This window comes from Mustela erminea, chromosome 12 (genome assembly GCF_009829155.1).
Source record: "Mustela erminea isolate mMusErm1 chromosome 12, mMusErm1.Pri, whole genome shotgun sequence".
Taxonomy (NCBI): Eukaryota; Metazoa; Chordata; class Mammalia; order Carnivora; family Mustelidae; genus Mustela; species Mustela erminea.
The window spans coordinates 15,916,853-15,988,941 of record NC_045625.1 but is presented as its reverse complement, the minus strand read 5'-3'; positions in this window follow the sequence as shown (position 1 = coordinate 15,988,941).

Sequence of the window (72,089 nt, the reverse complement as noted above, 5' to 3'; positions counted from 1 at the left end):
ACAGAAATTACTTTCTCTCACACTTCTATCTAGCCATATTTTATTCATTATTCTGGTCACATATTGAACTCTAGCTTTTCCATATATTGTTCCATGCCCATCTCATCTACTACTGCATTCTTTCTGCTTTGAAATGGCATAACATGATTACTCCTCTTGGAACATAATTAGTAACCATCCTATAGTTTTATTGAGATGTGGCATATGTCAGTATCATATTATTATAGTGAAATATTACATTCTTGTAAGGCAAAAACCATCACATTTTTTCTGTATCTCTCATAAACTCTATCACTGGATTGATTACAATATAAGCATGAAATAAAAGTACTTACTGATTTGAATTAAATCAAATTGGATTGATTCTCCTGGATCATCAGTATTTTCTGAGGCATGATATAGAGTGATTGTATTGTGAGCAAGCATACCTTTGTGAAGCACAAAGTGGAATGGAGCTTTTTTTTTTTTTAAATGGTTTCAGAATCTATCTTATTCTACAAGGAAAAACAGTGGGGGCATATAGATAGAAAGATGTAAAATCTTTAAAAAAAAAAAAAAAAAAAAAAAAGAAAGATGGGTTACAACACAACCAGGGAGGGATATTATTGTGGGTCTGATTTAAAGGTACTGATACCAGGTTGCAGGGGTGATATGATGCAACATACAGATATTTAAAAGTTGCTAGGAAACCTATGGTTTCCATAAACAAAAATGCCTTTCTGAGCAGAATGCATATATAGTAACAAAAGGGAAACATAAGACTTGATTAGTAGTACTGGCTCTAAATCAGTTTTGTCACTTTCTAATTATGTTCCATTGGACAAATTACTGAACTTTATTGATATGAAGGAGATAGTAATGAGAGGCTCAAATATCTGATAATGGGATTAAGTATCATAAAGTATTAAAATGTGATTTTTGACTCTGTTATTGTTAGTTAAAATTCATTTATACACACACAGATACACACATACAGACACACACGCACACACACTCATGTGATAAAATCAAGGATGGTGAAATGACCTACATAAAATTACAAAAAGAATTTGTGTCAGTTTGGGAACTTGAACTCAGTGTCTTAGTTGTACATCGGTCGTAGTTGTACATCTGTCAGGTGTTCAGTGTTTCTTTATACTTCTGTTTAACATTGATGGAGCACCCTTGCATTGCCTTTTTTCTACTAGTTTTAATAAATCAGGTAGATGAACACACTCCTCTTAACCTCTTCAAACATGTCTGCTATATTTTCATTCAGAATTACCATATTTTTGGTTTTGAGCTGCTTGATGTGGATTTTTTTTTCCTATTAGAACCTGAGCTTTGACCTGCCAGTTCGTTGACTATGAACCAGAAATTATCACTTCCAGAGTCCATGATTTGCAATCACTTCAAGCTGCCAACCCAAAGTGAAAAGATAAAAATTTCATAAGGTATTCTCAGAGTCAAGTGGTCTTTCCAAATAAGATTTTATTTTTTTTTTATTATGTTTAAGAAAACCAGTATAGCATTCCCTAGCTCCTCAGTCTTCCAGGTCTCCAATGTCAGTTCCTGAAGTAACTAGAAAATCTGCCAAATCTGACCTTCTTTAAACAACATCTCTCTCTTTTTTCAAGAAGAAAACTGTAAAGATCAAGTCACAGCTGCACGTAGTACCTAATTAAACAAGTGTAAGAAAGCAGAGAAAGGTCAGGTTGTCAAAAATCATTGCTGTATCTTTACTGGATTGTATTTAAAGACTGATTGCAGCAAGGAAAATAACTCAATAAGGTGTATGAGACTGGAATAACAAATGAACTCAAGGGGTAGCCTTCTTCCTGGCATATAACTAAAGATTTCAAGATAAAACCTAGGTAACAAACCAAGGGAAATGAAAGGGAGAGAATATGTGGTGAGTAAAACAAACAGCTGATATTAATATGGAAAAGAGGTTCCATCGGCCAAGTTCAAAGAAGGAAAGAGGATAAATTACAGATGATAGTTCATCAGCTTGATTTTGTTTTCCCTTTTTAAATCAAACAGTAAAAATAATAGGTGTGGGAGAAGTGATACAAGAAGAGGCAAATGTGATTACATGATCAAGATAAAAGAGGAAAAGGGAGAAATTAAATATTTTAAACTACTAAAACACACTTAGTCAGGTGTGGAGAATATTTTTAATTACCTGTAATGATTCAGAACTTCCTAGGTTAAACATCATTTTTCTGGGGGACCATGTAGGCATCTTGTTTCTCTTCTATACCTCCTTTCAGTGAGAGTCAAAGTCAGACCTCTAAAGAGCCCACCCTGAGGAAACCGAAGTACACAAGCATTGTTCCAAATTAGCAACTTCTGCCTTGAGAGGGGAGGAAGGGGAAACATTATTTTCTTCCTCAAGTCTACTTTATTTTTGAAATATTGTAGATATGGACCCATGAGAAATTCGGTGGGGTGCTAGTTAGCATCTGAGTGTAATTTTCAGTTCAGTACACTTTAGTCTGTTTTTCAACTCTCCTAAGTCTCTGAGGACATGGTGTAATCTGAAGGATAGGCTTTGTGGCCTGTGGGAATGATCTATTTGTGTTTTTTACAAGTGAGCTGGAATACACATTTTACATGTTTGAAAAGACCTATCATTTCAAAGAGTTACTTCCTAAAACAAATAGGTGTAGATGGAGCGGTGTGCGTGTGTAATTAAAGGAGTTCTTTATTCATTCTTTCAGAGGTCCTTGGGTCTTTTCTCCAGTGACATCATTTAAATATTTATGAACTAAGCTATAATAGCATCTTTTAAAAAACGCAACAACAGGAGAAAGTACATTTTTATTACTGTGACAGATGAGAATTCTACCTTTTCCCTGAACCCTCAGAATGGCATGGGTGCCATCTTGCCATGAATCACTGACAATGCATTTAAATAGTGTACCATTGCAAGTATAATTGCAATTTGTTGTAATTTCTGCTCAAATTCCTCCCTGACACAGCTGATTTATTTTGCAAATCAGTGCATCTAGAGGGTGTACTGTGTCGCATTATGGGCCTTTGATATAGAACCTTTGTTTTATAACAGGGAAAATAATTAGCTTTTGGATAAGCTTGAGTTGTGATGTCAGGCGCTATCCGTGGTGCTGAAAGAAGTTATTAGCGCTGAGCTAATGAAGGCACTCAGCCAGGCTCTGCCACCTTCCTAATTTGTCTCTTTGGGATTTTAGTAAAATTAAAAATGAGATAAGCACAAAATAGGATGAGTTTTATAGGAAAAAAATTAGCAAACTTGTTGATATAAGCTATAGAGACCCTTGATAAGGCTAAATTTAAGGGAAATTTTCATTTATCCGTAGTTTGTTATCCAAACATTATTTCCCTTAGTGTTGGTGATGGGATTGGTTAAGCATATTTTAATTAACTTTTATAGAGGTTTCTCTATTTGGGATTTCAAAGATTTTCTGGAAATCATCAGCAAGTTGCATTGTCAGCATCTACCCTATGCCACATAAGGGTCTAATTTCAGAATACTCCCTTCCAGGCTACAAAGTAAACTTGCGTTAAAGTAAATATTATAGAAGAGGTGGAGGTAAGTGAGTGAAAGTTGGTTTTGAAAAAATAATATTTCACCAAAGAGTAACTCATACTTTGTCTGTCTGTCTTTGAATTGCTGGAACACAATCTAATTGTCAAATGCCTTATGTTCCCTTTGACTTTTGGAACATTGGAACGTGTTTGCATTGCAGCCAGTAGCATGTGTAACTTGATGCTGGTTAGGGGGATCTTCAGGCTCAGCGCTAAACAAAATCATCACCACCTGGTTATTTTATGCTCTTATTAGGTTATAAAATACCACTCAGGTATACAACAGTAATCACAAAGCTACAACGCTGGGAAAAAAATAATCACGTTAAATTGACCTTCATGAATAACAAGTGAGGTTCCATTTCGCTTCATTTCTGTTCATTTTAAAACCAGCATTAGCTTTTCTGGCACATAATTTTTCATTGTTTGCTGAACACAGCTCTATTAGAATGATTCACTGTCTTTAATATTAGTGATTATGGCCCATTTCAATTACACAGTGTGTTATATAGTTTGTTGTATTACTCTCCATGTCTCTGCTATTGACTCTGCTGGAAAAGATTAAATGTAACAGGGGTGGTAAGAAGTTGGGGTTCTGTGGGTGGGAAGGGACCCCTGTAAACATTTATATGGTAATGTGAGGAAACTTTTACAGGCTTTACAAAATGGCAAGATAGCAAGATGAGATTAAGTCATCTTATTATGTCATTTGATACCAATCCTTTAATTAACATCTCTACCTTTAACTCATTTTTAAAAATAATTCACGAGATATAATTTACATACAAATAAAACCATCCATGTAAATGTACACTCTGAAGAATTTGAAAAATTATATAGCCATAAGTCTATCCTACCAACTGAATACCTTTACCATTCAAACATGTTTCCTCATATTCTTTTCCAGTCTGCTCTACCATTCACTCAAAGTACTGTGATATTATTTCCACTACAGTTAATTAATTTTGACATTTTTATAACTGCACATAAATGAAATTATAGAGAATATACTCTATGTGTCTGATATAGTTGTGGCATTCACTCATATTGTAGTTTTAAGTAATCTGTTTTATGGTTTAGTTGTATACCACTGTATACATTTACCATAAATATAATAATGTGGTTATATATTCATGGATGATAGACATTGAGTTGTTTCAATTTTGTGGCATTCTTTAGTAAAGAGGCTATAACTCTTTGTACACTTTTTGTGTGTGGATGTATGTTTTCATTTGTTGTGGCTAAATACTTAGGAATGCAATTGCTGGGTCATATGGTAAGAGCGTGCTTAACTTTATGAGAAATTACCAGATGTTCTCCAAAATACCATTTTTAATCTCATCAGTTTTATGGTACTTCTAGTTTCTGTATATCTAAATCAATACTTTGTATTTCCAGACTTTTAAATTTTGTTTATGCCAGGGTTATATTGGTACTTTCCTGTGATTTAAAATTAATATCCCTTATAATTATGTTTGAAAAAAATTTCATGTGCTTATCATACATTATGTTACTTTCATTTTTTAAAGTGTAAATTTATATCATTTGCCCACCTTCTGAGATTCTTATGCTCTTCTTATGGAGTCATAAAAATGTTTATAATATTTTGGTTATTATAATGGTTAAAAATCCTTTGTTAGATATATGTATTTACATTATTTTCTCTACATAACCAGGTTTAAAAAAATCAGTACCTTCTTTAGATGAAGTACAATTCAATATCTTATTTATTGTTCTTTTTGTTTTCTTAAGAAATGTTTGCCCATCTCAAAGCTGCAAGGATTTTCTCCTATATCTTGTTCTAAGTTTTGATAAATGTTTGTTATACCCATGAAGCTATCACCACATTAAGACAGGGAACCCCAAATTCCCTCATGCCTTTTTGTATTCTTGGCTTCTGCCTCTTCTGAAACTTACCTACTTATCCACAAACAGCCAGTGATATGCTCTTTATCATTATAGATTACTTTGCATTTTCTAGGAACTTATATGAATGGAACTATAAAGCAAGTATTATTTTTGTCTGATTTCATTTACTCAGTGTAATCACTTGAAATACTTTCATGTTATTGTGTGCTCAAAGGTTTATTCTTAAAAATTAGTTTCTTTTATTGCTGAGTATATCACTTTGTTTGGATGAGCCACATTTTGTTTATCCATTCACCTGTTGATGAACATTTGGGTTATTTCTCACTTAGGACTATGATAACTAAAAGAGTATGTTTCATACAAATCTTCAAAAAAATGCATTGTGTTCATGGGTAAACATCAAAGAGTGGAATGGCTGGATCATATGATAGGCATATATTTAACATTTAAAAAAAAGAAAACCTACCAACCTGGAAAAACAAACAAATAAATAAATACTACCAACCTGTTTTCCATAGTGGTTGCACCATTTTACTTCTCTTCAACCACAGATAAGAATTCCAATTTCCTCACATCTTTGCTCTAATTGGTAAGCGTAGTCTTTTAGTATATGTGCTGCCGAAGCGAGCACAGTAAGAGTAGTCTTTTAATTTTAACTATTCTAATAAGTATGTAGTGATATCACTTTGAAGTTTTAACATGTAATCTTCTAATAACCAGTGATTTAAAGCATCTTTTCTTATGCTGTAGATCTTCTGTGAAGTATCTTTTTTTCCCCCCAAAGTGCTGCGATCTTCATGTTTTCCAGTCTAGCTGGCTACAAATACGCCTATTCCCATGTGAGTTACTAGTTTCTTCTAATCTTTTGGATTATTCTTTTCCTGGCTTCAGTTAGTTTTATCACATACATGCTCCCATCAACACTCTTCCATTACTTGTTCTCTATGGTTAAGAGTGTGTTTCTTGGTTTTCTTCTCTTCCCCAGCCCCCACCCATGCTCATTTGTTTTAACTATAAAAAACAAGCTGATGGTTAACTGAGGGAAGTGGGAGTGGGTGGATTAAATAGGTGATGGGGATTAAGGAGTACACTTGTGGTGAGTACCAGGTGTTGTATATAAGTGTTGAATCACTAAATTCTGCAGCTGAAACTAAATTAATACTACATGTTAACTAACTGGAACTTAAATAAAAGCTTGGAAAGAAAACAGACAAACAAACAAACAAAAACCACTCTTTCAAGTACTCAAGGACAGCTTTCTATAAGTTTCTAGAACTCCCAATGTGGCTGTGTCCTCTAAGGAACTGTAGTGTCTTATTCTTGTTGGACTTTCAGGTCCATCCACTAAACTCAAAGTTCATTGGGCTCCACTTGTGTTATTACTGATTGCGTCATGCCTTGGAAACCCAAGTCTGTAAGCTGGAAAATGGGAGGGCATACTTTATTTCCTGCCTCTTAGAAATCATTCTCCTTTGTTGCCTGCTGTCTACAAAAGCATTGTTTCCAATATTTTTTTTTGTTCGTTTGTTTGCTGCTCTTGTTTCATGGTAGAAGGTAAGGTAAATCCAGTTTTTTTTTATGACATCTTGACTCAAAACAGAACTCATGTCCTTTTTATTCATTTTCTTGCCTTTTTTTTTTTCCTGGCTAGAAGCTCTACTGTGAAGTTGAATTGAAGTAATAATAGTGGAAATTTTTGCATTATTTTGGTTTTAAAGGAAAATCTTTATTTTTCTCCATTTAGATATGTTCTTAGCTATAGTACTTTTGTAGATACTGTTTATCAAGTTAATTTTTTGCTCGGACTTTGGTTGCTGAGTGTTTTTCTTATTAATATTGACTTATTGAGTAATTTTTTTGCATCTTTAGGGAAGACCATTGATTTTTTTTCCTCTATTCTGTAAAGTTATGGATTATATTGATTGATTTTCAGATGTTATTTCAAATATTGAATTCCTAGGTAAACCACATTTTGTCATACTATGTCATCCTTTTTATACACTGATGGGTTTGTTTTGTTAATATTTTGTTGAGTATTTTTGCATCTGTTTATGAAGACATTGGTGTATAGTTTTTTTGTGTGTGTTTCTGTTTTCATTTCAATAATCTTGTGTGTTTGAGAATCAGTGTTATGCTTAACTTATACAAGGGTTGGGAAAGTTCCTGTCTTCCATCATTTGCTAAGTTTCTGTAAGACTGATATGATTTCCACCTTATAAATTTGAAAGGATATACCCATGAAACAATTAGAGTCATGTAGTTTTCTTTTTGAAAGGAATTTAAATCCAACTTTTTCTTGTGTTAGTTATGTAGCTATTAAGATTGTGTGTGTGTGTGTGTGAATTCTGATAATTTCTAGTTCTCCTAAGGAGTTTATCCATTTCACATGAATTTTCACTTTTTTGGCATTAAGTTATTCATCATGTCCCTTTATTTTACTTTTAAAGTTTGTAGAACTTTATAGTTAACTCCCTCCTTTATATTGGATATTAGAAATTCGTATTTTCTTCATTGTGTTCTTGATCAGTTTAATTTTTTTCTATATTTAACTTTCCAAAAACCAATTTATATTTTATTTTTCTACTTTTGTCCTTTTTCTGTTTTATTAGTTTCACTTTTATCTTTTTATTCACTTTTATTTATTACTTACACTTTAAATTGAGTGCATTCTCTTCTAGTTTCTTATGATAGATGCTTAAATGACTTATTTTAAATCTTTGGTTTTCTTTTATAAGAAAATGTTATAAGCCTTTGAAGTTATAACAGTTCTTGTTTTTTTTTTTTTTGAAGTTATAACAGTTCTTCTAAACACTTGCTTTATCTGCAACCCATGAATTTTTGTGCATTGTGTTTTAATTTCCCTTGAGTTAAAGATTTTTTTTTCATTTCCCCTTGTACTTTTTTTTTAATCATGGGTTGTACAGAAATATATATCTAATTGTGAGCTCTTTGGGGAAGATTTTGTAGGTATCTTTTTTATTGGTGTTTAATTCCATTATTGTCAGAGAACATACTCTTCATGATTTTAACAATTTGAAATATATAGAGACTTGTTTAGTGAGTTAGTATATGATGTGTTTACTTCTTACTTAAATGTCTCATGTATGTGAAAAAATGTTATTCAGTTATGAAATTCTGTTATCAAGTAAGTCAGTTTGTTTTATGGTACTATTTGATCATTCTATATTTTACTGATTTTGACCCTACTAGTTTAGCAACTACTGAAGAATGTTGAAATCTAATAATATAATTATTTATTTTCTTCTTCAGTTCTTCCATATTTTGTTTGATATATTTGGAAGATCCTTTGTAGGAGTGTTCTTATATTATCTTAATGAATTGACTTTTAATATTATGAAATGCCCTACATCTCTGATAATATTGCTTTATCTGCAATCTCTTTTATCTAATATTGACACGTCCACTGCAGCTTCCTTAACACTTAGGGTTTTCATTATATATCTTGATATCGTTTTACTTTTAAATTTCTGCACAGAAAGCATGTAGTTGAATATTTCTTAGGTTTGATATCATCTGCTTTTTACTTAATGTTTTAGTCCATTTACATTTAATGCAGGTAAAGGTATTATTACATTTATGTCTATCATCTTGCTTTTGTTCTGGATGTCCTCTCTGTCCTTTTTCCCCCTTTTCCTCTTTTCCTGCCGTCTTTTGTATTTTCTTTAACTTTTTTTTTTTTTTTTTTTTTTTTTACTTAACCTGCTAACTTCTTTGATACAAATAAGCAAGTAAGAGCTGAATATAACTCTTTGTTTAATTATTTTCATTGGTTGTTTGGGGTTTAAAATGTGTATTTTTACTGTCTCACAACTTACTTTCAGATAGTATTATAACAATTAACATATTAGGACCTTAAAACAATATATATATTCCCTGTCTCCCAGAGTGCCCTTTGTGCTATTAATTTTATAAACTTACTTTTACATGTGATAATAGATTATGAATTGTTTTTGCTTTATGTAGTTAACTATATTTTAAAGATAACCAAAAGGAAAAAATCATTTTATGTTTAGCAAAGTATTTCTTATACTTGGTGTTCTTCATTCTTTTGTTTAACTCTGTGTTTCCATCTGGTGTTTTTTTTCCTTTAGCCTGAAGGAGGTTAATTTCTTTTACATTTTTTTCTTATCCTGGGGTTCTTTTGGGAAAATATTCTCTCAGCTTTTGTTTGTCTGATAATGTCTCCATTTCACCTTCAGTTTTAGAAAGTGATATTTTGGAAAAAATATTTTGAAGGCAATAGTTTCAAGGTATATTTTTGAAGATATTTTAATGCTTTCAACATTTTTAATTTAAATTCAATTAGTCAACATATAGTACATCATTAGTTCAGTAATTCATCATTGCATATAAGACTCAGTGCTCATCACATCAGGTGCACTTCTTAATGCCCATTGCCCAGTTATCCCATGCCCCCTGCCTTCAACATTTTACCTATACTGTTCATTATGTATGGCATTTCATTGCTTTTAATTAGTATTCTGATATGTTATTTTTTTCAATGTAATATATCATTTTTTCTGCATTTATTTCATATTATCTTTTTATTATTTTAACAATTTGATTATCATATGATTGTATGTGTTTATTTTATAGCAATGTACTTCTTTATTCTAGGTATTGTTATTTTTTAATCAAGTAGGCACTATTCAATTCCTTTTGTCTTCAAATAATTTTATGTGAATCACTTCTTATAGTATTATAATTAAACTTATTTAAGGCTACTTGTATTTTCCCATGGATCTCTGGAGTCTTACTCTCTTATTTCCAGACATTTTTTCTCTCTGTGCTTATGTTTGCATAGATTCACTGATATTTCCCTTTTTGGTTTGGTTAGACCTATATGTTGACATTTTCATAGCAGATCTTCTACTTTTATATTCTAGAGTTCTCACCTCTTTCTCTTGAAAGCTTTTGTTTTTCTAATGATAGTCCTCATTTCTTTAGTCATCATATCCATCTTTTCCTTTAAGTTCTTAAGTATCTATGTAATAGGTATTTTATACCATCCTTGTCTCTAATTTCAACATCTTTATCATCTCTGGACTTCCATTTACTGACTATATTTTTCTTCATTTTAGTTACTGTTTCCTGCTTCTTTATATATCTACTTTTTTATTGCATGAAGGACATAATAGATGCTACATTTTTGAGATCCTAGGTTTTGTGATTTTCTTTTAGAGAGTATCAAGTTTCCTTTGGCAGACAATTTTCTGGTGTCTGCCTGAGCTTTATCCTTGGTTCCTGATTATAGTCATTGTTTTTTGGGGGTCTAAAAAATTTCATACTCTAGAGTTAAATTACTCTTATTTCTCAAATGTGGCCTTTTGATGTCTTAATTGATAGCCCAAAATATTCAGTGAAGTGTCTCCATTTTAACTGATCAAAATGCCTGTTTCCAAGCACTGCATGACTTATGAACCTCTGATCCCCTCACAGCATCCCAGTGTGTGTTCTCTGATGGACCTCATGGAGCGTGATCCTTTGTATCCATAGCTTTGAATTCATGGTCACCTGTACAAATTTCTGGAGCATCTTCTCTTTGCTGCTCATTTCCCTCTGCTACCCTTTCTCATATATTCTCATCACCTCAGCAACCTAACACCCTCCTCTTTTCCTTCCAACATCAACAGGTCTGCAATAGTGTAATTGCATCCTAAACACATACACCACAATCTGGAAATTTGGTTCAGTATGAAAACTGGGGCTATCATGGGAACTTTCTCATGAATCATAGGCTTGTACGCCTGTTAGCAACATCTGAAAACTATCACTTTTTGTGCTTTGTATGGCTTTTGTTGTTTATGACAAGAGGACTTATTTACTTACCAATTACTTCCATCAAAGCTTCAAGTGACCACATGAGTTTCTAAAAACTATGGGCACTTCCCAGGGGAGAAGACTATGCTCTTAAAGGCATTCTTCCTTCTACCCACCACCCATCTTTCATGGCCTCAAATCCCATTCCCTTGCATAGGACAGTGATTGCAAATTATCTTTACTCTGATAAAATAATGATTGACTTTATGTAAACTAAATGTAATACTTAAAAGGATGATTTAACTCCTGAGTAGCAATGCTAAGATAGATTGTGAAGAAGAACAAGAAATAGAAAATATTCTTTTTTTTTAATTAAAAAATTTTTTTTAAATTAACATAAAATGCATTATTAGCCCCACGGGTACAGGTCTGTGAATCGTCAGCCTTATACACTTCACAGCACTCCATAGCACATACCCCTCTCCTGCCAGTGTCCATAAGAAATAGAAAATATTCTTATGTTCTTTAATCACATAAATAATTAAATTTACTTAGGTGTAGACAGGTCTAGACTTGTTGCTTTATAGATAATTTAATTTAGAAATAACTTTTATTTAACAGGACACTTACCTTATAGATGAAGAAACTGAGTGCTGGAGTAGAGTTGCATTGTCCAAGATCCATAAAGCTGGTAAGTTATATATTGGTTTCATTTTAATATCAGTGCATCTTGCTTCAATATTCTTTTTACTATTATTTGGTTTAGTAAGACACATTAATTTATGTAAACTTGCAACTATCTTTTTTGATTTGTATAAACAAACTACAGCAATTTGAAACCATGAAGTTTTGGATCAATTTTATTATTTAAACTAAGTGACCATTAAGTGATTGATTCAAATTAAGTTGCTTACAGATTTAAGTTGCTTGACCACGTGAGTTACTAAGAAGTTCAAAAGATGACACAAATGTTATCCTGACTTTTTTGTGAGTGTAGACCTTGACAGTAAATCTAACTAGAACAAATTGTCTCTTGAGCTTTCTACTTGATTCAGTTCCCATTTGTTTTAAAAATACAATATTTCTTGAGATAATTCAGTTATTCTCATTCCATTAGGAACATGGAATTAATAGCAAGATTTAGGATGAGAAGTGAAATCATATTAAATTGAAAGACTTAATTGACAACTTTCTCATCGTATGCATATTCAGATGTACACAGACATACATGTATACACACATCACAACTTATGAGTGTATATATATGTATACACATATGTACCTCATGGAATTTCCCATTATTTGTTAGTCAAGAATTTGGGGACATTTTCCTTTTTTTTAAAAAATCTTATTTTTACTAATTCTGCTAGTCCCAGTATGGTGAATGAACTTACGTTGGGGAAAAGTAAAAGCATCATTTCTAGTTTTTAACATAACCAGCTAATACTAGGAGTATCTGTATGGGACTTATTAATTATATTAATTATCTGTCAAATACATTTACTATATTGTATTGTTAACATGCACAATAGGCTGTAGAGAAGCTTTGTCTTTGGTGGTTCCTTCTTTCTTTCAACAACTCTGAGTAATTCTATCTGTCCTCATCTTACAGGCTAGTTATATAGACAGTGACTTAAGTTGTAACACTACTGAATGACAGAAACTGTGGAAGGGACTTAGTATCCTGATCTGAAGGCATTGAGTCTGTAAACATAACCTAATTTGCTGCTTTACTTTTAAAAGCTGTGAAACAAGATGGGATCAGGAGGGAGACAAAACATAAGAAACTCTTAATCTCAGGAAACAAGCTGAGGGTCTCCTGGGGGGTGGCTGGGGGAGGGATAGGGTGGCTGGGTTATGGACATTGGGGAGGGTATGTGCTATGGTGAGTGCTATGAAGTGCGTAAGCCTGATGATTCACAGACTTGTACCCCTGGGGCAAATAATACATTATATGTTAGTTAAAAAAAAAATAAATAAACCTGTGAAACAACATCAGAATTAATGAGTGGGGTCCTTTATAGATAATCCAGTAATTTTCTTATCTTAATAAATTTTATACTTTCAAATGAATTGGTAAGAGATTGCAGTGGGATTGGGACTCTATTAGATTTGGGTTTTGAATACGTCAATCTACTTTAGCTGATGGTATTTAGAAGAGATCTGGATTGCTATTGAATGATGTAGGGTTATGAAACAGAAATAGTGACATTTGATTGTATTTAGCCTCTGTGTATTCAAAGGTCACCCCCCAAAGATATGCAAAAGATAGATACATACATGCATATGGAAATAACTGCTTTTAATTATTTGCAAGCATGTGCCTAAAATGATTATAACAATCTGCGGAGTGGCATGTAATTGAAACTAAATGCCTAAGATTTGAATTGTAGCTGACTTGAAGGACTTTCCTTAAGTTAAAATCTAAATATATACCTCTGAAAATCTGTCAGCTGCTGGTACAGTGGAACAAAGACAAAAGAGTACATGAGCATGTCCCTGAGAGGTTAGTACAGGACTGGTAAAGAAAACAAAAACAAATCTCAGTGGCGTTTTACATATTTTGCTGGACACGAGGCAACATAAAAAGACTACCCACTTGTGAATGACAAATAGTGACTACTATATGTGGCTGAATATCTTTCTTGGATTATGACAGAAAACGTGTTTACAGCTCTTCCTTCCTAGAATAGGGAAGGAGGATAAATTAGGGATTTGACTAACGAAAAAAGAACTGAAATCTGCTTTCCTCCTCTGCAGGCTTTTAGGGTTTGATTTTTGAAAAGGAGAATTAATGAAAACAATAGCATTCCCAAATGGAGTTTATAGAATTCACAAACTGTCAATAACTTTTATTAAATAAACAAAGAAAATACATGTCAACTTAAATTTTCTACCTAGGTGTGGTAGAACAGTCAATCCAAATGTGAATAGATCATCATATATCAAAAATATAGCACATGAAATATAAACAGGGGCTGTGTATCTTTTACTTAATTTCATTTCTGGGATTATCTAGTTCATATGTATTACAATATAGTTGTTTAATATAAAATATAATAGAGATAATATAAAATACAAAATGTATTTTATAACATATGCTCTATATTTCTATTATACTTGTATATAAAGCATATATATTTATAAATATATAAACACAGAATTTAACTACATAGTTATATAAAATGTATTATATTTGTAATGTAATATATATGCACATATATATATCATGCTGTTATATTAAGAAAAATAGAGTGTGTTGTAGACTGACTGTTAACAGACTTGACTGCTTGGAATCTTCATAAGCTTCTTTTTTTAAAAAATATTTTATTGATTTATTTGAGAGAGAAGAGAGTGAGCAGGAGCAGGAGGAGGGGTAGAGGGAGAGGAAGAAGCAGACTTCCTGCTGAAAAGGGAGCCCAACACAGGGTTCCATCCCAGGACTCTGGGATCATGACCTGACCTTTACCGACTGAGTCACCCAGATAGGCACACAAACTTTTCTTTTTTCTTTTTCTTTTTGAGAGAGAAAGAGAGCTTGAGAGAGGGGGAGAGTCAAAGGGAGAAGCTTATTTCCTGCTCAGCAGGGAGCCAGATGCAGGACTCCATTCTGGGGTTCCAGGATCATGACCCAAGACAAATGTAGTTGCTTAAACTGAGCCACCCAGGCATCCCCAAACTTTTTTTTTTTTCTTTAATGTAAGCAGTGTGCTTTCTGATTCTCATATTCTGGTTTTCCACAAATAAGACCAAATCTTTATTCTGATTATCAAAACACATAAGAAATATGAAAGAACTTTAAAAGCTAAATAAAGATGCTATGAAGATGTTGATAATGCAATGCTGTCGATGACATTTGATGTTGAATAAGGAAAGAAAATCTGATGTAGTGGACACTGCCAAGATCTGCTTGGATCCTTTTTAACGTGTTCTGTGTGCTCTGTCTTAGCTTCTGTGTGATTCATTTCTAACAGAGTGCACCTGTGACTCACCTTGGAGGGTGGCCCTTGGGTTATTGCTTCAGTTGGCTGGAAAGTGCACTACTCAGAAGAACTTGGTGGTTTCCATCTGCCTGTGATGGCTCTTAGCCAGTGAGCAGTGCAGAAGTTTCAGAGCCCAGCAGCTTGGTCACAAGTGCAAAATTCTGATAATCACTTATACTACATTTTCCCCTGGGGGCTATCCTCTACGGATTCTTGCCTGAAATTGCTCCATTGGGTGACATTGTCTTCTGCCGTGTCCTAATCTCTCATTTCCTTGCTGTTTTGGGGGGTAGTATTTCCTTAGAAAATCAGTTATGCCAAGATAGTTATCACAGGGACTGCTTTTGGGGAACCCAGCTAAGACCGATCATGATGTCCCTCCCATTAATGACACTTAGTGGTTTTCTTTATTATATTACTTTATCTTCAGTTCATCTTGTGAGGCTTTTATTTCAACAATGTAAAAAGTGAATGAGGTTAAATAGTTAACCTGAAATCATACAGCAATTCATATGTAAAGGCAGAACTTAAGTTTGGATATTTCTTAAAACCTTAGAAGATTTTTTTTTTTAATGACTCCCATCAAAGTGTATATTGGAAGACTTTGGTGTTTTAAGATTGTTTCTTTTGTTTGGGGGAAAATTTGGTTTAATTTCAAACGTTGTGGAGATATAAGATAAGCTTATTTTACTTGACTATAATTTTTGTAGATCTAAGACTATTGGGGGAGGGGAAGGTTTTTTTTTTTAAATCTAAATTATCTTACTTGAATAACCATAAAACAAAATTTAAAAACGAATGTTTTGATGGTCAAAATAAAAGGAATTATATCTTTTCACTCAGAGACTACTGAGGAAAACATCCACTTTAAATCCATTTTAAATATCTCTCTATCCAATTTAATGGATACTTGAAATATCACCCCTAGTGATTGTATTTGAAAGCATAATACTGGTACACTTTAGTCTTTTACAAGCTCTTCAATAATAAACGGAAAAGCTGAAGTCATTGGTTAAATAAGTGCTCCTTGGTTGCAAAAAGAAATGTTAGTTTACATCAGTAGTCAGAAAACATGTGTGCTGTTTATCATCAAAAGATATATCAGTTGTGCTTTATAGGACGGTTTTCTAAAGGTAACAAACAGGACTATGCAAACTTAAAAAAACAAGCAAACTAAACAATAAGAAAACAAAAACAAAAACATCTTTCTGTACTATAAAAGAAACAATGAACAGAATAAAAGAAAAACCATAAAATAAGAGAAAATATTTGCAAATTACATATCTGATAAAAGCTTAATTTCTAAAATATAAAAGCAAACAATCTAATTTTTAAAAAATGTCAGAGGAACAGAATAGACCTTTTTTTTTTTTTTCCCCCAAAGAAGACTTACAGGTAGCCAACAGGAACATGAGAAGGAACTCTACATCACTCATCCTGAGGGAGAAGCAATGTATAACTATGATGAGAGTTCCCCTCACACTTGTTAGAGTGACTGTCACCAAAAAGACAAGAATGGACAAGCATTGGGGAGGATGTGGAAAAAAAAAAAAAAAAAGGAACTTTGTGCACTGCTGGGGGGATGGGAAATTGGTACAGCCACTGTGGAAAATAGTATGAAGTTTCCTCAAAAAATTAAAAAAAATAAAACCATCATATGCTCCGGCAGTCCCGCTTCCAGATATATATCCAAAGGAAATGAAAACAGGATGTCCTAGAGGTATGTGTACTCCCATGTCAGCCGATAGGCACTACAGTAAACGGTGAAGGAAAATCTCCAGTCAGAAGGGAAATGTTGCCAGATAGCAAGTCCTACCTACAGGATGGAACAAACAACAGTGAAAATGGTAAAAAGGAGAGTAAAGATAAGCACACTTGGTATAGGAAACCATATTCCAGAAGGATATGCACCTGCATATGGCAAATTTAAAAAAAAAAAGGTCGAAAAATTTAATGAGGAAAAGGTATTTCTAACAAACTGCACTATGGCAACTGAACATCTGTGTGAGGCTAAAGAACCTTAATATCTCTCTTATGATATACCAGTAATAATTGAGGGAGTATGGGTCTAAATATAAAACCTACAAGTTTATAGAATATAACAACAACAACAAAAAAAGACCATCTCTAAAAATGTGTGAAGCATAGTTTTTAACGTAGCTCCCAATAATCTCCACTCCCTAGTATTTGCAGCCCATGTTATCCCCTCCCCTTGACTGAGAGTGGGAGCAAGTGACTCATTAGAATAAACAAAATACAGTTAAACGTAACAGGTTGCCACTTCTAAGATGAGGTGACTTGGAACACTGGTTTGGGATCCAGGACTTGGCTTGAACCCCCCACTCTACCATTTTATAGCTGTGTTAACTTCAGTCTACTTAGGCTCTCTGAATCTCAGTTTTCTCATTTGCAGCTGGGACAATTATACCTACATCCTACATACACAGCAGGCCATAATGTATTAAATAAAATAATGTATGTAAAGTGCTCAGTGAATTGTAGATATTATACAGCAAATCTCTTCACTTCAGTGACTCTCAGATTTCCCCTGAGCAATGGAGTACTGCTAGTGGATATGAAAGTTAATTTTCAGCTACAGCTCCACAATGAAGATGCTGAGTGAATGGGCTTGGTTCAGGGAAAAGGGAGGAAATGGACAATTTCAGGCATGAAAATGAAAATGTTATTGACAAATGATATAAACAGAATACTCCTTACCACAAACAGTACCCAACTCATGATCATCTTTGGGAATGTATCTGGGATACAGAGATAGAAAATTGTAATTATTTCTTTCAAGAAATATTTATTGAACACATCCTGTGTTCCATGCCCTTTTCTAGGTACTGGGGGCTTCAACAGTCTGAACACTGGACAGAATTCCAACCAACTGGAGCTTTTGTGCTAGTGGTGGTAAAGAGGAGTTACGTATACCCAACACTCACACACACACACACACACACACACACACACACATGCACCCACTCATCCACACTCACACCACCAGGTAATGACAAGTTTTGAAATAATAATAAAAGGAGGTACTGAGAGTGAGACAGGAGATCTAAAATAGTTTGAGTGTTTAGTGAGGGTTCTGTAAAGGGATGATATTTAAGCACTGACTTTTGCAACATAAGTCAGCCATGTGAAGATTTTTATAATAAGTAGTCCTTGTTGTTGTAACAAATCAATGCTAAAATGTCAGGGGCTTAATAAAATAGAAATATTTCTGCCTCATGTAATGGTCCAACACAGTCATTCTTGGTAGCTTTCCGCCAGGTGCTGATTAGGGGACCCAGGTTCCTTCTGTGTTCTGGCTACGCCATCCCTTAGGTTTTCAGAATCTTCTAATTCCAGAAGGTTGAAAAGAAATAAAAATCTTAAGTGTCCTCACCCCATTGTGGCCCTTATTACTTCTGTTCACATTCGGAGGCAATAGCTGGTCAGTCTTTTGGCTAAGAAGGTTTAGGTAAGTTAATGTGTATAATGTACTTATGACAGTTCTTGGAACAGGTTAAATAAGAGTTTTTGAATAAGCAAATTTTAGAAAAAGCAGGGAGGTGGGAAAGCGTGTGGTAGACTTGAGCACTGCAAGGAGGCCAGTGTGGAAGATTGTGCCTATAAGAGAGGACAGTCTAATGGAGCTTGGAGAGGAAGGCCAGGGATGAATCATGCAGGGTTTCTCAGAACAAGGGGTAGTCGGTCTTCAGCCCATGTTGCAGCAGCATCATGTAATATGTGTGTGCATGTGTCTGTGCGTGTGTGCATATGTGTGTGTGCATGTGCGTGTGTGTATATGCCAGAAGTATCTGATTCTGATGGCAGATGCACATTAGGAACAGGGAGCATTTTCTGAAGCATCTTATGGAGTAAATTGTCTTTTATAATCAACAGTAATGGGAGTTCCGTGAGGGGTTGGTGTGGGCACTGACATGAATCTGACTTGAGAGTCATTCTATCTCTGATGCAAGACATATATTGAGAACTGACATAATTCTCCAGAGTTGGTGTTTTCTTCCTTAGAGATGGGTTTTAATTATGAATGCTCATGAGGTTAAGGCAATAGCCTTAAGCACTTCTTTCCCCTAATCTCACCCATTAGTTCTTCATAAGCAACTGAATGTATTTCCAGAGGAACAGAGGCTCTTCTGCCTACTCCCAAAATTGTGTGTTTAGTTCAGAACAATGGAAAATAGATGAAGCATATAGTATATGGGGTTATGGGTTTAATATTCATTTGAATCTTAAGAGTTATGTCATTCTAAGTTACCCTTCATACTTATTTTAGGAAAGCTATTGCAATCCACAACTTCAGATTCTGGTACCCCATACCACCAGATTCTGCCACCATTTTATTCTACACCTTTTATGCTAAAACCTCCAACAAGTCCTGTCCCATTCCCATTCTCAGGTGATGGTGACCCACCTACTTCACAAAGAAAAATAAGAGATTTTCACAAACTCCTCTGCTTCATCTACCCATAGATCAATGCCTTTATCCATACATTAGCCTTCCTTCCAGTTACCTTGTGTGGAGGGTGTCTGTTCCTCGTTATCCCTGCTGTATCCACAGTCTTCCCTGTTTGAGGAGGAGGTGAATCCATTCTTCCAGTTGCTCTGGGCATGAACCTCAGAGCCATTTTGAATCCTTTCTCATGCCACACATTCAAATTGTTGGCAGCCTTCAGAATAGGTTGGCTTTATCTCCAGGATGTATTGATTGCTGCTATTATAACCTTGTCCTTATTTCTAGCCAGGATTATTACAATGAACTTTCAAAACTGTCTCAGCTTTTCTTCTGTAGTACCTACAACAGAGTTCTTCTTCTTCTTCTTCTTCTTTTTTTTAATAAAGATTCTATTTATTTGACACAAAAAGAGCTCAAGCAGGGGGAGCAGCACTTAGGCAGGCAGAGGGAGAGAGAAAGAAGCAGGCTCCCCACAGAGCAAGGAGCCTGATGTGGGACTCGATCCCAGGACCCCTGGGTCATGACCTGAGCTGAAGGCAGACACTTAACCACCTGAGCCACCCAGGCACCCCTACAACAGAGTTCTTAAAGAGGGGTAAATTTCCTTCCCTAGGGAACATTTGGCAATATTTAGAGACCTTTTTGATTGTAACAACTGGCAGGCAGGGGACTCTGGGTGTCCAGTGGGTAGAGGCAGGGGATGCTGCTGAACAGCCTAAAGGGAACAGAACAGGCTCATACCACAAGAACTTTCTGGCCCAGAATGTCAGTGGTGCTGATCCTGAGAAACCCTAGTCTGTAGTCTGTCTTCCAGATAACAGGCTGAGTGAGTACGTGGAAGGCTGAGTCTGACTGAATCATTCCCCTGGTTTGACCTTCCAGTGGCTCTCCAGTTCTCTGAGTAAAAGCCTAATTCCATTCAGTTACTCACAAGGTAGTCTCAAAGGTACTGTGTGCCAGTTCTGTCACTGGCCACATCTCTTTTCTTTCTTTCTTTCTTTCTTTTTTTTTAAACGTTTTATTTATTTATTTGACAGACAGTGATCACAAGTAGGCAGAGAGGCAGGCAGAGAGAAAGGAAGGGAAGCAGGCTCCCCGCTAAGCAGAGAGCCCGATGCGGAGCGCGATCCCAGGACCCTGGGATCATGACCTGAGCCGAAGGCAGAGGCTTTAACCCACTGAGCCACCCAGGTGCCCCATCTCTTTTCTTTCTTGTGTCCACACTGGCCACCCTGCTGACCCTCGGACATCCTCCTGGTCCTTTCTACCTCAGGGCCTTTGGAATGTCTGCTCCTTGTAGTGAACTGCATTCCTCACAGATATCCACAATGCCAATTTCCCCCAAGCTCCTTCAGGGTTTATGCAGATGTCACCGTCTTAGTCTTCTTTGCTCTGAATATCCTTGTAAGTGTTAAATCACCTTCCAGCATTCCTTATTCTCCTTACAAACTTTGTTATAATAACTTCTGTTGTGTACTGTCTCTGCTCCCCTCTGCCCAATTTCATTTGTTGAAGTCCTAATACCCAGTGCCTCAGAATGTATAGAGACAGGGTCTTTAAAGAAGTAATTCAGTTAAAATGAAGTCATTAGGGTGAGCCCTAATCCAACATGACTGGTGTCTTTATAAGAAGAGGAGGCTGGGACACAGAGAGGTACAGAAGAAAGACCATGTGAACACATGGGGAGAAGACAGCTGTCCATAGGCCACAGATCAAGGTCTTCCAAAGAAACCAACCCTGCTAGAGCTTTGACCTCAAACTTCTCACCTTCTCAAAGAATTGGTAGGGGGAAATAAAATTATTGTTTAAGCCACCCAATCTGGGGTCCTTTGTTACAGCAGTCCTAGCAAACTGAAAGAATTGTTATCATCTGATATACAATATAATCTTCCTGAAGGCAAGGATTTCCTGTAATCTTCCTGAAGGCAAGGATTTTTGTCCCTTTTGTTTGAGATACCTAATTCTATTCTTGCCCCAAATCTAGCCTTTGCAAATGAGGGAGATATGACACAAGGAATTGAAATGGCTTGCCTGAGATTATAAATGGATGGCAGAAGCTGTGCAAACTCCAGAATTCTCATTCAGATTCTGGTTGGCTCCCTTTTGGCTCACGTAGCTGCTTTGGCATAGAGGATAAAGAAACCGTAGAGCAGAGCTGTTGCAACAGAAAACCTCACATTCATCACCAACACACCTTATACACACATGAGCAATGAGGATGGACTGCCAAAACCATCCAACTGTTTAAGAAATGCACTTAACTTGTTTATGAAGAATAAAATATATAGACCTGTTCGGATTACAGTACTTTCTAGTGAGTGATGAGCGATAGAAAAGAAGAGGAAAAATGAAAATCCTAAAGAAAAGCTACAGTGTAGAAAAGCAAAAGCAACGAGTGCAAGGTATTATGAATTGGAAGCAATATATGGGTTTCAGGGCTGTTTCTATGCTTACTATCATGGAAGACAAACCTTTGGCTAGGAATAAAAATATTCACTCCTTGTCCCTACCCAGGATAAAATTCCAGTGTAACACATCAGTCCCTTTCTCTGCCGTCCTGCCCTTGAGCTTGCCAAACCAACCAGCTTTTGTACAATTAACAGAGAGGTTTCCAATACAAGGAGAGCTTTATTCTCATGGAAGACTATCTCTGTGTTCTCCTCTCACTCAGTGTTTGTTTATTTGTTTGTTTTTTTACCAGAATCATCTGTCCAAATAAATAAGTAAGATCAGAAAATGGGGAAGAAGTAGTGGGGGGGACACTCTTTCTGATTGAAATCTATTTTCATCTCACGAAAAATATCTTAATTTTCACTTATATTCCATGTCTGTAGCTGAGGGCCATTAAAACTAATAAAACTAAATCATTTGTGACAGATCTTAGAAAACAGTTTCTGCAATCCACTGTGCTCTCAAATGCTCATTAGAAATAGTGGTTTTCTTTTCAGAAGAATGCTCACTGAATGCTTAAAACGTGTTGCCTCCAACTTTTGACAAGTCGAACTGGCAGTGGAGTGTTTGAAGCAAAGACTTGACATAAAAAAGATGTTGCACAGCTATACATCAAATATGACCGGGAACAGCACATCAAAGCACAGAGTGTTAGGATTCAAGGCGGTTAGAGGAGAAAGAGAATCAACACATTTGTGTCTGCTTTCGACATTTTCTGGCATAGAGTAAACAAGGGATCTGCATTGAGTGTAGGCAGAACATTTCAATCTCACGGAAGTTTAAATCCTATCTTTTCTTAGTGTCAAAGACCATTGGCTAAATGTCATGGATGTCAGCCCTGAAGATATTTTTATATTCACCTGTGAAATGGGAACAATTACAAAGAACAATAATACTATATATTCATCATAATGCTTACCTATGTTATCCATTTTTTTATGGGGGGTAGAAACGCGAATGTATGGTAAGAGCCTTTAGAGATTTTAATTATTAAAGAGACGCTAATGTTTATTATTTATAATAACAATAGCTGCCATAATTGCGTACTTGGTACAGTACATTTCATATTTATGATTTCTATTTTCATAGCTAAAATTATCTCCATGTTACAGAATTGGGTACTGAGAGTCAGAGTAATTATTGTGTTAATATTAACTAATATTTTAATATTAGAAGATACAATATCATTATTACTACCAAAGAAGCATTACACGAGAAACACAGAAACAAAGGATGTGTTTAAAAGTTAATTAAAAGGCCTGTGTCAGTCAGGGCTCAATCTGGGAAGCAGAACAAATATTAAGGCTTTTATTTACAGGAATGTGACTTTATGCAATTGAAGGAGCAGGGTAAACAGTGTCTCAAGGCAGCTGTCTTTGTGTTTGACACTGGAGCCTAAAGTCTGCAAGGCAGGCCCTTAGGAAGGAAAGATGTAAAATCAGGGAGAGTAAGGTCAAGCTGGAAGCTGCCAGCGTAGGCTGGAACCAACTCAAGCTGGAACCCATAGGCAAGGGCTGGAATCTGTTGTCAGTTTGTTGATAAAGTCGGTGTTCTGCAGGAGAAACCGTACCCTTCCTCATGGTGCTGGACACTCGATTGGCCCAGGAGCCAAAGAGGCTGGGAAAACATCCAGGATAAAGTAGAGCATTTCAGACCCATTTCTGCCTAGGCCACTTGAGGAGAACCCACAGGCAAGCAACAAGGTGTGTGAACTACAGAAGTGCCTGCCCCAGCCTTACAGCATAGAAAACAAAATGGCTGCTGCTTTCCTTCTGCCCTCTAAATCTTCAGTGGAAATATCTCTTATAGCCTACTCTCCCTAGAAATACACAAAGAAGTTAGTTATGGGAAATAATTCTGCCTAGCCACGTAGACGTATCACAGAGTTACCATAGTCCACTATTGTCAGATTAACACATTCGCAAAGTCATGTCCCTGCCTAACCTTAGATAACTATGCTCTATGTTAGATTTTGCCGGCCTTTTCCCCAAAAGAGGATAGAAAGGTCTTCTTTTTGTCTTTGGGTGATATTCATTATTCTAGCTGATTCACACTCTCCGTTTGAAATCCTGTAACATACATAATTGGATACAACATGCCTCATGTTACATAAAAGGAGAATGGGAGAAGAAGAGAAAAAAATATTACACATACACAAATTATATATACACACACACCATACACAGAGACATATACACACATATATATTCATAACTATTATAGTCCTCATCTTTACAACTGGCTATGGGATTATAACCAGTGTTTTGTGTTCTTTTTTTTCAAGATTTATTTATTAGAGCATGGGGAGGGGCAGAGGACAAGGGAGAAAGAATCTCAAACAGACATTCTGCTGAGCACAGAGCCCCATGTGGGACTAGATCCCAGGATCCTGAGATCATGACCTGTCCCAAAAATCAAGAATAAGACACTTAATCAGCTGAGCCACCCAGGCCCCCCATATCTGAGCAGTGTACATAACTACCTTCTTCCTTTCTCCATTCTTTAGTTTCTTTTCTGTTTGTTGTGGTGCCAGGTCTGTTTTTTTAGTTTGGACTTTCACTCTTGAAGTGTCTGGGCCACTATCAGTCCTGCCTGGATTGAGTTGTTAAAGCTTCTGTTTGACTTTAGTCTTAGACATGGGAATACTAAGGGATCACTTAGGGGTTCTCCTAGCATGTTCTGTCTCACTGCCATTGTATAAGAGCAACTCAGTTTCTCCTTGATAGTCAGAACTGACTACCCCCGCCACTATAATTACCCCCTCCTTTGCTTGTTAATTTACTGGTGGGAGTAGCCTGAAGTGGCAAGGTGGTAGTTTCAGTTTCCAGGTCAGTAGGATCATTATTGGCAGAAATAGTGATTTGGCCTGAATCATACCTGCACATAGGTCATACCTTGTTCCTTGCTCTTCAGGCCCTGCTGAAACTTGAGAATATTTATAGATCTAGAAGCAAAGGTAGGTTGTGGGAGTAGTTCCTGAATAGGATCAACAGTCCTTTGCAGACCATTACAGTTCCTTTAGACAAGGTGAAACTAATCTTTTATGGCCTGTGTGGAGAGGTTGTTTTTACAGTCAAAGAAGACCACAAGGGGCACGTGGATGGCTTAGTCAGTGGAGCTTGCAACTTTTTTTTTTTTTAATAGATTTTTGTTTGTTTGTTTGTTTGTTTATTTGACAGACAGAGATTACACGTAGACAGAGAGGCAGGCAGAGAGAGAGAGAGGGAAGCAGGCTCCCTGCTGAGCAGAGAGCCCGATGTGGGACTCGTTCCCAGGACCCTGGGATCATGACCTGAGCCGAAGGCAGCGGCTTAACCCACTGAGCCACGCAGGCGCCCCAGAGCTTGCAACTCTTGATCTTGGGGTCGTGGTTTTAAGCCCTGTGGTGGGTGTAGAGTACTGAAAAATAATAAAATACTAAAGAAAAAAAAAAGACCATAATATTTAGGGATCCCAAATTTCCAGCTTTATGGAGATACACCCATACACCCCATTGCAAATTTCAGAGTCTTAGTCCATCCCAATTAATGTCTAAATTTTAATAATAAAGACCTCTTAGAAATTAAGAGATAATTTACTTTGTAACTTACCACCAAAGGATTCAGTTTTGTGTTTGTTTTTCAGAAAGTCCAGTCCTATGGTGAAAAGAGGTAATGGTTTCTTTTTAGATCAGATACCGGCAATTTCAAGTCTATTATGCAGATTTTAGCTGGTCAACTAAAGCTGTATGTTCATTATTTTCTTCCCCCATGTTTCTAGTACATTTAGAGGCAACCAATCAGGTCCTCTAGATGCCTTATTTTGACTAAAATATTCTATAGCAGCACATGCTTAGTCACTCAGAGGCTTGTTTTCTATCGGTATTTGATTGCAGGTATCTGCAGGTGATAATTTGCATAACACTTTTGCCACTGCATGACACGGACTACTGGTGTCTCATTAGACACTAGAAGTGGAAGTGATTGTGGTCTTTATTTAAATCTAATCATACCGTAGCAAACCACATAACCCCACACAGTCCAGAAAACCCATCCTTAAGATACTCTTCCTCTAGACTCTTGATGGCAACTTGTGTATCAGGTAGGGTTCAATCAGGGAAGCAAAATGAAGAGGATACATTCGTATAGGGATTTGACTTTACCCAGTTGTGGTCCTGGCTAAGCAGTTTCCATCAGGCTATGTCTCAGGACACGAAAATGTATATAAAGTGAGGAAAGCTAGAAGAAGCTGGAATCCAGGAGGTGGAATCCCTGAGAACAATGAGCTCTAAATGCTTCCAGTAGGTACGAATGGATGACCTGCAGGAGGAGAAACTGATGCCCTTCATCACAGAGCTAAATACACACCTGGCCCTAAAGTGGGAGGGGCTAAAGAAGAAAGGTAGGATAGTTGCAGGCAAGGCTGCTGCCTTACATGAGCAAGGTAAATTCACAGAGCAGAAGCAGCCTGTGTGAACTACAGAAGTACCTGCTCAGAGCATTGTGGAAGCATAAAACCCAAAAAAACCTGCTGCTTTACTCTCTTCAGATCTCCAGTGACCATGTTTCTTATGGTACATCCTATTGTGAAACAAAGAGAAAAAAGAATTCTAGGAAGAGTAGTTCAGCTTGATGGAGGTGACATATTTCAAAGCTACCAAAAGTCCCATTGTAGATGACAACCATATTTATATCTGAGTGAACTTATAATTGTTTCCAATGTTTGCAACACTTTTCCTGTTAATAACTCATGGCTGGAAATAACTGTCATATCTACATTTTGCTGGGCATTGATACTAGAAGTAATAATACAATGCATTAAGTCTGAACTGGTCCTGCATAGTTAGATGAGGAAATGTTAACTTGGCTCCAAATTATGAAGCTTAAATAAAGGTAACATTTATTAGACATTTATCAAGTTATTTGGAATGAAACACATGCTCATAGGATGTTAATTTCCTTCCACACTGCTAAAACTTGTGCTTGGGCTCTTTCACTTTTAACTTCATGAAATTGTGTCAACTCATTCTTCTTCATAATTTGAATTTTTTTTTTAACCCATATTATGCATCTCTCCTAACCACTGATTTTTATGGTTTTGAAAAGCAAAGCAAAAAGACACTGTAAAACGAATAACACTTTGTGAATGAGAATGGGTTATAATTATCTTAGTTATTTATCCAAAAGATACAAACGTGATTCGAAGGGTCACATGTACCCCTTAGCGGCAATGTTCATATAGCCAAAATATGGAAAGGGTCCAGATGTCCATTGACAGATGAATGGATAAAGAAGATGTGGTCTGTATATACTATCTATATGCCATATATATATATATATATATATGTATATATGTATATATATATATAAGAGCTATGGCATGGTTGGAGTCGAGGATCAAACCAGGCCCTGACTTGTGTCTCCTTCAAAGTCCGGACACCTTGACAAGGTTAAGGACGGGAAAGTTGAGTACACTGAGAAAAGGGTCTGTGTTATGTGTCATGCGGTTGCCTACGTGACTTCCCACACACTCCCCCTACAGAAGGGAACAATGTGGTCAGGGTCATGAATTCTTAGTCCTTGTTGTTCTGTACCTCCCATAACCCCATAACCCATTCCCTGGTTGATTGTCTTGCTAATGGCTTTAGCCAAAACTACCTGGTATCACGAGGTTTGCTTGTAGTTAATGTAAACTTGTTATAGAAACTTGTGGTGATCTGACTAGGTACTGATGTATTACTCCTCCTATTCTGGTCTGTCTTATAAATGGTTGTAAGATGTGGAATAAAATCGGCACTGTTGGACATCATCCTCAGTGTCCCTCCTGTCCCCATCTCTTTGTCTCTTAATTTCTTTTCACCATCCTCTTAGCCCTCACGTTTTCCTGGTCAATTTGTCGTGCTGGCCATAACATACATACATACATACATATGTGTATATATATATATAGTATATTATCTATCTATCTATATAGTATATATAGATATGGATATATAGTATATCTATAGATATATAGTATATCTATATAGTACACTATATATTATCTATATATAGACTATATAGTATATATATATACTATATATATTATCTATATATAGACTATAGTATATATATAGTGTATATATATAGTACTATATACTATATATACTATATATATAGTATATAGATAGATATAGTATATATAGATAATATATAGTATTATAGTATATTATATAGTATATATATTATATTATATTAGTATATATAGTATATTATAGTATCTATATAGTATATATATAGTATAGTATATCTATAGTACATATATAGATAATAGTATATAGTATATCTATAGTATATATATAGATAATATATAGTATTATAGTATAGTATATATATTATATTATATTAGTATAATAGTATATTATAGTATCTATATAGTATACAGATAGATAGATCTATTACTATATATACTATATAGTATATAGTCTATATATAGATAATATATAGTATACTGTATATATACTATATCTATCTATATACTATATATATAATATATAGTATTATAGTATATTATATAGTATATATATTATATTATATTAGTATATAGTGTATTATAGTATCTATATAGTATATCTATAGTATATATATAGTAGAGTATATCTATAGTATATATAGATAATATATAGTATTATAGTATAGTATATATATTATATATATTATATTAGTATATATAGTATATCATAGTATCTATATATATAGTATATAGAGAGAGATAGATCTATTACTATATATAGTATATAGTACTATATATATGTACTATATAGTATATACTATATACTATATAGTATATATATAGATAATATATAGTATACTGTATATATACTATATACTATCTACATACTATATATATATATATATGTATGTATGTATGTATGTATGTATGTTACAGCCAGCATGACAAATTGACCAGGAAAACGTGAGGGCTAAGAAGATGGTGAAAAGAAATATCTATATACTATATAGTATATAGATATTTAGTTTATAGATATTTAGTATATATAGATATATATCTCTATATATAGTGTATATATATATTATATATTATATAATATATATAATATTATATTATATATATAGATATTTCTTTTCACTATATACATACATATATATACATATATATACACATATATATACACATATATATATTCATATATATATACGAACTTCAAGCAGACCCCCTGCTGAGTGTGGGGCCCTTCATGGGGACTTGATCTCAGGACCCTTTAAGATCATGACTTAAGATGAAATTAAGAGTTGGATGCTTAACTGAGCCACCCAAGTGCCCCAGGAATTCCCTATTTTAATTTAATGGGATGACACTGAAAAGATGCAGAAATGTAGTCATTATTCTCATCTCTGTTAGAGAAACAGGAATACAGGAAGTACCCACAATAACCTTACTATGAGGGTAGCAGATGGAAATGAACAACTAAGCAGTTCTTTAATGTGTGAAAGGAAATGGAGGCCATGTGAGTGAACAATTGTGTTATGTTCCGACAGAGCTCTGCTTTTGTTTTTGTCAATGTATGTGAAGTTCTCATCTGCAGGATACGCCGAGAGCGTTTTTTTCTTCATGCACCAAGAGATTAGTGGAGCTATTAGAATTCAGCCTGGCCTGGAATACCTCTGTCATGACTCTGACTCCAGTGTGGTGTGGGTTGGACTTTAAACAGGGTTTGAGCATCAGCCCTGTCGATGCTACAAGAATTGGTATTTAAAGAGTTACAAGTGTGTGTCTGCACATCTGGTAGGATGAGTAACTCAGGCAGGTAAACCTGTTTAAGGGAGAGTATGCGGAGGGAAACTGTGCCCGGCGGTTATTGAAAAAGAAAACGAGAGCAGGTTGTTGAAGAGTAAGCCCTTATTCAGCAGCACGCTGACATTAGAGGTCATGGAAATAGAGATGGTCTCCTTTCATGATGTTTACAGTTGATATTGGAGATGAGTTTTATTCTCCAGGAAAAACAGGAAGTGATAAAATGGGAATTCAGGTCTGGCTTTAGATTCAGTGGGGTGGGTCCAGACAAATAAAGCTAAATTTCTGAGGAAGACTAAGAATTGCTTTGGATTTATGGTCAGAAAGTGGGATTTGATTGCTAGTTTTGCTGCATATTAGAATATAATCTTGAATTTCCTAACTTTAAAATGGCAGTAATAAGCTCTCTATCACAAAGATTTGCAGTGATGTAAAATAATATATTTGGCAGTGCCTATGTGGCATGCTCAGAAGAGCATGTGACTCTAGTTCTTGGGGCTATGAGTTTGAGCCCCACGTTGTGTGTAGATATTGCCTAAATAAATAAATATTTAAAGATAACAATGAAGTATCTGAACATTTTTATTTCTAGGCTACTTACCAGTTTACAAAATACTCTTGAAATGTTTAGCTGTGATTCCCAGGAATAGTTGGTACACAAAAACCTCTGGAGGATGACTAGAGTTACATGCAAACACATATTTAATTTTATGCACAAGTATGTAATTTTTTTAAATATTGGAATTATATGCACAGTATGAGTAATATTTGCATGTTCTTCCAGTAGGAGAAATGACTTCACAAAGGGTAAGGAACATTTCATTGATTCATTCAAAATAACTCCATAAATTAGGTTTTGAGAAATCATTTTCCCCACTTCACTGTTGAAGCAATTAAGACACAAACATTAAGGGGATCATCAGAGTTTACATAGAGCCAGGACTCTTAGCTCTAAGCCAAAGCTCCCACACCTGTTGCACAGGCATTGTAGATCAGGTTGCAAAGGCTTCACACAAAAGTTTAGATAGGATTTTAGTGTAATGATAGCAACAGATAAAGGCATGGGTGGATATTAGAAAAGGTTGGCAAAGTGAGAATTCATGGAGCTTATTCTTCTGCAAAGGTATGGAAAAGGCATTAATGCATTTAATGTGTGGTTTTGTTGTTTTATTTTCATCCTTTTTTAGTTGGATGGAAATTTGGATATGTGTGTATATATAAATTTGGAGTGACCTCCGGAAATGTATGCAAAGCCAGACCCTAGGAGTCCAAACAGGAAAGGGATCCAATCTCCATCTTTGCAACCTTTCATAGAAATTCATGGTTCAGCAAAGTACCATAATCAATTTAAAGAATCAGGAAAGCTTCTAGTGCCTCAATGACCACAGAACCATGAGCCATAAACAGCCTGGCTCTATAGAGAATAAATCATTCAAGGGAAACTTGATTACTTTTTTGATAGAAGATTCATTGTCAGAGGAATGGTATTGATGCAATACATCTTGATTTTTAAGAAATCATGTCCATGAATGGAATTTTACATGAAAAATTAATTTAAGTGTGATGAATATAAGCCTTGTTAAGTAAGCAAAAACCACACTGATGGGAACCAAGTTGTATGTGATTTGGGGGGGGGAGTGGGGGGGGGAGAATGAAAAGGAAAGCGGATGCGGTAGAGAAAGTGACAGAGACCCTGAGAAGCTCAGGAAGGTACTAAAGAAAAAGGGGATTTTTCAGAGAAAAGCAGTGTATCCTGGGGCTAAAGTCTTTTTGCATGTTTCATAAAAAATGCAGTTCTTGAAGGTTATATGATTTAAAAACATACACTGAGCGTTCCTGCCAGAAAGACTGTAGGAGATCATTATGACTAGATCTTCATCTTCAGTTGAGTGTATGACTATACAGGTGAAGTGGACAAGTGTTGTTTAGGCAAGTCTTCAGAGGAGCTGGTAAAAGTGTGGCCAGTGGGGCCAAGAATAGATATTGAATCAGGAAAACCTGAATTCAAACAACTCTTCTCTCATCAAGAAATTGAGCCTAACTCATTTCCCTTTAAGTATGGACTGATCTTAATGTCTTGAATATGACAGAAATGACACTATGTAACTTCTAAGCCTAGGTGGCAGAATGTGAGACATCTTCCACCCAACTTTCTATCAGAAAATATGCCTCTGGTGTTGTGACCCCCACATGTGGGAAATACAGCTGCCCTGTATGGTCTCTCCCATGCTAGAGAGAGAGACCGCCGGAAGAGATAAGATAAAAATACTAAAAGATGCCCTAACTGTCCCATCTGTTCCAGTCCTCAGTATATTGAGTCTACACGTCCCAGGGGTGTGACATATGGGTGCAGAAGCCCCAAAGATGGCTAGTCTCAGCCAATGTCTGACTTTGCATGCAAAACCCAGGGTGAGAACCATCTCTGAGCCTAGTCATTCACCAATGTCTGGAGACATACTAAATGCTATGGTCATATGCCACTGAGTTTGGCGTAATTGGTTAAGCAGCCAATAGAACGCGGAGTCTGTGTGACTAGGACAGTTTTCATAAGCTTCATTTTTTTTAATAATAACACCTACCCTGTGAGTTTTTCTAACTATTAATTTAAATAATCTTAGAATAGTACCTGTATAATAGTTCTGAACATTTTTAGCTTATAAAAATATTACTACTGACCATATTATTAAAGGTTGTGTCAAAATAAAAGTAGTTGTATAGTAGTATAGGTCAAATTAAAGTAGAAAAACCTTTCAGGGTTTTATTATAGTAGTTAGGATTCTCCAGGGAACCTGAACCAGTGGGGGAAAAAGAGAGAAGGAAAGAAGGAGAGGGAAGGAGAAGAGAGTGAGGGAGAGATGGATTTATTGTGAAGAATTGGCTCATATAATTATGGAGGCTGAGAAGTTCCACAATAAGCTATCAGCAGACTGGTAACTGAGGAAAGCTGATGGTGTATAATTGAGTCCAAGTGTGAAGGCTTGAGAGCCAGGGAATCTAATGGGGTAAAATCCCAATGTAAGGACAGAAAAAAGTGAGAGGAGATGGCCCAGTTCATCAGTGAAGCAGGAAACAGGGGGCACATTCTACCTTCTACCATGTTCTCTTAAAGCCAGATGCCCAGTGGATTGGATGATACCCACCCACATGGGGGAAGTCTGTCTACTTCTCTGAGTCCATTTATTCAAATGCTAGTCTAATCCGAATACACTTTCACAGGCACACACAGAAATAATGGGGGACACCTGGGTGGCTCAGTGGGTTGGACCTCTGCCTTTGGCTCAGGTCATGATCCCAGAACCCTGGGATTGAGCTCCACATTGGGCTCCCTGCTCATGGGGGGTCTGCTTCTCCTTCTCCCTCTGCCTGCCACTTTCCCTGCTTGTGCTGTCTCTAAAATGGAGAAATTTTTAAAAAATTATAACAATAGTGGTTAATTTGGGAACCCTGTGGCTAGTCAAGTTGATACATAAGATTAACCATGGCACAGGAGTTACTCTACAAGGTAAGATCTCGTTAATGGACAAACTCACTCTGACATGACTAAAAACTATCTCATCCCAGCTGCTTCCAATTTGAATTAAGGTATCACCCCCATTTTCCTACAGACTGTTCTGTGTACTCTCATAAGACTTATCATGATGTGCAAGCTTTGATCTCTGAGGAAAAATACATGGGTAAGAGCCTGTGATATTATGATTAGAGATTCAGAAATATCAAGTCATACCCTGTTAAACCACACTTCCCAAAGGTTTCTGGAAGGTACTGTCGACAGAAGAGATTTACAAAAGTAAATAAAAATGTACCTTATTAATAGCCTTACAAATACCTAATAATCCCTAATCAGTTATGGTCCAAATCAAATAAGGACCTCTTTATTCCTAAGAATACTAGGCTCATTGCCTGTGGGAAGGAAAAAACCTCTTAATCCACTTACACAACCAGTTCCTCGCTGAGAAAGGGAAAAAGATGTAAGATGAGCGGTCTGCCCTAGAGCCTGACTATGCCAGAGGCCCAAATAGAAAAGCAATAAAAGGGAACTGGAATTCTTCATTTAAGGAAGAATAAACCTGCCTGAAAATTAACAATAGCCCAGTGGATATCCTAGGCTCATCCTAAGAGGAAAAAAGCAACACCTCTTTCCTTAGCAGAGCGTTAAGCCAGGAGTGGGAAGAGCAGGGCCCGGTGTAGGTGCGGAAGGCAAAATATACATTCTTACACGATGGAACCAGATGATTCTCTCTCAGATATGTTGAAGAGCACTGTGTGATTTCTGTTGGATGAAATCAACTCTGTCTTTCTGCTCACAACTTAATTGTCCAAGGGATCGATACTCCAGTGAAAAACAGGCATACATAAGAAAGCAAAAATACATGTAGTGGGACTTGTTATGAAACCATGCCCCATGGTGGCCCTTCCAGTTAGATGCAGAGCAACCTAATGAGCCCATCTCTGCAGGTGGGGCAGACATGAAGTGTATAAGAAGAAAAGGAGCCTGTAAGCCCAAACCCCATTCTGGAACAATAAGTTATTCTTCTCTGTTGCATAAAATTTGCTACAATTTCTAGTCTCCAGGGGGAGAGGGATTGGGAGAAACAGACTCCCCACTGAGCGGGGAGCCTGACATGGGGCTGGATCCCAGGATCTGTAGATCATGATGCTTCTGACTGTGCCACCCAGGTGCCTTGTCCCTGTTTAAATCTTTAAAATAAAACTTCATAAGGTCATAAACAAAGGCTTTTCAGGTCTACCCCTACATTGGTGCTTACAGATCTAAGCAATATATTCATGAGCTTATTTCTCTCCTCAAAGCATGAGTCACTTGCACTTTGGTATTCTGTTTCTGTTTTTGTTTTTCTCCCAACTCTCCATGAACCATAACACCAAACTTCATGACTTGCTTAGTATGTGTTTTATAAATTGGTTTGAAGACTTTTGTTCATTCCCCAAAGAGCTCAAGTTCACCCCCATCCCATTCAAATATGTAATTTTCTCTCCTGTTCTATGTATTCTTATGCATGAGGGCTAGAGACAAATAGCTCTTACGTCTCTCTTACAGATAGATGTCTAAAATTTCTTTAGCTTTTTTTGTTTTTCTTTATGACTTTGGTCTTTTCCTTCTGGTCACCCATACTCTTCTCTTGATCTCCTCCACTAAGTGACCATCTTTTTAAGAATGCCATGATAAAAAAGCAAAACAAAACAAAACTATATATGATTATTTAATAAGATCTGATATTTAATAAGATCTGATAGAGTTCAAACAAATGTCAAGGGTCTTTTTTTTTATGTTTGAATGCCATATTATTTTTGTATATATTTTAGTATCACTTATTTTTTTTCCCTTTTTTTTTAATCAAAGGAGCATTACTCTGTAACATGAGTCCTGTTGTAACTTAACTGTCCAGAAAGTGATCAGAGACCTCTCAATCAATATAGTCCTCTGAATAGTCTGTCAACCAAACCTATAGAAGTTAAGTGAGCAGATTCTTGTTCAGGAGCCGACCCATTGTGCCACAGATGAATTCTCCGTTTTGATAAAGAGTATTTTTAAAACAGGTCACTTTTCAGGAGATGTTTTCTAGTCATTGCTCTTTTAACCTTTGGGAACTTATGAATGAGGTTGGACACCTCTGTAGAAAATAAATGCTGTAAATCAACTCTGTACCAATTTCATATCATGAGCTTAAAAATAGATATCTCCTACTTGTGAAAGAATCCCATAGGTGTTAAAATTCAGAGAATTGGAATTAATCTATCCAGTGTCACCCTAAAACTTAACATATATCCAACAAACTAGTACTTAAATAGAAAATAGAGAAGTGTAGATGTGGAGTTTTAAGGGAGATCACAGATGAGTGTTGTGACCTTTCTGAGTTTGAAAGGACTTTAGGAAACCGTGAATGCAATGATTTAGTTTTGGAGAAGAAGAAACTCAGCTCCAAGGAAGTTAAGTCAGGTTGAAAATTAGTAGCAAAGCAGGGCCTAGCATGAATATTTTATTATTTCAAGTGTAGAGTTCCTTCTTCCCTGTGCCATTGCTCTTGAAATCCCTACCAAGTTTTCCCATAGTCTTGTAACTGTGAATCCAGGTCGACCTCAGGAGGAATCTGACTGCTTGTCATGGTGTGGTTATAGTCTTCAAGTGGACCTCTCCCTCCAGGGCTTTCTGTGGTTCTGCAGAGGTCTCCACAGGACCCAGGAGGGCATCAGGACATCTCAGCCCTTTTGCACAGCAACTCCATCTTTTTATTTCCGGGGAATGAGGTCTACCTCTTTAGGATCTTAAGTATAATTAGGCTTTCTGGAGCTTTTCTCTAACTCTGGTTCCCCTTTCAAGATATTTGCTTAAACAGTCCTGCTTACAAAGTACCTCCTTCCCATTAGACTTTTCCAGTCACTCTCTCCTTATCTTTTGGCTTACAGACCTTATCTCTTTGTATTTTAAAGACAATGGACACTGTTGTTTATTTAATCTGCATACGAAGAGTGGGGACTGATGTATCACTTATGCAAACATATGCCAGGGATGCAGCCTATAATATAGCAGGGTTCCCAGGATAACATATTACCATTTCTGCCACTCTGCATATTTCCCTTGGGGCCATCCGAAGAGCTATGCTGTCTTTCGATATATGATAGACCTGGATTCTATTTCGGGTGCATAAAAATAAGAAATACTCTCTTGGGATTTGTTTATGTCATTACTGTGCCAAACTCTAAAAGGGAAATGGCACTTGAGATCCATCCCTTACAGACATCAGGGGAATTTATTTTTCAGGGGCAAATACCCTAGCTATGGGAAGCGATTATGTCTAGATACAAATACTGTTAAAAGGACATTTATCTAGTAGATTACATACCCAACTCTTTCCCAGGCTTCCTGTTCCCTCTCCAGAAATGTTTGTACAGAGACCAGAGTCTGTATAGTAACAATGCCTCTTGCATTGCTATCTGTATATTCTGTCTTCCTACCTTGGCCCCATAGACCAGCCCCATGCCTGATCAATTTTCATGGTCATCCCATTCAGTGGGGTGATTTGTTCAGATAAAATGGAAAATTGAAACAGAACTGTTGCTAGATACAACACCGTCCACTTTTTCTATTTTGTCAAAATGCCATGGCTACTCATTTTTTCATGGCCATGAGTTGAAATAAATTAAACTTCCCAGAGGCAAAACTTCTCTGAGATCAGATTGGAATATATTGATTAGCTCTTTGAGGCCTGATGGATTGAAGGTTCTTGCTTTAGAAACACATTTACAAACATGCCTTAAGAAACAGTTGCTTAGTACTGGGTAGACTGATGGAGTTTATTTACAACTGCGGGAAAGGGCGTACCTGCAGCCCCTGACTTTAACCTATCCGTGTTTCCATCCCGGATCAATGGTGACAAGTCAAAGTGTTGCTCCCTTTAGTGACTCCTAAAATCAACTCAAGGCTGGCTTACCCAGTGATGTGTCCAGTAATACATCAAAGTCTCGGGGACATCTCAGCTTATAGTTGAGTGCTGGAATATTAGATCTGGGCGGGATCTTCAGCAGAGAATCCAATTCCTCTAAGGATGTAATTTATTTAGTTTGCAAATGGGTGGCTTTAGAGATGATTTTAGAGTTAGACAGGAATTTTTAGCAATTTACTGTCCTCAGGCTTAAAATTCCAATGACTGTGTTCACCAGGTATACAATGTAAATGAGTGAAGTGGGTCTGGCGGCAGTGTTATGAGAAGAAGACACAGGCTTGTTCCGATGGGTCCAGGGTCCCTATACTCCAGATGATTACTTTCATGAAAAGTATGGGCCCAGTATTGCCAAATAGACAAAAATTTCCAAAGTGTCAGGATCTATGGTATGATAGGACATTCAATTCATTTTAAAAACTAAAAAACGACAAAACAAAACAAAAACAAAAACTCCCAACCCTTTGCAGGTAAATAAAACAAATCTGCAGACTGAATTTAGTCCAAGAGTCCCTAGATCTCTGGTCTCTGATTTACTCATAATCTCATGCTGGTGAGAAAAATGAGATTCAGCAAAATGGATGCCATGTGAATGGTGCCCACGACACAGGACGACACAGGAGTGCAGGGGGTTGCTTCACCCATACCTTGACATGGAGAATATGTGGGAATTAGAATCGTGTGGTGCCCTCTAGGTGCCAAGATAGAATTGTCCAATCTCAAGACTAGAGCCTACATTACCCCAGCTCCAAACCAAACTTTCAATGACTGAGAGCCCAGTTTCCAAATGGGCTTTGCCAGGAGGATACGGAGAAAAGCCAGGAGGAAAGCAGAGGCTGGTCTGGTCTGGCGCCATTTCTACTACAGGCCTTTCCAAGAACCTGGGACATATGATTTGCTGAGACTTTTGAGAATTTGTGTAAGGCCATGGTATGTAGAATAATGACTGAAAAGCCCAGACAGTCTTTAAATATTAAGTAAGATATTTGCAGGTTCTATTATAGATGGACTGGTAGCTTGACAGACTTTCTGTTGCAATTAATAAAACAAATTGGACAAATGATACATCTGGCTCACATAGATTGGACTTTTTAGTGATTTATTTTCCTTACCTAATACAATAATCTAGAAGTAGGCTGTTGTTGACAGGGGGTTAGTATCTCTTCAGGATCAGGGCTGGTGTCTCTGTGCTACTCTTCGTCTTCCTCTCGTGGTGACTGATGGGCATTGTAACTCCCCATGTCACAGAAACATTTGGTTGGTAAAGGGTTCTGCCTTCCAGCTGCCCTCACGAAGGCAAAAGCTTCCCAAGGAACCCTAACAACAGTTGTCTATTTACGTCTCTTTAGAGTTCATTATGTACAACACCAAACCTAGATACAAACGAGGCTGCTGAAGTGTGTTTGCCTCTCTCGGTGACTGGAAGTTGGCATGAGGCTGGAGAATAGGTATGAGGTAACCCAAACTACAGTATCTTCCCCAGGAAGGAAGCCCAAGAATTTTGGAAAACTTGCAATGAGGCTTAGGAGTTCACTCCATATTATAACCAGAATGCTGTATTCCTGCAAGAATCCCGAGTACTAAAGGTTGATCGTACAGCCCCCTGATTCTCTGGACTGCGTGCTCTCATGCTATCATGCTAACTACTTGCTAGATCATCTTTGGCTCTGCCCTACTGAGCAGCTTCCACCCTTCATTGAAACGTATTCCTTCTAACGGCTTGGAGATGGTTATTGGATTCACGGAAGAGAGAAGTTATGAAGCACATCGGGAACACTGGGGAAAAGAGATGTGATTCTGCTCAGATTCTATTAGAGTAGAAAACATGCTGGATATCAAAGGGAAATTTATGTAATGTATTCCAGCATTGTTCGGGGTAGAGCATCATGTTTTATGCAGGCAGAGGCAGTCGGGGCATGCAGTGTGAGAACTCTGCTACACAGACTGAAACAAACAATAAAACAGTGAATGGGCAACGGGCAGAAAATAAACCCTGGTTTTTATGGGAAGCATTCACAATCTCCATTCTCTACCAAGACTTCCTAGTCATTGTTGGGAAGATTGTTGTTTTAAAAGCCCATACGAAATCTTTTCTATTGTTTACTTGGATGGATTCTAAGTGTATAAGCACCTAGCTCCTTTGAGAATCAAGGCTGCATGATTTGAGCTAACAGGATGGCCTTGAGTAAGTGAATGGGGAGAAATGCAGGATTGACAGAGTGGCGATATGACCCTCTCCTTTAGGAGGATGATCAGAGTGACTCAGAAGCAACAAAATGAGAGAGAAGCCTTGGAAGACTAGGGTTTCCAACTGAACTTAAAAGGGATAGCGTTGAAGAAACTAAAAGCAGGTAGGGAAGTGTAATTCTTAGGAGACTCAAGAAGTTGTAAATGGGTGTTAGCATCTGCAGCTGCCAGAGGGAGCTCTGATCTCAGGGGAGCTAACAGAGCCCAAGGATGGCTTCAGAGAGCCTGTCCAGAAGGGAGTGAGCACGCTGCTCGACGGACTCAGGTTTCAGAATTTTGATTTGTGCTTGTTTGTGTGTTGCTTCTCATCACAAATGTGTGGTTTGTGTGACCTACTCAAGGTGATTCTCTTGGATTTTCAGTCATATTGTAAAAGGACGCATTAGGAATCGGTAGTATGTGTTGACGTAGATATAATCAGAAAATTTAGACATAATTCATGCAGCATTACTTCTTTGTAAGAGTGATAACAGCTTGCATTTCTATGAATGTGCATCACTGACTTTTGGGCCAACTAGTGCACCTAGAAATTCAATCAATTAGAAATCTGCATTGCTGTGATCCCTCTTGGATCTGATGAAGAGTATTATTATATTTACATCACTGATCATAAATGTCTGACAAACTAATATCAGCTTTTAGTGTGGCATATACAGAACAACATTGATCAATTTAAAAATGGAATTGCCTTTGATAATAAAAATATAATTTTGTGTATTTTACTCATTAAGTACTACGCACAAAGGGAAATTGATATAAAAAAATGTAAATAACATTTTGGAATAGCTTACTATGTCCCGAGTACTGTTGTAAGTAGTTAGGTGTGTAACTTACATAATCCTCCCAACAACCTTATATGGTGGGTAATATTATTATCCATATATTGATGAGGAATGTGAGGAGATTATTTATCTTGCTCATGTCCACCTAGATTATAAATTCTGGAGTTGGGTTTAAATACAGGCTTTGTGACTCTAGCCCTTATGCCACTGTGCCCTGCCTTAACCAGCAAGGATTTCAAAACATTGTATCAGTATATTCCAGAACACAAATACAAGTGGCTTTAAAATAATTAAAATATCTTTATGTGTAACTTTCATATTTAGTTTTATCTGTTCTAAACCCATCTCTGTTAATAGATACATACAAGTAAGAACACATGGAAGCTTTGAAGTAGTTTTCAAGTAGTGTTAATAATAACTGGTACTATTGAGTGCCTATTGTTACCTACACTAAACATCTTTATTTTATTTCATTTAATTTTCAGTATATATGACCTATTATTTAACTGCATGGTGCAAATGAGAATAATAAGGGACAAGTAACTGGATAATTTATCCAGGGTCATGAGGTTTCTAATGGGTAGATTAGGAAGTTAGTTCATATCTACCTGATTCCAAAGTACTAAGTCTTGGCCACAATCCTTGTCCTAGGCACTGTGTTGAATACTTTGCCTGCATTGTTAGATTTAACACTCCGAATCTCATTATGAAATAAATACAATAATTCTTCATTTAACAGATAAATGCTTTGAGATAGTAGGTGAAAGAAAGGGAAAACAAATTTCAGAGAAGCCTATAAATACATTAAGCTAGTAGAAAAGGATAGATTTTGTATTTAGCTCTGTTTGCTATTTCTTCCTTTCTTTTCTATTTGAGGATTATCTCTGAATTTATAAGTCATGCATTAAGTAGTAATTTAAAAAATTGATATGCTTTCTTTTGATTTTTTTATTAAGAAATATGTTTTTGGATTTTCATTCCATGATCCTTTCCATGCTTCTACCCAAGGGAGGAAATATTAGTAATCTTATTAAAGTGTACAAGAATTTGGGGCGCCTGGGGTGGCTCAGTGGGTTAAAGCCTCTGCCTTCCGCTCAGGTCATAATCTTGAGGTCCTGGGATCAAGCCCACATCAAGCTCTCTGCTCAGCAGGGAGCCTGCTTCCTTCCTCTCTCTGCCTGCTTCTCTGCCTACTTGTGATCGCTCTCTGTGTTAAATAAATAAATAAAATCTTTAAAAAAATAAATAAAATGTCCAAGAATTTGAATGAGGAACAATTAATAGTAGAGGGTTTTATGAAGCTAGTCAAGTCCACACTCTTGTTTTCTTAGCCCTGAGCAGAGCCTTCCTCTTTGGAGGCATTTTCATCATCATCCTGCTTTGCTTCTTATAATAACTCAGTTCAGAATCCCACCGAGAGGAGTTCTCATCACAACAATACCAATTTCCAACAATAACTTTAACAGCCAGTATTAAGGAAGGACTTTCTTCTATTGTCCCATATGTCTATTGAATGTATCAGTAGGGTTTAATCTTGCCTCATAGGTTCTGCTAAGGGCAGCTCCAAGGGAGGGATCTAGGGTACCTAGGAAAGAATGGAAACTTTTCTCTATGCTTGCAACTTCCAAACTTTTGAAGGGAGAGTATTTGAAGGAATAGAAGGCTTTTCTAAGATTTTGTTTCCTTTTTCTTTCTTTCTTCTTTCTTCTTTTTTTTTTTTTTTTTTGTAAATTCGAATTACTTTATATATGGAATGTTTACTGGAGATGAAAGTATCCCATTCATCCCATATGGGGATGAATGAAGATTTCGCAGTATGTAAGTGCATCAAACCAACATGTTGTTGCCATGAACTTGCATGGTATTATATGTTAATTATATCTCAACAAAGGGGGGGGGATTTTTCATCACCAAACCCCCAAACATTAAAAAAGAAAAGATTCCAGAAGCACTGTAATAGAGTTGCAAGACTCAGAGAGATAGCTGGATTCTGGATATCAGGAACCTTGCCTTGCTGTGTTAATGATCTGAGAACAGGAAAGATATCTGCCCTAGAGGAGCATTGGGACAGATGCAGCAATCATTCCTGGGGTGAATTCCCTTTGAGGAGATAAGGATGATTCACCAGAATCTGTCAGAAAGGATTGCCTTATCTTGCCTCTCTCTTGCTAGCCTCCTTATTCCAATTCCCTTTATTTGCTTCCAATCCTTACAAACCAGGAGTCTGAGAGGTGCTTAAACAACCTCTTGCCCAAACTTTACTTTTCCCTTCATCTGCCTGAAAATAGTCTCAGAAATCTCCATATTTCACACTTCACTGGAGAAGTGTTTGTGGCCCTCTTTAAAATGCAAACAGACTCCCAAGTGGAAAAATTATAAAACCATCATTATTCATTCACACCTTGGTGTGAATTAGCTCATCAGAGCTATTACCTAGCAACACTAGGATAGCCTGGTGATTTATGATCTGAGATGAAGGAGAACTTTCCATTGATTAATGGTAATGGCCTGGAGAATGGAAGAATGTTGAGAAGGGCATTGGACCCCTCAGAGAGCAAGGGTAACGCAAAGGAAATATTTTACAACAGTGGCAAAGAACAAGAGCTCTTCAGCCAGTCTCTTTGATTTCACGGTTTACCTTAGGTGATCACTCTACGTAATCAAGTTTTTGTTTTTGCTCTTGTGATGGTCATTAACATCAATATTTTAATATTACGTGAATATTCCCCAAATTAGAAGATTTGATTCACACAGTTCAAGAAAAGGAAGAACACTTCTTTGTATAGAGGTTTCTCAGAAACCAGGTCCCAATATAGCTAGGCCAGAGAAAGATGGTCATTTTTAGACTCAGTGACCTCATTCACGATATCAAATTTATGAATTTCAGCATCTTCATCTATAATTTGGAACAGGTGATTTCTACCCCAAAAGTGTTTAGGAAGATATGTGAAAATTTGTATGAAACTAAAAAGACTATGTATACATGCTTTTAAATAATTCTGTAGAAGAAAAAAGAATACTAAGATAGGATCTGTTAACATGTATTCATGTTTTTGAGGCCTGTCAATCAGATTTGCATAAAATTACAAAAACCACCATATTTTACAAGTCTTTATCACCCACACCCATAATCATTTAAAATAGTCAGATAACACGGGGTAAAATCACTTAAATGTCTACAAATCTGCTTTTCCCTTTGGTTCATCTATTGGCCCAGCTAATTGTTTTAGAATGAACCTAGTGATTTCATATATATTTTGTGTCTGTGGTAGTCATGTTAGACACCAGACTTTACTACAGAAATTAAAAGATTTAAGATTTTTAAGTTTTAATACCAGGAAATCTGAAATTGTTAGAAAGAGTCCCAAGTCATAACTTCCTAGACCTTCATAGACCTTCCAGTGTCTAAACTTCCTTTAGATGTTTTAAAGCATGACACCCCTAAGGTCAGAGGTTAAAACAAAACAAAAACCAAACCAAACCTTTCCTCCTCTTAACTCTGGAAGTCAGGACTCTGATTTACATGAAATTGGGTCAAAAATTTACACCTTTGGCATGTGGTTGAGAAGTCAAATCACTGTCTCCTATGGAGGACATTAATTTCAGGAGAATAGTACTATTCACTTAATATAGTCTGCTTTGCTTTGAGTTTTTCAAGGTTATCTTGAGGTTTTCTGGAAACTCTAGGACAGAGATTCTAAACAAGAGTCCATCAATCAGGACTTTTGTGGTGGGGAGGGGGAGAGGAGAGGTTACATTTATTTTTACTGTCATATAATTGAAGCTTAGTATTGCCTTTATTTATTAATGTAGAAAACAAACTACATTAATAATAGTAATTGCCTCAATAGTGACTTTGCATTAATAGAATCAGGTATTTTCATGTCATATTACATATTTAATACATATATATATTGCAGTTGCAGATATCCTGAAATATCATTTACACTCAAGACTGACAATTATGGTGGTTATTAGTTCTATGCTGAATATTTTACGTAATACATTAATAAAAACAATGTGCTATTATTACCACAAATTGATTTTTAAATGTTTAGATAATTCTGTTTTAGTGTCATGAACTCCTTTTGCAATTCCATATTTTTTATGGATTTAAAAACATTATTATTAAAAGGGGTGCATGGGCTTTCCCAAATGGTCAAAGGGGTCTATGGGATTATAAAAAGGAAAAAAAGTGAAAACATTCTACCCTAGAGAAAAGAGTGTGAGACAGCAAAATACTGTCTATTGACCTTTCATAACACATATAAACTAGGGCAGTTGTTTTTATACTAGTGAATTTCTATTAGGATAGAAAAATAAAGCCAAAGTTAACAAGGGAACTGAATTACCTGTCCCCATATTTTGTCCACATAGATGATCAAAGCATAACCAATGGTCCACAGATACCAGACTCTGCTTTCTTTGTAGTTATCAATAACTATGACGTATCTGAGATTTCATCCTATGTGCAAGCTAACAAGTTAGGATGATGCAATTTTGTGGACAGAAAACATGAAACTCCTGGGTCAGAGAAAAAGGAATTTATTTTTCAGTACAAGCATTAGTTTCTAGTAACATCAATTCCACTAGCACTTCAGTCCCACAAGACTGATGCAGAGTAACCCAGTCAGATGCTTTATACATATGGGTTTGAGTCATTATAGCTAAGGTATCTCACTTAGGATACTCTAATAGCTGTAATTGGCTGCAAGGAAACCTGCCCAGTCTTTGCGCTGAGCGGAGATACTATCTTCATTATACTAGAGAGCAAGCAAACTTGCCCTCTGCCCCAGGAGACATTATCTCTATTTGTTAATTATAAAACAGCCTTGAAAAGGCATTCTGGACCAAAAGCTGTCAGTGTCTCTGCTCACAAGTTTTGTAGAAACATGAACTCCATGGATTGTCTCCAAGGAGGAGGTTAGACCACCAAAGATTACCAAAGATACCATTTTCTCAGTTATAAACAGTGTGTGTCTTTAGTCTTCCTTATGGCATCGATTAAATATCTGTGTGTGTGTGTGTGTGTGTGTGTGTGTATTTAGTTTTCCATATATATATATGGACATGGATATATATGGATATATATATATATATGGAAAACTAGATACACATTTAACTGATATACATGTATTTATTATGTGTCTGGCATTTATATATACATAAATATATATATATAATATTTATATAAATATGTACTTTATATATATATATATATATATACATACATACATATATTTATTTATTTATTTATCATGTGTCTGGCATTTCTCTCCTAAAGTTATATGGTGAGGTTACCTATTTCAGTGCATGAAGTTGTTAATTATCTTTGCTGTATTATACTACTTTCATTGTTTATACATATATATAATTACATTTACATACATTTATAATAAAGTATATATAATATATTCTTATATATCTTAATTATATTTACATAAAGTTATAATACAATGTATATGTTATATATTTTTACATTATTTCAATTATATTTATATACATTATATATATATAAATATATATAAATTTTTCTAATGATTTTTTTTCTCTCCAGTGATCTGGTCAAAGTTAAGACTGCTCTGAAAAAAAAATCACACACAAAAACCACTGAAATATTACTGTCTGAGTTAAGAGTTCATATTCAGTCCTCACACAGTTGAATGCTGTCCTTTGGATTTCTCTTGTCATCAGAAGAGGGAAGGAAGCCCTAACTCAAAGGAGTCTGCTATGTCTACCATCACTAGAAGCAGTCAGCTATAAAGACTGACATAGAGTGTGCTGTCTGAACAGAAAACCATTTAAATTAGAAATTTTAACAAGTCATAAGGAATTTTAGCTCCCTGGAAATTAAGGAGTATACATTTGAATAATCCAAATATCAATAAAGAGATCACAGTGGAAACCAGTAAGAGCTTTCAAATTGAATGATAATGAAATCACAACATATCAAAATATGTGGTAAAAGTAGTATAATACAGCACAGATAATTAAAAACTTTATGCACCAAAGTAGGTAAACCTCACAATATTAACCTTAGGAGATAAAAGCCAGACACATGATAAAATACTGTATTTTAAAGAGTATTTTGAAAACAGGCAAAACTAATCTATGGTGATAAAAATTAAAACAGTAGTTCCCTTGGTGAGGATATTGACTGGGAAGAACCACAAAGGGTGTTTCTGGGATACTGGTAGTATTTTATATCTTAGTCTGACTGCCAGTTATCCAAATTTATGAAAATGTATTAAACCATCTGTTTAGGACTTGCATACTTTTCTTTATGTATGCTTATATCAGTACAAAATTTCATTTAACAATCTGTGTAATAACATGTAAAATGCTTATGAAAAACAAAAAAGCATGATAGAGAGAAACAATAGACCTGGCATTAAGTGGAAAGATTGTCCACCATTTTCACCTTCCTTGACCCCATTTCTATATAGCTGAATTAAGTAAGAATAACCAACTATGATTTTTGATTTGAAATTCTATAAAATAGGACACTACTAGTATATTGGGCTCTTGCTGAGTTTTTCTTACTTCAACTTTCAGCATATCTTTTAACTAAAACATTTACTTGGCATGGAGGATGAACTTAATATTTATTGGAGCTATGGTCGATATGTAAACTCAAGTTCTGGTGCATAATTAGACAGTTGTAGTTTCCATTTATTTTTCCAAGTTGGCCCAGCCTTGCCTTAATTCTTAATCCGTCTGCTGTTTGTCCTCATGCTCCTTCTCTGGATTGTTAATATGCTTGAACTCCAAAAAGCACAAGTGATTGAACCATTCTAGACATGGACATTTCACAAACCTCACCCTAGTGGCTTGGACTCTGCTCTGTAATTTCCAGACCAGTTTGGCTCTCTGGGCCTATAGACACATCTCTGAGATTCATAAATATTACTTCTTTACTCATCAATCAGATCTTGGTTTAAAATAATTTTTCTCTGGCAAGTTTTCCCTTCTAGTTTAGGACTTCTAACTTATACTCAAAAAAAGCTGCACTTTTCCTACATAGCACTTATTATGACTGTTATGAAGTATTTAATTATGTATTATTTATTATTATCTTTATTATTATCATCCTTATTTCCTGCCGGACGAGGAGATCAGTGAAGATAGGACCCTCTGCTTTGTTTATTGTTGAATTCTTAGTACCTGCTCCAGTGTCTGCAACTTATTGGAAAAAAAAAAATCAATGAATGTATAAATGAAGGAATGAATGGACTCACCTGGCTCATGGATTCTTGGATGTCTTTCTTTACATGCCTAATTGGAGACCTAACTCCTGACATTTCCAGAATTTTAAATGAGTCATTGAGCCCCTTTACTCTCATTGTCCTGACCCTCTTAGATGCACTTTTCCAATTCAAACCCTGAAGGCCAATCTGTTTTCTGATGATTAACCCAATGCCCCTGTGTTAGTAGCATCTCCAACTTCTAAGACAGATCTCAAACTTTGTACGAGTGGCATTTGGGGCTAGATAGTCTTTGTCTTGGTCGGGCGAGCGGGAGGGGTAGTGGCTGTGGAGCTTTGTAGAATGTTTAGCAGCATCCTTGCCCTCTCCCCCCTGGATGTTATCTAGGCAGTGTCCCTGCCATCTGTCCTCTCTAGTTGTGCCAACGGAGAATCTCTCCAGTCCTTGACAAATGTCCCATGGGAGTCAAAATTGTACCAGGTTGAGTATCGTTGCTGCAGGGGTATTCTGTTTATAAATAAGGGTATAAAAACAAGTTTTCATCACACTCCTCAAATGCTGGCCCTGTAAGTGGGGGTGGAGCTGAGAGTTGCTGGTCAGATGACATTGTGTCCTCCAGGTTGCATTTCTCTGGCTGGCTGAGTTGCCCCATCCCTGGCCTTGCAACAGTTTTTAATTGGGAGAACTTGTCTTTTGAAAGCATGGGGTGTGCTCCAAAGAGTTTAGGAGTTGGGTATTTGCACAGTGTTCTATTTTTCTGAAATGCCTGTATTAAAATAAATAAATAAATAAATAAAGTTTAAATGCTAGGATAATCCTTTTTCCAAACCCCACCTTGACACTCTATTTGATACATCCCTTAAAAGGCTCAACAAACTCCCCAGGCTAGTAAGCCATAGGAAGTAGGAGAATAGCCAAGAGACTTAAGTCTTTTATTTTACTTTTTTTGTATTTTTTTTACCCAAACTGCCTGTGTGTGAGTGTGAATACCTACATGCAACAAAAGGAAGTGACATTAGGAGACAAAAGGAAATTTCCATTTTCAGAAATTATCACAATGTAAGAAAGCTTGAATTGCCATGGAAACAACCTAGTCACATCCTATTGAATGATTATTTTTCCAAAGGAGTCTTTGAGACATCTTTTGTTTCTTTGAAATTGGGTGGAGGAGGGTCATGTGTGTCAGAGAAGAGGGGGATGTGGGATTTTCCATCACTGCCATTCTGGGGGTTGGCATCTGGGGAGAGGAATATATTCAGCTGCTTCTTCCCAAAGAACTTTTTAACCCCAGAATAATTTGAATAGGTATTTTCCAGGGGAGGATGGCAAAAGGTGGAAAAGTGCAGAATGTTTTCTAAAATTGAAGATATTTTGTTTAATATACATCAGTGCAGTCACTGTATGAGTAGCAGAGGAAGTCAGAGAACATGAAGACCTGAGAGTACGTCCACCCTGAGTTGTGCTTTTAGTTCACGCTACACCCTCATATCCTCAGGGTCTGGTGCCCATTTCCAGAGTCACCCTTGCGTCCAGGTTAACTATTTAGATCATGGCCCAGAACCTTCCACCGTAGACTTCCTGCATCCAGGGTCACTACTTATTTTCAATTCTTTCTCTCATGAGGCCAGAATGGTCTTTAAGAAATGTAACACCAATCATATCACCACCTAGGTTAAGATAGCTCATACTGTCCTCAGGAAAAAGTCCGTAGATCTTGATCCAACTCCCAGTTCAGCCTCTGCAAATCTGTTCAGTTTCGGCCTCATCTCTGTTTCCCCATATTTAAATTCCAGCAGGACCAAACTTCCTTCATGTTCTTAAACTTATTCTCTCTTACCTTTTACTTGGTATTCATTGTTGTTTACTCTCAGACGGAAAGACCTCATGCATTTCTCAGCCCTCTTCCCCACACTCCCTGTCTGATCAATTCTGACTCTTCCTTGACATTCGTTCAGGAGACCTATTCCAAGAGAGACCTGCTCTAGCCAGTTCCCTTGCTTTCCAAACACTCAGCTGTCCGTGAACCAGACACGAAATGGAGGGAGGACCTCTCTGTGATTTTGTAATCTCATGGTGCTTGTCCTGTTTAATATTCAATTTTTAGTAGGTTTACTTGTCCATCCTCCACACCGAGAACTCGTTCAAGGCAGGAGCTATGTTTTGTCCCATCTCTTCATCTTTAGTTTCCAGTAGTATGGTGCCAAGTTGGTTATTAGTAATAGACTATTGAATGAATAAGTGAGCAACTTAATGAATAAATAAGTAAATAAATGAATTAACATATGAATGATGTCATAAGTTCCAAACATCCTATTCTGTTCATGGACAAAGTCCTATATTCTTCTTCATCTCATCACTACTGTGTATTTATGTAATCTCTTCCTGCATTTAGCTATCTCCTGTCCCTTACGTTGTCTTCCTTATTTTTTTCCTTTCTGCTCCCTCTTTTCATGCTTTCCTTCTTCTTTCCCTTTTACTTTTCCTCCTTGACTGTTTCCAGTTTAAAATGAGGTAATACCTGCTCAGTGACACTGAGTGACTCAGACTCTTACAGCTCTGAGGTCAATAATGGATTCTGTACAGAGCAGGGGTGTACTGGATCCAGCCTGTCCCATCCTGCAAAATGCCACTGAATTCCCCTCTCTCATTTGTGTTGTTCTGGAGTAGAGCACTGGTGTCTTCTTCCCTGTTCCAAGACTTTACTTAGGACATTTTCTTACTCTCATGGGTGACAACATCTGGCCCCCAACTCCATCTCTTTGTTTGTTTGTTTGTTTGTTTGTTTGTTTTTTCCCAGACTCTGATTTTTGATTCAGGACACTTTATTCTCCAGTTCTGGTTTCCTGAAAACAGTCCAGCATACTGTACTGGGAAATGAACTGACCTGAGAACCAGGGAGCCTGAGTTTAGCCCATCATTAGCTGTGTAGCCCATGTGATCTCTCTGATCCCCACTATCCTCACCCAGGGAAGAGGAGCAGTGTTTTACCTCACTGAGGTCCTTATAAGACTGAGGTGGTTTGTGGGAATGTATTTTGTAAGCTTTAGAGTTAGTTAAGGTTGCAAGTTTTACTAATTAACATTATTGTGTTTTCCCAAGTCCGCTATATCTTAGTGGATAAGCCACAGTTCCTGCCAAGCCAGGAGATAGTGTTCCTTTGGGTCTGGTATGCTTCTCTTTTCTACTATTTCTGCCTCCCCTGGGTCTTTACCAACACCGGGCAGATGAGGTCTGCAAACACAGCTCACTTTAGATTCAGAGTGTTTTCTCTTGCCAGATAAATCCCAGCATGTCCTTACTGCACAGTTCCCTGGATCTTAGATGTACAAATTATGAATACACCAGAGGCCCAATGTAGAGACAAGAAAGCTGGCACCATTGATTGCCTTTCTAGATAATCCTGCAATCCATATTCTGCTGAAACCAAAAGCTGGTTTATTGAAATGGAGGCTGCAGCTGGTTCTTGGGTAGGTCTGTTCCTTGGACATGATTGGTGATCCTAGGGAAAGAGAGTTTCTTTTATGTTTAATCTCATTTGGGAATTCCCAGAGAATAAGAGTTCTTCCATTCCCACTGTTCTTTTCCTCTTGTCCCATTGAAAGCATAAGCAATCCTTCCTAATAAAATATCTTAAATGGGAATGGAACTTTCAAATTAAAGAGTAAGTCTATAATACCTACTTTCCCCCCACCCACTGACTAAAAGAAAAAAAAATATGTTTTAGGGTTCTAGGGAAGACTAAATTGTTGTTTCTCTGTCCTATTCAGTTATGAGACCTGGCTACATTCACAGTGACTTAGTGACTATGCCACAAATATAGTAATGAGGGCTGCACAGGTTCTTTTGCAGATAAATAGGTCTGGGTTTGCAGTTCAGGTGTGTGCTTTTAGGAAAGCTATGCTGCCTGACCCCTGTCTTCTTATCTATAAGATGAGGACAATAATATGTACATCACAGGATTGTTGCAAAGATTTTTTTTTAAAGATTTTATTTATTTATTTGATAGAGAGAGATCACAAGTAGGCAGAGAGGCAGGCGCAGAGAGAGGAGGAAGCAGGCTCCCTGCTGAGCAGAGAGCCCGATGTGGGACTCGATCCCCAGACCCTGAGATCATGACCTGAGCTGAAGGCAGCGGCTTAACCCACTGAGCCACCCAGGCACCCTTGTTGCAAAGATTTAACAAAACTCCTTACGAGACATTATTGTAGTGCCTTATCAAAATTTGATACTTAATATTCATGCAATAAGTGGTAGTTTTTATTAGAACACTGTATTTCAAATAAATCCCAGTTAAACCTGGTCATAATTCTTGGAAGTAGGGAGAATACAAACTATGACCCAGCTCATTTTCAGAGAAAAAGAAAATAAGCAGGAGCATTGAATAATCCAAGTTTATGTAATCAGTAAGTGGCAAAGCCAGTATGGCAAACAGGTATTTTGACTCCCAAAGTTCATGCTTTTTCTACTATTTTCTTTTTCTTTTTTTTTTTTTAAGATTTTATTTATTTATTTGACAGAGAGAGATCTCAAGTAGGCAGAGAGGCAGGCAGAGAGAGCGGAGGAAGCAGGCTCCCCACTGAGCAGAGAGCCTGATGTGGGGCTCGATCCCAGGACTGCGATCATGACCTGAGCCGAAGGCAGAGGTTTTAACCCACTGAGCCACCCAGGCGCCCCTTTTTCTACTATTTTCTACTACTTCTAGGACTTGCACCACTGCTGACCTTTTAAGATATAAACTTTGTTGAATAAATATCTCATGAATGACTTGAATTGTTCTTCAAATATTATTTGATTAGAAAGTATGCACTGTAAAGAAGATAGTAATATAATTTATGGGGCATCTGGGTGGCTCAGTTGGTTAAGCATCTGCCTTCAGCTTGGGTCATGATCCCGGGGTCCTGGGATCGAGTCCTGCATTGGGCTCCCTGCTCAGTGGGGAGCCTGCTTCTCTCTCTCCCTTTACCCCTCCCCACCCCCACACTCCTGCACATGCTCTCTCTCTCTCTCTCAAATAAATAAATAAAATCTTAAAAGAAAAGAAATATAATTTATGCAGAATGGGAAACTTTTCACAAAAGTTGGTAGCCTACACAAATAAATATTCCTATTAGTATACAATTTTGCAAGGCACAGTGACATTTCACACAGGGTAGCAAAAGTCAGAGAGCCCAGTTCTCTAATTATAATATTTTCATAAAAAATTTAAAGACAATACCATTAATAATAATGATATGAATAAAGACATGTTTTAACAGCACTTTGTAATTTACAAATCACCTTAAAAAAATTGGTCATAAGGAAGTAGCTGGTATTGAACTTACCCTCCACTATAAAAAATAACAAAACTTGGAAAAATAATAAACAATCTTAATAAAAATGGGCAAGGTATTTGAATAGGAACATCATAAAATAGGATATATAATGGCTGATACATTAACATTCCTTATTCTTTGTATATATCAGGGAAATGCAAATTAAGACATAAATGAGATGGCAATGCACATTCACCAAAATAGCTACAGCTGAAATGACTAGCAATATTATTTGTTGGTGAGAATGTGGAGCAAGTGGAACTCTCATGTGCTGCCAAAAATGTAAATAGTTTTATCCCTTTTGGGAGTATCTCCTGAAGCTATATGTGTGCCATGATCCAATGCTTAACACTCTTTGGTATATAATCACCAAAATCAGTGCAGGTGTCCACCAAAAGAGAAGAAGCATGACCATCCTAGCTGTATTCATAATGTCCTTAATCTGGTAATTATATATATCCATGAATGTATAAGCCAACTGAAGGACATTCCAGAGCAAACTATCATGTATATGGCAACATGATGAATTTTAGAAACATTGCGTTGAACAAAAGAAGCAGGACATAGAAACACATGCTGTATAATTCCTTTTACATGCAGTTCAGGAATATGCAAAGTGAGTCTGTAGTTCATAGAAGTAAGAAGTGTAGTTACTAAAAAGAGGTAAAGATGGAATTTGCTGAGCAAAGATATGACAGGGGTCACAAATACTACATGGGACATACTTACCTCAAACATACGTGATGTTTGGGGCACCTAGGCAGCTCAGTTGTTTAAGTCACTGACTCTTGATTTTAGCTCAGGTCATGATCTCAGGGTTGTGAGATTAAGTCCCGCATCAGACTGTGTTCGGCAGGGAGTCTGCTTATTTCTCTCTCTCACTCAGCCTCTCCCACTGCTCATGCTCTCTCTCTTTCTCAAATAACTAAATACCATATATCTATATATCTATATCTATATATATGATGTTCAAACTTAACTTGGTGTCCTGTATTTTTCTTTGTTAATCTGTTAAAACATTATGGGGAAAACTTTAGGAAATATTTTCCATCCTAATCTCAATGTGGCTACATGAGTGTATAGACATGTTTAAAATTCATTTAACCCTACACTTTAGATTTGGGCACTTAACTGTATATAAATTTATTTCAGTAATCATGTAAAATTAAAACTAAAGCTAAAAAATAAAACTAAAAATTCATTATATCCATCATCTCAACAGTATTTTGATTCATCGTTCAGATGATAAAACAACCTCAAATGCTGTGAAATGACTTACTCAAGGTTACCTCACAAATGGCAAAGTCAAGTCTGAAACCTTAGTCATCTGATTTTTGTCACCAGGGGGTGAACCCACCAGGAGTATGGCTAAACTTCGTGACAAAGAGATCTTAGTTGACTTGTTGAGAAGTGTTTCAAATGTCCCTTTCAACAAATATATTTTCTTTCTGTTATCTCTCCTTCTTGTTCATTTGACTTAAGAAAAATAATTGAACTAGACAAAATACTTGGATTGGTAACTCATTAGTCAACATCATTCTGTCATCCAAGTTCAAATCTTGGGAATCACTGATTTAGTTACAAGTATTTGGGCTGGTTTGCAAACACCGTGGATTCTACTTCTAGTTCTGCCTTTAGCTTGAGACTTGAGAGAAAATCTTTTATCTCACATGCTATTTCTTTAGGTATAAATTTAAGTCATAGGGAAAAACTCCTTAAGTCTAACTAATGCATTATGTGTCCTTAAAAACATGGGTATAACCAAGTTGTTTCATAGCTTGAAATGAAGATAGAAGGTTGTGCTTCACTAATGAGCATAGTTTGATACAGTTTGAATGAGGATGAATGGACATTGTTACTAAAATACATGCTGTTGAAGACCATTTACTGAGAGCTTCTTACATGCCTTTTGCTTGACATGTACTATCTTGATTATTTATTTAACATCCTATTCATAGATATGAATACCTGATTTTATAGAAAGATGATCTAAATATTAGATATTGTGGATAATCTGACCAAGACCATACAAACAATAAGTGATGTAGACATGGTTATAACCCAAATTTTACTGTCACCAAAGCTATGTTGTCTCTCTAAATAAGATTCCCAAGGCCATAGTCTTTTGCTTCATCCTGGCTTCAAGCAAATGAAAAGAGAGAAATAATTTATTGTTATCTCTCTTTTCCAAGACAAGAAAAGTTGTTGGGCAGTTTGTAGAAGTACTGTGAGTAATACCCTGTGAGTCTCGATGGTTATAGTGAAAACCACAGGGAGAGAGACATTGACTGAAGACAGTGACCTAAAAGTTCAGTAGAAGTCAAATATTGTTTGAGAATCTATTGAAAAAAAAAAAAAGGGTATTAAATTGGAGAAGAAACAACCATGGAGAAATATGTCACTTCCTACAAATATCTGTAGTGTTGCCATGGGGCAGATGAAGAGCATAAATTCCATTTGATGTAAAAGCAGTGGTTTTACCAGAGAGACGATAGAGAGACAATGCATCAGAGTGATGAAGAACACAGAATGTGATAGAGTTCAGTGCCAACTGTGGCACTTACCAGACTGTAAATACAAGGGGAACTTCCTCAAAATGTCCAACTCTGAATTTCCCCATATGAAAAAAGGGGATATAATTTTCTACTTCTTGGTTCCATTATGGGAATCTGAAACAGGTAGTTTGGTATGTGGTGTACAGTAAGAATTAATTAGACTCAGTTCTCTTTACAGTTTTTCCTTATATCCCTTATCCCTAAGTCTTTTTTTTTTTTTAGATTTTATTTATTTATTTGACAAAGATCACAAGTAGACAGAGAGAGAGAGAGAGAGAGAGAGAGAGAGAGAGAAGAGGAAGCAGGCTCCCTGCTGAGCAGAGAGCCCGACATGGAACTTGATCTCAGGACCCTGAGATCATCACCTGAGCTGAAGGCAGAGGCTTAACCACTGAGCCACCCAGGCTCCCCCATCCTTAAGTCTTTCCCTTCTCTTCCCTCTCCTTTTCTTCCTCTCTCTTTTGCTTATTGTTCTTATTTGCTTATTGTTCTTATGTCCTTTTATTTGTCTTTTTTCTTATTTCTTTATTCTCCCCTCATTGACCTTCTCCTACTTTTCTTCTTCTCCTGGTAGAAATCACAGATAATCCCCAATATGAAATAACTACTGACTCACACATTCAAGGTTGTTAGGGCATTCAGTGAATAGCAGGGCTCAGTTTTGGTATTGATTCTTCAAGCTGGTAGAGCACCCCGTCATTATTGTCACTAAGATTATTCAAAGCCATGTTGAGAATAGTGTAGATGAATCATAGAGTAAGATGTGGATTAAAAAAAATCAAATGACATAGTTTAAAGAATAAAATTTCAGAATTTTTACTATATGCACGATGGAGATTTAGTTACTGAAGTATAATGAAGAAGAATAGAAACCATTCCCAACTCTAGAGAAGCTCAAGAATGAATATGAGAGTTAAAAGTGAAAATGAAGCTTCAAGAGACCTTGCTTATGTGAACTCTTTCTCCTTCCCTGAGAATTAATGCTAAGTAATTAAGTTTGCTAGCTCTTTCTCCTATTAATCCGTCTTTCTCACATTTCCCTGTAGAGTAGATTTTGGAGTAGTCATGTAAGTTTTTCTTCAGAATAGGTGAATAGTTTGAATTAATGGGGTATTTGTAGACTGTTCACAAACATTTAAGCTAAACTGTGATGGATTAGAGTTTGGTAGCTTGAAATATGAAAGAAGGGGGTTGCTGGGTGGCTCAGTGGGTTAAGCCTCTGCCTGGGCTCAGGTCATGATCTCAGGGTCCTGGGATCAAGCCCCGCATCGGGCTCTCTGCTCAGCGGGGAGCCTGCTTTCCCTCTCTCTTTCTGCCTGCCTCTCTGCCTACTTGTGATCTCTTTGTCACTGTCAAATAAATAAATAAAATCTTTAAAAAAATATGAAAAAAAGGAGCAACAAGAGAAAATGGTTAAAAGTGGTGTATATACAAGGCAGCAAGGCAAGGATGATGGGCTATAAAGGTTGGGAAGTTTAGTTAGAGCCAAACTGAAGGTCCTTGATGTCAGTAAAAGGAACTATGTTGCCAACGGAAGTTTTAAACTAGGGAAGGACCTGAGCATAACACAGGACAGTGGGAAGGACATAGGTCAGAGAGATCTGGATTTACCCTGTCCCTCACTTAATGTGTAGAATTGTAAAATATCTCTAAGCTCATATTTTACTGGGGAAGAAATTAGCAAATGGTTGAAAGCATGGGTTCTTGAGTCCGTCTGTTTGAGTCAGAAACTTGACTTCATCCTTTGCAACTAAGAGAAGTTACTTAGGAGAAGTTTACAGAAGTTTACTTAGCGTGTCTGAGTCTTAGTTACTTCATCTGCCAAATGAGCATGAAGATTAAAAGAAAAAGGAGGAGGATATAATCCTTAGGAAGGATAAAATGAGCAGGTCATATGAAATCTCTGAACAGATGTGAGACTTAGTAATTCTGGCTTAATTTCTCCCCCTATTAAAACTGATTCTTCTTTGGAGCAGAGAATTCACGGAAGGAGGCAAGACTAGAGATAGGAACTCTAGTTAAGAGATGAAAGCCTAGATGAAGGGAATGTTTAAAGTGGAGAATGGATTTGAGGGATAGAATGATCAGGTCTTGCCCTGGCTGCATAGGCAGCTGAGGGAGGAAAGGCCAGTGAAAAGTGACAGCAGCTTTTATCCTGTACTAATGAAATTGATGTCTTAACGGCAGTGTGGCTGGAAAAAAGACAGAGCCTTATCAGATTCGTTTAAGTAAATGGAAGAAAAACCTTGGAAGGTTAATGGTGTGTCTCACATAATCTGAGGAAAAGTTCCAACAGCCAAGTCAAAGGAATAAGACAGTTCTAGGGGGAAAATAGTTACTTGTAGTTTCTTAGGTTAGAGTTTTACTCTAACCATGGCTCACTTCCCCAGTCTCCAAATCTGTCCTGTCTCTTTTGAGATTGTTAGAAGAGACAGACTGATAAGCCACTGGCCAAGTGTTTTCTTTGAGCCATGTATCCAGCCCTATGAGTTTTTGGAGGAGGTCTTGGAGAAGAGAGAGACATCTTCTAAAGATGGTCATGTTATTAATTTTGAACAAGGAGATGGCCTAGAAGCAGAAGGAGAGAAATGGAAATGATGAATCTTCCTTTTCTAAAGTCCTACAAAGCCAGGAGAGTCCCTATTCATGGTTGATGGCTGTCTCAGCTGTCACCATGGACACTTTTCCTACTGACAAAAATCATATTTATTTGGTCTTGGTTTACTCCAAGCATTCACCTCATGAGGACATCTCAGCCCTTGGAGATGTGAAGCTGCAGTAACACGGCACAGGGACCTTAAATTGCTCTCACTGGAAGAATCTGAGATCTTATGCACCTGCAGCTCACATCAGTGTGGGTCATGTCTTGTATATGAGAACAATCAACAAGTGTAGTTGCTTGCCAGCCAACGTGCGACATGTTAGCATAACCCAGACTTACGGAAGAGTCAGTGGTATTACCTGTGTTTGCTGATATTTCAGCAGTTAAAGTCACTATGATGAAATAATGTTGTTGGGATTCCCGCTAACTTGTCCACCTCCTCCTGGTTGCTTTCTAAGCAATCTGCGTAAACAGGTGCCCTCGTCCTCAGGTTATGGATAGATGGGGAAACCATACGTGTAAGTATTACGGAGACAAGTAATTATAAAGAGGAGAAGAGGGTCACAGCCATTCACTTCTTCCTGCAGTCTACTTTATAGGATTTCTGAAATCTGATATCAGGTTGGCTGAGGCAGAACTTCATCACAAGCACAGCTGGGTCGGCCAGTGTTGCACAAATGAACCTTGACCAATGAAACAGTAGGGGTACCTTGCAGAGAAGTTTCTTTGGTTTGTACTGAGCTCCTTCTGTAAGGTGCTTGGAATCCTAATAAAAAAGACACGAGTATTTTATCAGAAAACAGAAGCGTCAGTAACAACACTGCCATTAATATGCTTTGATGATTATCTGCATATTTTTGAACCTCAGTATGCACGTCTGTTAAATGCTAAGTCATTAAAGAACTCTCTCAGAGAGCTGGTCTGAAGAACATATGAAATGTTCCACACTGAGGTGTTTTTGGAACTGTAAAATGTTGCACAGATGCTAAGTACAATTACTAAGTCTAATGCTAGAAGCTGTAGGTAAAATGAACATACACCTAGTTGCCAGGTAAGCTTCACACTTTCCTACTCTAAGATCCAAACATCGCACTACCGTCACTGCCTCCACACAGCCAATGTCTCTAAATTCTTATATAATTTTTTCTGTGATCAAATCATTTAAACACTTCAGTGGTTGTTCTCATCTAATCCCCACAGAATACTCAGGGCTAGGCATTATGTCCATTATAAAGATAAGGAAACTGAGGCTCAGAGAGATTAAGTAACTTTTGCAGGGGTCATCGATCTCCTGGGAATCAAATCCAGGTCTAGTGAAGGCCAAAAGCTACAGTCCTCATCAGAATTCTACACACTTTCTTTGTTCGAATGCCACCCATTCCCACAAACTCCTCTTTGATATTATAAGTCAAAATAAATTATCCCTTCCTTGATACCCTCTTAAAACTTTGCTTGGGGAAATTGTATTCATTCACATAATTTCTTAAATGCCTTCTGTCGATAGACCACTGTTTAGGAGCACTGGCTACAAAGATAGTTAAGAAATGCACCTCTGTATTAGTCAACATCTGCTGTGTTTCGCTGTGGTAAGAAACACTCCTAAAATACTCAGTGTCATGGGACCACAGAGTGATTTTGTTTTTGTTCCATATCCAACCCATGTAGGTTGATGGGGGTTTCTGCTCCACGTAGTACCTTAAAGACAGACCTGGCCCATTTCAAACTGTGTTTTTAGCTTTGCTAAGGTGGAGAAAGGGGGGGAATGGGAGATACTGGACGTACCCTCTGATTCTTCATCACTTCAACCCAGAAGGGACGTCTTGTTCCTGCGAATACTTCATTGACTAGAACTCGTCACACAGCACTGCCTCATTGCAATGAGGCTGGTGAACTTTGGAAAGCAAATGGAAAGTATCTGCTATCTCCTTATACATAATGGTATGGTTCCGTGCCTTTTTTTTTTAATTTTTATTTTTTTTAGAATATAAAATTCACAAGAACAGTGAATCCTATCTTTTTTTGTTCACTGACCTACCCTACGTAGTTAGAACAGTGTCTGGTATAAGGTCACCCCTTGATAAATATTTTCTAATTTAGTTAATTCATTTAGGAAGATGTGCGACAGTATCTTTGCATTTCACCCCCTTCTAGACAGTGAAAGTTTTGAGTATATGGTTTGCATTTTATACCTTCATCTTCCTTGCCTTTCTTCTCACAGCACCTAAGAAAGAAGAAGATGAAGAAAATGAAGAACATAAATGAGGAAAGTAAATGTTTCTTGAAAGCTTTTATAAACTGAAATGGTATAAATCAAACAAGCAATTGGCATTAATTTCTAAGGAAAGAAATCTTGTATTCTGAGACCCCCTAAATAACCATCTGTAGGTTTTCTGTTGCTTTAGGACACATCTTGCTACTAGATGCACAAAATAAATGGAAATAAAGCACAGATGCTCACAGACCCAGCTCAGACCTCTGGTGGCTGATGGTGAGATGCTGAGTGTAATTTCCAGGGAAGTAGCTGGGTGGGGCCACCCTCGTTGCTTGAGGTGCACACTACGTTCGTGAGAGCTACAGAATGAATTCTGAGCACTGTTTTCACATTTCCCCTTTTTTTCATAAAAGCAGAAATCCTCTTTGAATTTCTTGCAGTTAATAAAAACGGGTACCAGTGTAGGTTTTCCATAAAAGCAAAGTGGTGTGAATGAGAGCTTTCGAGAAGTGGGGGATGCCTGTCCATTTCTGAGATTTGTGGGACAGTTGCAATCCTTTCCATCTCCTTATCATATACATAGAAATATATGTGTTATGTACTAACAGGCGATGAGTGATAGACAACATGTTCCCACTTTGCCTTGAAGTTGTTCAGAATTCAGGCACTTCAGTGGATTTTTGAATCCAGTTTTAGAGATGAAGGTGTATGGCTGTTTTTCTTCCTTCGTTGCTGTCTCTGTCTCTCCCTGTTGTTTATCCCTCTTATCCTTTCTTCTTTTTCTTTTCTTTCTTTTCTTTTCATGTAGGACACTGACAGTTTCTTGTTTACCAGTTAAGTGTCTCAAATATTAGGAAAGTCTCTGTTGATTCATAACCGTGATGATAAGCATGTCCTTACTCATTTTAAAAAGTGAAGAATTGACAAGAAATCAGTTTAACCCTTATTTTCTGAATAGTCACAGTGCGTAAGATATAATTAATGGATAACATGGCTTGGTGCCTCATTCCTGTTCATCTGGAACATAACGGCACCCACCTCCTTCCTTGAGGGTCAGTCACTCTTTTCAAAGCTTGAGAATGTCAAGAAAGAACATATCACAGTGCCTAAGAGCATAGATGTTCATTAATTCTTTATTTTTGGTTTGTTTGTATTTCAAGCAATACTTGCTCATTTTAAAAATATGTCATAGTATAAAGAGTTTAAAATGTCAGTGGGATCTAGCAGTCAAACAGGTTATGTTTGGGTCTGGCAACATGGCTTTGGGCAAATAACTTATTTGCCCTTTGTTTTGTAGTAAATATTTTATTAAATAACACAGAGATAATGCTGAGTGTATGAAAAGACTATTTTGAGGATTAAATGAAGTGGCGTATATAAAAGGGTACAGCACTTGGTCTGTGGAAAGCACACAATAAATCTTAGCAGAGAGAAATAAAAGGAAAGTGCTTACTGTTGATGTGATTTTGATTGTCAATGTTTCCTGTTCAATTATGGCCAAGAAAGCCACTGTGCCGCAATTTGGTTCTATTTCTCTCTCTGCTCCTTTTACAATGAGAGTTCAGTATATCTCCACTTTCAAAATCAGATCCAATGAACATCAACCAGGAATCTATGAGATCATTTTATTCAGCCACAAGTATCAGAACTGTTCCTCTCCCAAACAGTAGCTTATAGCTTAAATCAAGGGTTGGCTTTTCTTTCACATGTAAGAAGTGCAGGGGTTGATAGTCCTGGGCTCACAAAGTCATAAGAGACCTAGGTTCTTTATCTACGTTTGACTCTACTATTTCTAGTGTTTGTACATAACCTAAAAATGACCACTTTAAAGGAAGGAAGAAAGGAAATAGCCAACGGATAGTTCCCTTTAAAAATAACTTTTGAAACCTTTTCTAATACTGTCCATTCACATTTCATTAACCACCCTTGGCCACATGGAAGATAGAAAATATAATTTTAAGCTCTTCTTTTCTCTCCTCCTACCTAAAATTAATTTATTCACTGATAAGAATTAGAAGGGTGAATTCGGGATAGACCACAAATGGTCTATTCTCCATTCATTGAATCCAAGACTTTTTTTTTCTTTCAATTTTTTGTTTGTTTGTTTTTAATTTTATTTTTTCAGTGTTCCAAGATTCATTGTTTATGCACCACACCTAGTAGAGTTAACATACAGTGTTACATTAGTTTAATGTGTACATGATAGTGATTCGACATTTACATACATTATTCAGTGTTCACCAAGATAAGTATATTCTTCATCCCTTTCATCCTTTTTATCGAATCCCCACTCACCTCCCCCTCTGGTGACCATCAGTTTTTTCTCTATATTTAAGAGCCTGTTTCTTGGTTTGTTTCTTTACCTTTGTTTGTTTGCTTTTTAAATTTCACATAGGAGTAAAATCATATGGTATTTGTCTTTCTCTGACTGGCTTATTTCACTAGCCTTATGACGCCTAGTTCCATCTATGTTGTTGCAAATGACAAGTTTCCATTTATTTTTATGGCTGAATAATATTCCATTATAGACACACACACACACACACACACACACACACATATACACAGAGGCATGTACCTCATCTTTATCCATTCATCTATTGATGGACACTTGGGCTGCTTCTATATATTGGCTATGTAAATAAAGCTGTAATAAAGACAGGGATACACACACACACACACACATAACCTCCCTTCAAATTAGTATTTTCATATTCTTTGGAGAAATACCCTGTAGTGCAATTGCTGGATCATGGAGTGGTTTTATTTTTAATTTTTTGAGGAACCTCCATATTGTTTTCCACAGTGTCTGCACCAGTTTACATTTCTACCAACAGTGAGTAAGGGTTCCTTTTTCTCCACATCATCATTCCCAATGCTCATTGTTTCTTGAGTTTTTGATTTTAGCCATTCTGACAGGTGTGAGGTGATATCTCACTGTGGTTTTGATTTGCATTTCCCTGATGATGACTAGTTGAGCACCTTTTCATATGTCTGTTAGCCATTTGTATGTCTTCTTTGGAGAAATGTCTATTCATGTCTTCCACCCATTTTTAATTGGATTATTTGTTTTTGGGTGTTGCGTTGTATAAGTTCTTTATGTATTTTAGATACTAACCTTTTATTGGATATGTCATTTGCCAATATTGTCTCCCATTCAGTAGGTTTTCTTTTAATTTTATTGATTATTCCCTTTGCAGTGGAGAAGCTCTTTATTTTGATGTAGTCCCAATGGTTCATTTTTTCTTTTGTTTCCTTTCCCTCAGGAGACATAACTGGAAAGATATTGATTCATCCAATGTCAGAGAGGTTATTGCCTGTGTTCCCTTCTGGGATTTTTGTGGTTTCCGTTCTCACATTTATGTCCTTAATCCATATTGAGTTTATTTTTGTGAAGGTATAAGAAAGTGGTCCATTTTCATTCTTTTACATGTAGCTGGCCAGTTTCCCCAACACCATTTGTTGAAGATTGTCTTTTTTCCATTGTATGTTCTTGCCTCCTTTGTCAAAGATTAATTGACTATATATAATTGTGGGTTTATTTCTGGGGAATCCATGATTATCTAGTACCACCTCCTATATGATAGGTACTGTGCCGGGCTGCGGAAATGGCCATGACAGATATTACCTATTCTTACTGTTACCAAGAAGGGAGGATAGAAGATCCAGGTTAAGTGTAGCTGGTTCAGGAAACCTGTGGTATAAAGCCAGGTTGTAAATACCATAAGTAAAGTGCCAACAGAAGTGGAAGACTGTAGCAAAGCTACTATGGAGCCCTGGCAATCACAGGAAAAAATATAGAGGCGAATAGGCAATGAAGAGCATTACCTCAGATTTCAGCCACTTTCCCTAATCATAAATCCCTTATCCTAAATCCTATTGTGGCTTTCCAAAGGGTGAATTATAGTGATAAATTGTATATGTATATCCATATATATTTATGGCCAGCTATGGTTTTGTGATAATTTGGGTTGTTATTCCAGTTCTTTAAGCCTTCTCTGTGGCAGAATTATACATCCGCAGCCTCTTCCAGTGAATTTTCAAAGCCTCTAAGCAGAGTAGGGGGAGTGAATTGCCTACTTCAGTATGGGCTTGACCATGTGACTTGATCTGGCCTATGAGATGTCAGCATATATAATGTCAGCAGAGCCATTAGGTGTGTTTGTATGGTTTGTCTTATCCTCTTATGCTTCTGCCATCTGCCATAAGAACATGCGCTGGGTAGCTGTTGGTCACAGAACGAGGAAACATGAACAGATGTGAGTACACGTATAACCAAGAGCCAGCCCAGTCAATTGGAGAAGAATCATAGCCAAAGCACAGAGTTGAGAAATGAATTTGTTTTAAGCCACTAAAATTTGAGGTTGTTTATTACACAGTGTTTATTACAACAACATGCATTTGTTTCTTATTTTTATGTCTTATTTAATGCCTGTTATAATGACGCATGTAATACTTATTTTGGAGGTTAAGAAACTGAGGTTATTATAATCCATTTAGCTTAACTGAAGGCACAGAGCTAAACAATTTAGAAAAGTCAGAATTTGATAACTCCTTGCCTCTAAGACTTGTATCTTTCTAGTTTCCTAAGCTACATCTTAGAAATCATTTTTTTTTCCTCAAAAGGCTGTTTTAGTCACACACACACACACACACACGTACTGAAAAAAACTTTGTCCAGCATAGGAAACCTGCTCCAATTTTCAGTCTGAATTTCTGGTGGTTCTAAGTGTACACCTTACAGAAGTAAGGGATATGACACAGGACTGGCCAATTGTAATGCTGGAGAAGTCTAATTACAGTGATTGATTCAGGATAGGAATACAGCTAAAGCCATATTGATCAAAATCTGGAAACCATCCACCAAGAACCAGTACTTCCTTCTGCGATAGTGGGCACTGAAACCCAGCTAAGCCTGAGGCTGCCAATGGCCATCTTTGCCACCACATGAAAAGAATCTGAGTAGGAAGGTTTTTAGAAGAAACCGCAGCTGAAAGACTACATCCCCCAGAAGAAAAAAAGCAAGTTGTGATGACATCAGTTGAATCACTTGATCTATTTGTACCTGGAGCTATACTTGTCCTGTTATAGGAACTACCAATATTGTAAAGATCTTATTTTTATATGTGCAGTAGAAATAAGCCACATGGACAATAAAAACTAAAATATCATATAATCAGAGATTTAAATTTATACTTTTTTTTTTTGAAAGAAAAAGGGGAGGGGCCGGTATATGCTATTCACATCATTAGAAGTATGGTGAGGCTAAGACCTGGCTTTTGAGTTAAAGAAAGTGCCTTTGGCATCAGATATTTTAGGTACCATTTACTACCGTCTTCCTCTTAAAATTCTTGGTTACATAGTCAGGTTAATTAAGGGGTTGGTATTATTGGAGTCTGATTAATCGGAGATTCTTTGTTGTTATTCCCGAATTTTGCCTATCTTTGGAAGGGCAACAAAAAGTCTTTGTTGCAAAGATAACCTCTAGCAACACCCTCCCCTCCCCACTACCCAAAGAAAAAAACCCTGACTACCCTTGTTTTAGAACGTATAAATAAAGACTTCTTTCTTTCTTTCTTTCTTTCTTTCTTTCTTTCTTTCTTTCTTTTTTGTCTGTAGTATTTTAAACATTTCTTTGTGTGCAGCTCAGTGATCATGTTTACTCTTGAGTAAACCAAAGACGGCTCTGTGTGTCAGGAAAGCATCGTGTATTACGGGTGACACATTGCCTTTTCTTTAATTTCACATATCATAGAGCCGGTTACAAAAGGATGGCTGGAAGATTTGATGCCCTCTCTTTTCTGATTTGGAACACCCTGCATCCACCCAGCTCCTGCCTCTCAGAACCTGTTGTCCTTATGAGACCTCTTTATCTAGCTCTCAAGTCTTGCCAAGAAATGGGGGCCATGATGGAGGAGAGCAGGATGTGCAGAGAGCAGGATAGCAGCATCCACCTAAAGGTATTTACCGGAGCTCTTTTGGACCACTGAGACAATTGGGCTGGGGTATTTCTCCATAACAAGAGAGAGGAGGAGGGCCTGGAGGAGAACACTGAATCTGAGCAATGGGAGGGACAGTGGTAATTCCAAACACAGGTAAATTTACACTTTCAAGTCATACTGAGAAAATGAAGAGTGGAATGTGTAAGAAGTGAGGTTTTTAAGGTTTATTTATTTTAGAGTAGGGGGAGGGGCAAAAGGAGAGAGAGAGAATCTCAGGCAGCCTCCTCACTGAGTATGGAGTGCAGTGATGCTGAAATCATGACCTGAGCCAAAACCAAGAGTCAGTCACTTAACTGACTGCGCCATCTAGGCACCCCTCATACCTGTGGCTTCTAACTCAATCACATAGCTGGTGAACTGGGCAGCCAAGATCCCAACGTGGGTTTGTGTCATACCAGAGCATAGATACTTGATAGGTGAGTCACATACATATATCCATTAAAATTAAAATAATTACTGTGCTTTTAAAATGAACTGTGCTTTTAAAATTGAAATAATTATTCAGAATTCTCTCTTTTTAAGTAAGAAAGCCTTTTAGATATTTATGCTTAATTTCCATCTCCCAGTGGTATTCTCTGGGCTCTGCCTCTCCAGTTACTAAGTATCATGAAAGACCACAGTTTACAGAGTCACTCTTATGAAGATTTATGATAAGGAGGAGGATGATAACCTATATTTCTATTATATGCTAAGTAAGAACTGCCATGCGCAAGTTCTGCTGTCGCTGGGCATTTGGTCATAGCACAGCAGACAGAAATATCTGCCCACATAGAGCTTATATTCTAGCAGGGGGAGGCAGAGAACAAAACTTATCACTAAAGTGTGGTATGTTAAAGAAAAAATAATTTCATGGAAACAAACAACAGATTAGCTTATCATGCTGTTAGCCAAAATGGTTTCAATTTCTTCCTGCTCCTAGAGCAAATGGTAGGATTTTACTTGTTGCCCCTTGCAATTCAGGCTAATGAATTATTTGCAGATGTGATGTATGTTGTTGCTGGTCAGCACATTTAAGTACCAGAGTCTGAGCCCCAGAACTCCCTTCTTCATCATGTACAGGTAAGAGCCAAGTTCAAGATACTCATTTTCCTATCATCATGGGTCCCTGAGTGACCAGACCCAATCCTGATGAACAAATAGAATGAGGGAGAAATATAGTTTGTTCTTTTAATTCACTAAAATTTGAGGTTTTTTTAAAATCTTATTTTTAGTTTTATTTAAATTCAAGTAACCAACTTATAGTACATCATTAGTTTCAGATGTGGTGTTCAGTGATTTATCAGATGTCTTTTTTAATGACCAGAAATATTTTGACTGATGCATGTTGTATTATAGACACTATGCAAAGCGTACTATGTACATTATGGAGTTTTAATCTTTACAGCAATCATATGAGATATGCATTTTTATTTCCATTTTATGTAATCATTAAACAAATCACACAGAGCTCAGGTTATCTATTGCCATATAAAGCAAACAAATCCTAAAACCTAGTGACTTAAAACATTTTATGGTTTTATGACATTATCTGTCATAATTCTCATGTCTCATTATTGCGTAGATGACTTGGTATCATCTAGGAAGTTCTCAAGTGGGTCTGTCAGGTTATTGCAGTCAGATGTTGACTAGGCCTTTAGTCATATGAGGACTTTACTTAGCTGGTATTCAAGATGGTGCATGCACATGGCTGGAAATTGATTCTGATTTAGGCCTGATAAATCAGCAGGAATTGTCCACTGAAAACCCTACATGTGGTTTCTTTATATGACTTGGACTTTTCAAGCACAGCAACTTGGCTGTTTGGGGGAGCATTGAGGCAGAAGCTTTACCTTTTATTATGACTTACTTTTGGTAGTCCACCACATTCTATTAGTAAAATAAGCGACTAAGGCAAGCTCAGGTTCAAGGGGGAAAGAATTCAATACAGGTCTTAATATGGCACATGTCTATACAAGGAGAGAAGTAAAGCATCGATCTTTGGATGCCGTTTATATGCCATTTATAAGATATAGTCCTGTTCCTTGATGATCTTAAAATATATTAGGAGCTTAAAATACCTAATTGAGCTCATGAAAATAACCCACCGGGGTAGGGGATGGGAATAGAAGCTGGATAGGGCATGGCATTTCATAAAATATGTGTAGATCAAGATAGGCTATATTATGTGTGAAAGTAAACAAGTCTAAAACCACAGAGACTTAACAAATTTACTTCTTGTTCACACCGCATGTGTAAAATTGGTCAGAGGGGAGTATGCTTATTGTAGTTGCTCAGGCATTCCGACTGATGGAGTTTCATCTCATTAGATTCTACCTCTAGATGCATTTCCAGTATCAATGTTGCAGAAGAGGAAATACAGTACATTGCATCCTGGATCTTAAAACTTCCACCTGGGAAAAATAACCATAATTTTTCTTACATACCATTGGGCAAAATAACTCATAGGATCATGTCTAAATTTTTACCATGTGCCCACAAAGAATATTCTGAAACAGTCCTAATACTTCCCTATCATTGTCACCTGAATTCCTTTGTATTGGGACTAGACTGAATTTAGAGAAAACAGGGAAATCGGAAACCAACTTTTCTTTTCTTTTCTTTTCTTTTTTTTTAAAAAGATTTTATTTATTTATTTGACAGAGAGAGATCACAAGTAGGCAGAGAGGCAGGCAGAGAGAGAGAGAGAGAGAGAGAGAGGAAAGCAGGCTCTCTGCTGAGCAGAGAGCCCAATGCGGGACTCGATCCCAGAACCCTGAGATCATGACCTGAGCCGAAGGCAGCGGCTTAACCCACTGAGCCACCCAGGTGTCCGGAAACCAACTTTTCTTTCTGGATCTCACAACTCTCTCAATGCTGAGTAATTTTCAAATGTTGTTACCTTTTCTCAGTGTAGTAGGGCAAATATTTGCCTTTGTCTTTTGCATCTTATATAACTTTATAGTATATATCACATACCTCTTTTTCCTGATTTTTTAATCATTTCAATATAGTAGTGAACTTATTATTTGTTCTGGTTTGTCAGTCAGAAAGTAAAGGGTTGGGAAATAAAATAATTGGCTCAAAGTGTCATTGCTTAGTTCTTTGACCTTCAAACTAGGTACTTCCATCTACATCAAAGATTTTGTACTAGGGGTCCTAGAAAGGGTTCAAGATATCCCGCAAATCCTAAAAACTGCAGCATTGTGTTGTGTGTATTCTTGGGTGGTGATATACTAACTATACCACTCCATGCTGTCAACAATGAATAGGTAGATGGACATTGATATGCCATTGATTAACCTGGTTCCTAGAGGTGGAATCTTTCTTAACTCCAAAAGGTTGATGGAAAGCTCAAAATGAAGACTTTGTGGGGCTTCCTATACTTGCTACGCATTTCACACCGGACTGCTTGCTGACTCATGTCTCCTGTCTCTTGCCATGGGCTGAGACAATAGAGGCTCCCTTTACAGAAAGAGATAGACAGGAAATGCCATGCTTTTTAGTGCTAAGCCCATCATTTCCAGTGTGGCTCACATCTCTGTGGGTGCCAGATCTTCCTGAATGCCTGGAGAAGCTCTGCAAATACTCAAGTCCTGTCCACTAATTTCAGATCACTAGCTTGTTTCCATTAAGTAATCATTTTTATTTTAAATCTTTATTTACACTTATCAGGGCCCTTTCAACTCAATTTGCAAAATGATGATTAGCATGTGTCTAAAATAGTACATCATGGAGCTCGGGTCACTTTCATTCCTCAGTTACTTACTGAATACCTATTTTATGTAATACAGAAGTACAGGAAATTACAAGCATAAGGCATGGACCACGTTAGTCTGGCATGTAAGCAAGTAATCTGAACATCGGCATATATAAGTAAATACGGTACTGAGGAGCCAAAAAGACCTGGTTTAAATCCCCTCCCCGCCCCCCACTAGCTCTGTGATCTAACTTCCTTGAGTTTCAGTGACTTTGGCTGTACATATGGGCAAAGTAAGAACCATTAGAGATTATCGTGAAGACTTCATAAAACAATGCATGCAAAATACCCTTCAGATCAAGGGTGATAGGAGTAAAAACACAGAGTTGAGAGTAAGTACATGACCTATTCAGGGACTGAATTATGAGTATATTGAAGTAGCTACAAGGAAAGCACATGGAAATATGAGATTGGAGAGACAAACCATGACCTTAAATCTCAGGCTCATCCATTTGGACTTTATCCTGAATTCAAAGGAAAGGCAGTAAAACATTGAGAGAAGATCAGAAAGAAGATAAGCATTTTTTTAAACTTTTAAATTTTGAAATAAGATCTGATAAGAATTTACATAAAACAGTACAAACTTTCCCTGGCCTTCGCTGAACTTTTGCCGGTGGTAACATTTTATATAACTGTAGTATGATATCCAAACCAGGAAACTGAGTTTGGTACAATATTGTTAAATAAAACACAGAGCTTATTCCGGTATCACTGGTTTTTACATGTACTCATTCTTTTGTGCATGTACATATTACTTTGTGATTTTTATCACATGTATAGATGAGTGTAGCCACCACCAAAACCAGTATACAGAACTCTTCTTAAGAAGCTACATAATGTCCTTGAGATCTAAGTCACCATAGGTAGCAATATTTCCTTTGTTTGATGGCTGCGTATTATTCCATGGTGTACATGTACAGTTGTTTTTTTATCCATTCACCAATGAAAGGAAGGCATTTCAGTTGTGTGTAATTTGGGGTTATTACAAATAAAGCTACAATTAACATTCATTTACAGGTTTTTCTATAGACGTACTTTTATTTTAGTAAGATAAGAGGGGAAAGCTGAGACTGTCAAAGAAATGGATCTTCAAGTATCAGAGAAGCAATTCAGGTGATTGTACAGCAAGTATTTGAATGATGGGGCACTGAATTACCACGGCAGCGGTAGTGGGTATAGAAAGGAGGGGCTTGGAACAGGCCATTAAGAATGTAGAAGTAACTGATCTTAAGAAATTCCTCATATATAAGGGGTGGTCATTTGGATAGGGTGTAGACAAAGGTAGCTGTAAAATAATCTAGTTGGAGGATTTGGTGCTGATGACTAATGATGATGATGAACAGAAAGACATAAGGACAAGTGTGTGTCAGTGGAATAGGGAGTAAATTTCGGTACTATTGAATGTGAAAGGGGGGAACATCCTTGTGGAAATGTCTGGCAGGCATTTGGAGAAGCGAGTCTAGTGTGAAGCAGTGAGATCAGTGTTGACAACATAAATCTATAAGTCATCGTCACGGAGGGAATGGGTGCCGTGATGGTTGTCATGATGTTTGCTAAGGAAGAGAGGTAAATGTTATGATAGGAAGATCCACAGTATGATTTCAATGGGACTGTTTCCCAGCCCAGATTTCAGCAAGAATTTCCAGATTTTTGGCACTTTGACCCCCCAATGTGTGTTCTGTGGAAGTCTCAACTCTCCCCCAAAGTTCCCACAGATTCCCAAGGGCAAATTTGTTCATAGTCACCTCTGGCACTATGGGTGTATCTTCACACAAGGTGTTTCTGTCTGATGCATTTTGTTAGTTTAGCCATGACTTTTGCTAGCTCAGTCATCCTTTTGTTTGATGTCACCAACCACGTACCCCAAACAAAACAAAATAAACGAAAAACAACCATGGAAATAGCAAAACTTTTACACAAAACACTCAACATTTAATAAATAATAAGTAATATTTATAACTTAATAGAATATATAATATGCAATACTTAATAAATAGTATAATAATTTAATAAATAATAGTCTGTTACTATAATGTCCAAGTAATTCTTGAGATGTTTTGAACAAAGCACCATCTTAAGGTAATCAAATAATAAGCAAACAAGAT